This window comes from Vulpes vulpes, chromosome 5 (genome assembly GCF_048418805.1).
Source record: "Vulpes vulpes isolate BD-2025 chromosome 5, VulVul3, whole genome shotgun sequence".
Lineage (NCBI taxonomy): Eukaryota > Metazoa > Chordata > Mammalia > Carnivora > Canidae > Vulpes > Vulpes vulpes.
This window is the reverse complement of record NC_132784.1, coordinates 114,680,781-114,750,257: the sequence shown is the minus strand read 5'-3', so window position 1 is coordinate 114,750,257 and position 69,477 is coordinate 114,680,781. Positions and strand designations below refer to the sequence as shown.

At 46.1% G+C, this 69,477-nt stretch overlaps 4 protein-coding genes and 1 pseudogene across 5 annotated transcripts; all 5 read left to right on the top strand.

Annotated features, from left to right (window-relative positions):
* Positions 1–7,527: 7,527 nt before the first annotated feature.
* LOC112910124 (T-cell surface glycoprotein CD1a-like) lies at positions 7,528–11,113 on the top strand. Of its 2 annotated transcripts, XM_072759774.1 has the most exons (6): positions 7,528–7,714; positions 8,294–8,560; positions 9,241–9,519; positions 9,718–9,996; positions 10,329–10,419; positions 10,564–11,113. In XM_072759774.1, the coding sequence occupies exons 1-6, from the start codon at positions 7,654–7,656 to the stop codon at positions 10,658–10,660; spliced, it is 1,074 nt and encodes a 357-aa protein (XP_072615875.1). In that variant the 5' UTR covers positions 7,528–7,653; the 3' UTR covers positions 10,661–11,113. The 2 variants fall into 2 exon arrangements, with proteins under 2 accessions (XP_072615875.1, XP_072615876.1); XM_072759775.1 differs by lacking the exon at positions 9,241–9,519 and having other exon boundaries at positions 7,587–7,714.
* A 15,336-nt stretch (positions 11,114–26,449) lies between these two features.
* Positions 26,450–31,170, top strand: LOC112910131 (T-cell surface glycoprotein CD1c-like). The gene is made up of 6 exons (XM_025986386.2): positions 26,450–26,606; positions 26,870–27,136; positions 28,418–28,696; positions 28,910–29,188; positions 29,516–29,606; positions 29,732–31,170. Exons 1-6 carry the CDS (start codon positions 26,546–26,548, stop codon positions 29,751–29,753), a joined length of 999 nt encoding a protein of 332 aa, XP_025842171.2. The 5' UTR covers positions 26,450–26,545; the 3' UTR covers positions 29,754–31,170.
* A 6,867-nt stretch (positions 31,171–38,037) lies between these two features.
* Positions 38,038–42,427, top strand: LOC112910078 (T-cell surface glycoprotein CD1b-like). The gene is made up of 6 exons (XM_025986330.2): positions 38,038–38,217; positions 38,411–38,686; positions 39,278–39,556; positions 39,781–40,059; positions 40,404–40,497; positions 41,918–42,427. The coding sequence occupies exons 1-6, from the start codon at positions 38,154–38,156 to the stop codon at positions 41,937–41,939; spliced, it is 1,014 nt and encodes a 337-aa protein (XP_025842115.2). The 5' UTR covers positions 38,038–38,153; the 3' UTR covers positions 41,940–42,427.
* Positions 42,428–50,201: 7,774 nt separating this feature from the next.
* Positions 50,202–50,327, top strand: LOC112910139 (U6 spliceosomal RNA; annotated as a pseudogene).
* Positions 50,328–60,334: 10,007 nt separating this feature from the next.
* LOC112910123 (T-cell surface glycoprotein CD1e, membrane-associated-like) lies at positions 60,335–63,926 on the top strand. The gene is made up of 6 exons (XM_072759773.1): positions 60,335–60,512; positions 60,822–61,118; positions 61,728–62,006; positions 62,209–62,487; positions 62,826–62,922; positions 63,043–63,926. The coding sequence occupies exons 1-6, from the start codon at positions 60,452–60,454 to the stop codon at positions 63,206–63,208; spliced, it is 1,179 nt and encodes a 392-aa protein (XP_072615874.1). The 5' UTR covers positions 60,335–60,451; the 3' UTR covers positions 63,209–63,926.
* Positions 63,927–69,477: the final 5,551 nt, after the last annotated feature.

Below are 69,477 nucleotides of genomic sequence, written 5' to 3'. Positions count from 1 at the left end.
TTAGGCTTGTAGTTAGTGCCAGATTGAATGTTGTACAGGGAGAAGGCACTTTGGCAAGGAGGTGGCATGGTGGTGACAATGGCAGGGACTCCTAGGACATTAGTAGGGTCCAGGAGAGCCTCTGGGTATTCAGAGGCAGTGGTAAGACAATGTGATGGAATGAAGGAGGGGTTGTCTAGAATGTCCGCAAGGTCAGATGGGCCATAGAATTGAGCAAGATACGTTCTACAGTTTTTGTGGAGGCTAGGTTTTTGGGATCATGCCATGAAGGTTTGCACATATGAGGCCTCCAATCATTTGGAGGAGTTCTAGCAAAAGTGTCAAGCTGGAAAATAGTACATAAGAAAAAGTTCCATGAAGAGCCTTTCCTCTTGATCTGAGAGTTTGTACTAAGGCCAGGAATCATTACATAAAAAGATGATATGTTGTATCTGCAGGCCTTAGAGGTCAAATTTGTTCTGGATTTTTAAGAATACAGCCTAAGGGTGAGTCTGCAGGAATAGAGGGCGTTTTGCCATAGTTGGAAAGAGGAACCGCCTATTTCCAAAGGGCCGTCCTGCCAGAGGGAAGGAGCTCTGACTCCTTGTTGCAATGTGTCAAGGCATCCCACTGATCTCAAAAAGAATCTGAACATATACAGGGTGACTGACTCTACTGCGGAGTCCTCCCAAGAAGAACGTCACGGCAAACGGCAATGGCAATTCCTGGTGGGGTTCCGGTCCCTTGCAACAGGGAGAGCTGAACATCAGTTGGCCAAACCAACTTTCCAGTTTGGAAAGTGAGGGGGAAGACTCACCACTCAGACACGTAGGAATGTATTTAGCCTATAGATCAAGGTGGTTACTGCACCCACAGGAACAAAGGAATAAAGGGATGAGAGCTGAAGAAGGTAAGGTGGCTGAGTCAGCCAAGGTCCCTAAATGATCCTAACTGAGTCTGTAATGTGTACAGATTTGCCCTAGATGAGCTGCTGCTGGCAAGATTTCCTTACATTGGAAATGGAAACCTCAGAGAGACAGAGTGGGAAAGAGGAGAAAAAGGTATTTTTCACCCTCATACGTGTGGACCGTCTGACTGCATTGAGCCAACACTCACTAACTCCCTTGCTGTCAGCACACCACGCACTCACATTCCCCTGCAGGCACACTCATTCCAGTCGGGTTAATGCTCCGGGTGCCTTTCCACAGCAGGCTTGTGTAAACCTTGTTAACACCATTCATCCTTCCCCAGTGCTCTCTGTGGATCCATTCCCTCCGACCCAGCTTGCCAGCATCTCATTGGCGGCAGACCCCTCCAACAACACTTCCTGACACCGTGCCTCCAATCCCTGTGTTCTTTGGCAGATCTGTCTTCTCCATTACACTCTTGGCAAAAGTGTATTCAAAGTGGTGCCATAAGCCTGGCAATGTGCAAGCAGTCCTGACATGGGCCACACCACTCCAAGGTGAGTCTTGTCCTGTGAGAGGGAAAAGAAACTACACAGAACATTGTGACTGAGGCCCCAGAAATGAGTTGGAGGCCGACATCATGTGATGAAGGGCCCTCCCACCAATGAAAGTTTCTCAGAGGACAACATAGGGAATGTACCCTACAGTTTTGCGCTAGATTATCTCTGACAAATTCTTGGTATGACACAATTTAAAGGCAATGAGGCCTCACAATGGCCAACCAACAACATAGGGACCAACTCTTGCCCACAACAGGCATTGAAGATGCCTCCATCAGAAGAAAAGTGGCTCAACTATCACATGAAGGCACATGCAACACATTAGGAGGCACCTCTGAAATGCCAGGCTCTGGTAACAGAGGACACTGCACTGCAGAGGACACAGAACCTCTTCTTTTAAGACCACTTCTTTCAAGAACAGGAGATGTACCTAATATTCCTAATATACAGAAACAGAGGCAGAGACTTAGATGAAATGAAGAGACAGAGTAATACATCTCAAGTGAAAGAACATGACAGATCACAGCAATAGGACTAAGTGAAAAGGAGGTAAGTAGCATGCCAAAGAATTTAAAGTAATGGTCATAAGGATACTCACTAGACTTGAGAAAAAGAGTAGAGAACTTCAGTGATATCCTCAACAAAGAGATAGAAAAGATAAAGTAAATTGAACACCAATAAAAGTTAATTAAAAAAAAAAAAAAAAAGAAAAGATAAAGAGAACCAATCAGTGATGGATAAGTCAATAAATGAAATTGAAAAATTTCAGTGTAAAAATACTGATACTGACGGAATGGTTAATAGAATTGAGGAAGCAGAAGATCAGTGACCTGGAAGACAGGGTAATAGTAAGCAGTTAAGTTGAATAGGAGAGAGAGGGAAAAAATACAAAATGAAAACACACTTAGGAAGTCAATGACACCATCAAGCATAAAAACATTTGCATTATAGATCACAGAAGAGATAGAAAAGGGGGTAAAATTATTCGAAGGAATAAATAGCTGAAAACTTCCCCATTCTGGTGAAGGAAGCAGAAATCCAGAATCAGGAGGCACAGAGAGGCCCCAATTAAAACAAAAAATCAACCCAAGGAGTCCACACCATAATACATATTAATTAAAATGGCAAAAAGTAGTGATAAAGGAGAATTTTAAAACCAACAAAAGAAAAGAAGACATAGAAAGGAAACCCATGAAGCTGATTTTTCAGCAGAAACTTTGCAGGCTAGAAAAAAATGGCATGATATATTCAAAGTACTGAAAGGAAAAACTTCAGCCAAGATTACTCTAGCCACCAAGACTGGCATTCAGAATAGAAGGAGGGATAAAGAGTTTCTCAGACACTTAAGTGTTAAAGGAATTCATGACCACTAACCCAACACTGCAAGAAATGTTAAAGGGGACTCTGAGTGGAAAGCAAAGATCAAAAGGAAAGGAATCATAAAAGCAATAAAAATAAGGATATTTGTAAACGTCAGTTAAGGGACTCACAAAATAAAAGGTTGTAAACTATGACAAAATATACCTAAAACATAAGTGAGGGTCAGGAAAGGAGTAAAAGGTGCGTAAAGTGACCTTAACTTGATATTGACTGCTATATGCAAAAGCTGTTCTATATAAACTGATTAATAACTAGAAATTGAAAATTAGTAATATGTATGTAAAAATTCAAGAGAAATAATCCACATATATCACTGAAGAAGCAAACTAACCATTGGAGAAAAGAGCAAAAAAAGAGAAAAGAACATAGAACAACTACAAATAGAGTCATAGAACAAGTAACAAGGGGACAATAAGTACATACCAATCAATAATTGCATTGAATGTAAATGTATTAAATGCTTCAATCAAAAGACATAGGGTGATGGGATGAATAAAAAAGCAAGATCCATCCATATTCTGCCTACAAGAGACTCATTTCAGACCTAAAGGCACATGAGATTCAAACTGAAGGGGTGGAGAAACATTTATCAAGCAAATGGCTTTGAACTGAAAGCCAAGATAGCAATGCTTCTATCCTACACGATGGACATTACCAGAAAGACTAACATGAGGCAAAGAAGGACTCTATATAATAATAAAGGGAACAGTCCAACAAGAAGATACAATAAAGGTAAATATTTATGTGCCTAACATGGGAGCGCTCAAAAACTGGTAACAAACACGAAGGAGGTAATCCATAGTAATGCAATAATAGTAGAGGACTTTAATACCCCACTTGCATTGGTAAACAGATCATCCAAGCAGAAAATTAACAAAGAAACAATCACCTTGAGTGATACATTGAGCCAGATAGATAAATGATATTTCAGACCATTCCATCCTAAAACAGCAGACTACACATTCTGATATTTCTATGCACTAAGAGTGAAGCAGCATAAAGAGAAATTAAGAAAATACACCCATTTCAATTGCACCAAAAATAATGCAATACCTAGCAATACAGTTATACAAAGAATTGAAAGATTTGGATTCTGAAAACTATAAAACATTGATGAAAACATTGAAAGGGCCACAAAGAAATGGAAAGACATTCCATGTTCATGGATTAGAAGAACAAATATTGCTGACATATTCATACTCCCCAAAGGAATTTACAGATTTTTGTAATCTCTTGAAAATATCAATAGCATTTTTCACACAGCTCGAGCAAACAACCTTAAACTTTGTATGGAAACACAAAAACTCTGAATGGTAAAGCAATCTAAAAAGAAAAACAAAGTTGAAGGTGTCATAATTCCAGATTTCAAGTTATAAAACAAAGCTGCAGTAATCAAATATTATAGTACTGGCATAAAAGTAGACGCATATATCCATGGAACAGAGGAGAGAGCCCATAAACAAACCCATGATTTTATGGTCAATTAAACTTTGACAAAGGAGGCAAGAATATACAATGGGAAATAGAAAGTCTCTTCAACAAATGATGTTGGGAAAACTGGATATTAAATGCAAAATAAGGAAACTGGATGACTTTTTAAAATTTTATTTATTTATTTATTTATTTATTTATTTATTTATTTATTTATTTATGATAGTCACAGAGAGAGAGAGAGAGGCAGAGACACAGGCGGAGGGAGAAGCAGGCTCCATGCACCGGGAGCCCGATGTGGGATTCGATCCCAGGTCTCCAGGATCGCGCCCTGGGCCAAAGGCAGGCGCCAAACCGCTGCGCCACCCAGGGATCCCTGGATGACTTTTTTATACCAGACAGAAAAATAAAATCAAAGTGGATTAAGGACCTAAATGTGATACCTAAAGCCATAAAATCCTAGAAGAGAGCACAGATATTAAGGTCTCAGACATTAGCCACAGCATCATTTTTCCAGATACGTCTCCAGAGGTGAAAGAAACAAAAGCAAAAATGAACTATTGGGAATACATCAAAATAAAATTCTTTTGTACAGAAAGAAGAATCAATAAAGCTAAAGAGCGATCACCGAATGTCAGTAGGTATTTCCTAATTACATATTCAATAAAGGGCTACTATCCAAAATATACAAAGAACTTGTACAACTCAACACCACAAGAACAAATACAAGAAAAAAAAATGTGTAGAAGACATGAGTAAACATTTCCCTAAAGAAGACACCCATATGGCCAACAGACACAGACACAGGAAAAAAGGCTCAACATCACTCATCACCAGGGAAATGCAAATCAAAACCACAATGAGATATCACCCCACACCTGTCACATTGGCTGATTCAAAAGTACACAAGAAACAAGTGTTGTAGAGGGAGTGGAGCAAAGGGAATTCTTGTGCACTGTTGGTGGGAACGTAGACTGGTGCAGCCATGGTGGAAAACAGTGTGGCGGGTCCTCAAAAAATTAAAAACAGGGCAGCCCGGGTGGCTCAGCGGTTTAGCACCACCTTCAGCCCAGGGTGTGATCCTGGAGACCCGGGATCGAGTTCCACGTCGGGCTCCCAGCATGGAGCCTGCTTCTCCCTCTGCCTGTGTCTCTCATGAATAAACGAATAAAATTTAAAAAATTAAAAACAGAATTATCATCTGATGCAGTCATTCTACTATTGACTAGTTACCCAAACAATGTAACGGCAGTAAATGAAAAGAAACATGCACCTCAATGTTACTCCAGCATTATTTACGGTAGTCAATGTATGGAACCAGCCCAAGTGTCCCTAGATAGATGAACACGGAAAAATGAAAAAGGTGTGGTATCCACGCTCAGTGGGATATTACTCAGCCATAAAAATGACTGAAGTCTTGCCATTTGCACCAACATGGATGGAGCTAGAGAGTATGATGGTGAGTGAAATAATCAGAGAAAGATGAGCGCCATATGATATCTTCATACCTGGAATTAAAAAAAAAGATTTTATTTATTTTTTCATGAGCGACACAGATCGAGGGGCAGAGACACAGGGTGAGGGAGAAGCAGGCTCTATGCAGGGAACCCGACATGGGATTTGATCCCGGACCTCGGGGTCACGACCTGGGCCAAAGACAGACGCTCAACCGCTGAGCCACCCAGTGGCCCCCTTCATATGAGGAATTGAAGAAACAAAGAAAAGTAACAGAAATAAATGACAAAGTTAAAAACAGACTGCTATCTATAGAGAACACACTTCTGGTTCTCTGAGGGCAGGGGAGTGGGGATGGGGAATAGTGAAGGGGAGCAGGGTTGCACCCACACTGATGAGCTTGGATAATACATAGAATTGCTGAACCCCTGTACTGCACACCTGAAACTAATCTAACACAGTATGTAAGCCATCTTGAATCTTAAAATAGATGAAATGAACAAGGGAAAAGGCATTCAGCGCCCCCAAATTTATACTTCCTGGTCTATGTGTTTTTCTTCCCTAAAAACTCCTTGAATACAGCCTGCCCTGCGCACACTGTATCTTCACGAAGGCAGCACAGCGCTTGGGTCCAAGCAGGTGCTAAGTGTCTGGTGGTGAGTGAATATGTATTAATGCCAGTCAGATGGAGGGGGAACTCTTCAGATGATTCCATGTCCTGTGGTCTCTGTGATGCCTGTTGGTTCCTCCTGAAGAATAATGGAGGACTGGGGGTTGCTGAGGCTGCTACAATCATGGGGAATCTGGACAAGCAAATAGAGCATCTGTGGAAAAGAAACCCTTGGGCCCTAATGGCACCTTGGTCCAAGTCCCCAGATCTGGCTGAGTCTCTAACCAGCTGCAGTTCCCATCTCCCCCAGAAAGGGAAGTCTTCACCATCAGTGAGGGAGTCTCTGGTTTGGCCCAGGGAGGTTCTCTGCCACATGGGCTGTCTCCATCCCCACGGAGGGGAGGTCATCTGCATGGTTAGACCCCCTGTTCTCCCCGTTAAGGGTAAGGGACCTTCCCTGAAACACTCCTTTGTCTTCTTTTTTTTTTTTTTAAAGATTTTATTTATTTATTCTTGAGAGATAGAAGGAGAGACAGAGTCAGAGACACAGGCAGAGACATACCAGAGACAAAGGCAGAGGAAGAAGCAGGCTCCATGCACCGGGAGCCCGACGTGGGATTCGATCCCGGGTCTCCAGGATCGCGCCCTGGGCCAAAGGCAGGCGCCAAACCGCTGTGCCACCCAGGGATCCCTCCTTTCTCTTCTTTCACCAACTTCCTTCCTATGAAAACCCTCCATTTGCACCACAGCTCAGAGCTCCCCTTACCTGCCAGGTGGGAGGCTGCCCAGTTCTTGAATCACTTAATAAAACCAGGTGGGTCTCTGAATTGAGTTCTTTCGTTGGTTTTTTGGCACAAGCAGTGAGAAGTCAGGGATGTGAAGGAGCTGGGGTGGGGGTGGGACAGGGAAGGAAATACCTTGGGGGGGGCGTCACAGGGTAGGAGGGACAGAAGGACAGCAGGTCCAGGGCTGGTGCTGGGAGCCGGGTGTTTTCCTGGGTTATTGTCTGGGTGAGAAGAAAGGGCTGAGAGGTGGGGCCACTTTTCCAGGCTACACAGGACTTGTTCTGTAGCATCTGAATCAGGGGCGGGGGTAGGATGGATACTGGTGACAGGGAGAAGCTGGAGGCCAGAGGGGAGGCAGAGCAGGAGGGGAAGTGAGACTGAGTAGGTACCAGAGGTTGAGGGAGGAGCACATTTGCATTGTGGCAGAGACTCAGGGAAGGGTTGTGTTGGAGAGGAAGTCAGAGGAGAGAGGCTGGGAGGGGGTTGGTGTGTGAGGACAGAAGTCAAAGAGCGACTTTGCAAGAGAAAGAACTTCTGCAAACACAATGCTGTTCCTGCAACTTGTGCTGTTGGCAGTTCTCCTCCCGGGGGGTGACAGCGAAGATGGTGAGAGCTTGGGTCCTGCCCAGTGGGCGCACATGTGTGTGTGTGTGTGTGTGTGTGTGTGCTTTTGAGTCTACGTGTTCCTGTGTGTCTCTGTGTATTTCCCTCATTCTGTGTGTCTGTAAGTCTGTGTGTCTGTTATGTGTGTACATGTGCTTGTGTGCATTGCAGTACGTGTATATTTAAGTGTGTACCGGTGCCTGTCTGGTGTCCTTGCACATGTGTGGGTAAGTGTCTGGGTGTCTCTGTGTGTAGATGCGCATATGTGGGTGCGCATGTGTATTCTCTGTGGTTGTGTGTGTGCAATTGTCTCTGTGTGTGTGCACGGGTGGTGTGGGTTCCCGGCACAGACCTGGGCAGGGGGAGAGTCAGCTGAGTCCTTCCCAAGTATCCCCGGCCCCACGGCCCTGTGCTCTCCTGAAGGATGGGTGCGAGGCTCGGGCTCAGGGGCAGCACGTGTCTCCTGAGTCGACTATGGTTTCTCTGTCCTGCAGATTTTGGGTCCCGTCCCTGGCACCTTAGTCTCCACTCCCTTTCCTTCTCCAGGCCTTGCACTCCCAAAGCTTATGTCCTTCCCCACAGATTCCCAGGAGCCGATCTCCTTCCGGATCATCCTGACCACATCCTTTTACAGCAGTTCCTTGACGCAGAATCAAGGCTCAGCTTGGCTGGATGAGCTGCAGACTCACGGCTGGAACAACAAGACAGGAGCTTTCCGTTACCTGCAGCCTTGGTCCAAGGGCAACTTCAGCAACGAGGAGCTCCTGGAAGTGCAGAACTTATTCTACACATGCACCATCCGATCCTCTTCCACATTTCATAACCACATCCGTGACTGGCAACTTGAATGTGAGTTCTGTTCCCTCGGGCTTGGGTGGCAGGTGGCAGGTGCGTGTGTGTCTCCTTGAGTTCCTTCTTCCTCTAGGAAATGAGCTCCACCGGACTCTGAACCTCATGTTTCTCTGCCATATAAAGGTTCACACTCATCTGGGCAGAGGGTGGAGCCAGACCCCGATTGTTGAAAAGCTTCCCATCTTCTGCTCCGTCCCGCTCCTCTCATTGGCCACAGGCTGGGCTCTCCTGTCCCACTAGTTCTCCCACGACCACCCCTTTCCCTGGCCTCCAACCAGGCAGCTCTGGTCCTTGCTCTGTGACTGACTCCTTGATCTGTGTGCTTTTCTCCCCATCCTATCCCAGCAGCGATGTCTGTCTATGCGACCCTGTCACCCCCTGTGCTCCCTTCACCCTCGTTTTTTTCTAGCCCAGCTCTCCGGCCAAGCCCTTCCTTATTTTATGCCCACATCCTTCATGTCTCTCCTACAACATTTGCTCCTTCCTCTATCATTTACCTCTTCCTCTGCTTCCAGCGACCACCACTTCCCCTTTGAGGCTTGCCTCAAGCCAAACTGTGCTCCATTCCATTCAATCCCCTGAACTTCTCCCTCTGTTTCCACCATCCATGGCTTCCACTCGTCTCATGTCATCTCTTTCACTCCTGCTGTCTTATCACCCACATCTCTCTTCCCCAGATCCCTTTCAGATTCAGCTGGTATTAGGCTGTGATTCCCACTTTGGAGAAGCATCAGCAGGCTTCCTGCAGTTGGCTTATCAGGGATCTGATCTCCTGAGTTTCCAGAACACATCATGGAGGCCATCTCCAGAGGGAGGAAGTAGGGCTCAGAAGGTCTGCAGTCTTTTCAATGAATACCATGTTTTCAGTGAAATAGTCCACAAGCTCCTCTTTGACTCCTGCCCCCGGTTCCTGTTGGGTCTTCTCGATGCAGGGAAAGCATATCTCCAGCGACAAGGTCAGTCCTGCTCCCTCCCTCCAAGCTTTCTGCATCCTGTGCTCAGAAATCTGTACTGTGCCCTCAAATTCAGAGTAAGAGAGAGTCAAGAGGGTGAAGGGGTGATGGTGATGGGCTTCAAGAGGCGGAAAGGTGTGTCTGTCTAAGGTGATGTGAGCACCTCCCCTCAGTCTGTGAATCCCTGTCCTGTCTCTGCAGTGCGGCCCGAGGCCTGGCTGTCTGCTGGCCCCAGCCCTGGGCCTGGCCATCTGCTGCTGGTGTGCCATGTCTCTGGTTTCTACCCCAAGCCTGTGTGGGTGACGTGGATGCGGGGCGAGCAGGAGCAGCAGGGCACCTTGTATAGCGATATTTTGCCCAATACCGATGGGACGTGGTACCTTCAAGTGTCCTTGGATGTGAAAGTCAAGGAGGCAGCTGGCCTGTCCTGCCGTGTGAGACACAGCAGTCTAGGAGGCCAGGACATGGTCCTCCACTGGGGTGAGGAAGTGTCGGGTCCAGCTGGGAAAGGGGCACGGGGTCCTTCAGTAGAGTTGGGGAGCCTGATGAAAAATTTAGGTTGCTAGTCATTCTAGTCCCCAACATTAAAATATCTGTATTCCAAGAAATGGAAGAGCTGAGGGTGAGGGTCCTGCAGATGTGGGAGGATGTGGAGGGTTAGGTGGAATGTCCATCTCTGAGGAGGGATGGGAGAAGTGAAAGGAGGAAGGGCGGTCAGTCAGGGAGAGGGTGACAGGGGCAGAGAGGTTGTGGGAGGTGCAGTTCAACCCAGGGTGGACAGGAAATGACACCCTCTGTGCCCAACCCCACAGAGCAGCCCCACTCCGTGAACTTGGTCTTCCTGGTGGTGATCGTGCCCCTGGTGCTCCTGGCAGGCCTGGCGTGGTGGCTCTGGAAGCGCTGGTGAGTCTCTGGAGCCCTCTTCCTGCTCTTTCCCACGTGTCTCCCCACCTTTCCCTGTGTCCTCAGCCCTCCTGCCGCCCGTGCCCTTCCCCCCTGCAGCCTCCCCTCCACCTGCTGCAGAGGGCCTCCTCCTTGTTCCTCCAGGAAAGCCCACTGGAGACCTCAGTGCACGGACTTCCCTTCGGAGCGGGATCTCAGCCGCCCAGGCTCCAGCACTTACCTAAACCCAGCTCAGCACTGACGTCCTGGCCACTCCCTGTGGCCAACTCTTCCTTAGTCCTCCCTATTGACCGGTTCTCAGTGTCAGCTCAGCGTGATTCAGGGGGATTTGTTGTTCTGACTTGGTTCTGGAACTTAAATTTCAAAATTTAACTCAGCATAACCTGATGCCCCAGCAACCTCATGGGTCACAGACATCATATCCTCCAGTGAGTCATCCTTTCCACCAGTGAGCCGTCCCTGAGTCAGAATTGGAGGCTGTCTCTGCCTGGCGACAATTGCCAGCTCCTTTTCCTTCACTTTGACAATTCTATTCCTGACCCCCATCCCTTGTTGCCCCCATCAGGTCCTTTTCCCTTCTAATTCTTAGGATTCTTGAGAGCAAAGTCCATGTCTTTTTAATATTTGCATCCTTCGCAAGGAGCCTCAGCTACAGGGAAAATGTCCTCAGTAATAAAAACCTGCGTTAAATTCATGTTAAATTCTTAGATTTTTCTTATTCTTTTTCTTCCTACCGTGTTTGTAGTAACTGAGATGTTTGATCCTTTTTTTTTTTTTTGGGGGGGTGGTTTGATCCTCTTCTTGTTAGAAGTCTTGTCACCTGGCCAGGGGACTCACACTTTCCCTGTTCCTGTTGACACCTCCAGGTCTCTATGCAGAAACAAGTTTTCTATTAAGATTTGTATTATTTAACTACATAAACCTTTTGGATGGATTGTTTTTCCAAGTATTCTGAATCAAGTAGAATGGTAGGATTCAGGTTCTTCTTTTTTCTTTTAACCATTTTATTTGTTTATTTTATTTTATGTATTTTTTTTATTGGAGTTCGATTTGCCTACATATAACATAACACCCAGTGCTCATCCCATCCAGTGTCCCCCTTGGTGCCCGTCACCCAGTCACCCCATCCTCCCCACCTTCCGCTCCTTCCACCACCCCTTGTTCGTTTCCCAGAGTTAGGAGTCTCTCATGTTTGGCCTCCCTCTCTGATATTTCCCAAAAAACATCAAAAACCTGAATCCCGAGAAAAAGTGAGTGGGGAAAATCAGGATTCAGGTTTTTAATGTTTGTTGGGCTCAAGGCACCAGAAGACCTACCACTCTGGGGTATTTTAAAAATAAAAGGTCAGCTGACTTCCTGAATGACAATTTGCATTTTAGCAAAATCAGCAGTTGATTCGAAGGTGCATAAACATGATGATGCCTGAGAAGGAGCAGGGCAAGTATGTCCTGAAGGGAAAGGAGATGCTCCGGGAAAGAGAATAGGAGTGCTGTGGTCAGGGATGAGTGGGGACTCAGCAAGGGGCGTGCACACAGCGCCTTCTCGCATTCGGGGGCGCTGTGTCACAGCCACTGAGGACCTGGAGTCAGCCGCACTGAGCCAGTGCTCCTGGGGCAATGCGGGGTTCGGGTCCTGGGACCTCTGCTCACAGCACCTGCCACCTGCTGACTACGCAGCTTGGTTTCAGGTGTGCCTGTATGAAGACAGCCTCTTGGGGACACCTAGGTTGAGCAGTTGAGCGGCTGTCTTTGGCTCAGGTGATAATCTCAAGGGTCCTGGGATGGAATAATAATAATAATAATTCAGGTTCCTGCTGAGCAGGAGGTCCGATTGTCCCTCTCCCTCTGCGCCTTCCCCTGTTTGTGCTCTGTCACTCAAATAAATAAAAAATCTTTTTAACAAATAAAGACAGCGTCTTTAAAACATATATACTTGTAAACTATATACTGAAATACCAGCTCAGAAGTGTCTAACGTTTCTCGGCTTGGGTACTGTGACCACCAGCGTCTTAGGCTTGCAGCCCCACAGCTGTGCTGCCCAGGATGGTTTTAGAAAAACAAACAAACAAGAAACAGTCACCGTCTCATGGATCCATGAGCATAACCCCTCTCCCCCCTTTTCCCTTGGGGTCACCATAGCATCCCAGATGATACTTCAGCACTTTCTGGAGTGGCTCCACATCGTCGTCGTGAATGTTTATTCCTTTTCATGGATTTACGGCATTGGTGACTCATTACCTTGGACCTCATGACCCATGAGTCTGCATCGGGACCTCAGTGAGCCTTACTCACTTATAGGGTTTGTGTCTGCGAGCACATCCCCCACTTCTTACACTTAGGAACACCCGTTAGCCCTGCGGCTCTGGGCTTCAGAATGGTTTTAAACTGTGAAATCACCTAGAAAGAGCTCATCAATGCAGAAACTGTGGCACCAAATGGGCCATGACTAAGACATGTGTTAACAATGTAGGAATTAGCACGGGAAGGCAGAGGGGCGTCTGGTCCTGCCTCACCTGGCATCACCCGAGGTGGGGGACATCTGTTAGGCCCCTCTAGGTATCCGTGAATGGCGCCGAGCGCATGTCTGGGGCTACAAATCAAGGTCAGCAGGTAGGTCCATCAGCACAGAGTCCATGAATAATGAAGACGGACCCTTTGTGACTGGTGACTCCATGGCAGTGCGAGTGGAGACATCCACAGCCTGCCTTCAGTTACTTTAGGTTTCATTAATTAACTCAACAAACCATTCTCAAGTCCTGACCAGGCAGTGGGGATATTCTGAGTATCAAGTCACGGGAAGGAAAAGGTCTTCCCTGTTTCCGAGCTTGAAATTTTTGCTTTTCCTGATCTCATTATGGTTTTCATTGTTGTTTCTAAACCAGTTTGTTAGTCAGTGACTTATTTGCATTGAACTAGGAGACAGAGACTTAGTTCTAATTTGTTTAGGGGCTGAGAGAGGAGGCCAGGGTAGGAGAACTCCCAGAGGGACACGTGCATGTTCTCAAATGTCTCAAATGTCTACATGTGTAGGCATTTCTGGAAAATAACGTTGAGGTGGGAGAAGAGGCGAAGATGAAAATATGGGAAGGGGGGAGAACACATCACAGGACTTCTGCAACATTCCTGCCTGGGTCAGGCTGCTTGGCTGTTTCCCTAAGTTCAATCCACCTTGCTCCCCTCGCATGGGCACCATGTGGTTTTGGTTGGTTGGATCCACCCTCATGGGTATCCCTGGGCTCTGATCATCCTGAGGCCATCAGGAGAAAGCATCCTTGACATTGAGACAGGCTGGAGGATGGACAGGTAGCCTCCAGGTCAGGCCAATCACTGGACAGGTATCACTTGTCCTGACTCAGAGTGATAGTTCAGGGCCAGGCACCTGCTCCAGGTGGCACAGAACACACGAATCCTGATTCCTATGGTTATTAGAGAGGAAAAAAATGCCTTCTCTTGGCCTGGATGATAAGGTCAGGGTATGAAGCCTGAGACAAGTACAATCCATTTCTCAGCACCAGAGAAGCAAGCCTGAGGATAAAGCCTGCCTGCAAGAAGGCAGAGAAATTATACACATGACATTTGCCAAGAAGGTAGATCCCAAGTGTTCTCACCACAAGAAATAAAAACAAAAGAAAAGAAAAAAGAAAAGTTCTGGGAGTGAGGTGGTGGCCTGGTTGTGGACATGATATCACCACGTACATATACACCAAACTTCCAGTGGTTATTTCAGTCTATGTTTTTAGGAGAAATGTCAATTAAACTGCTCAAACATGTGATGAATACTATATAAAATATTATTTTTCATGATCTGCTTCAATGGAGGTTTTCTGGACCAATTCTGCATTTTCCAGATGCTGCATGCCTCACGGGAGGCAGGGCAGGTATGGACGTGAGCATTCAGACGCGGCTCCCTGGATGCTCCATGTGTGCACCAGGCTCCCAGGATCTTCAGGCCGGCCTCTCTGAGGAGTCGTTGGAAGACTTTCTCAGGACCTTCGTTCATGTGGTGTCACAGGCTCTGCTGCACCTGTTAGAGCCAGCAAGGGCCCCCATGGCCCGTGGTGGCCCCCACCTTCCTCCCTGGGCGGCTGGAAAGCTGCACACTGTCCACACGTACAATTTTCAGGTGTCATCATCCTCCAGTGAGTCTGAAAACAGCAGCAATAATGAAACCAAAGCATCGGAAAAGCAAAGGCAGACACACAGACCCACAGAAGGTGCTGGAACTCCCACGACCCTGGGCTCCCCAGTTCCATCAGGCAATACCTTCCCTGTGTGGTTTCAGCCCAACAAAGTGGATTTCTATCCTTAGTGACTGGAAGCTCCCCTCTGGTGGACGTGGGTGTGGCCTCCGGGGATGCCGGGCTAACGTCTCTCTTCCTTGCAAAGCTCTTCTTCACTTTCCTCTTCCTTTCCCTCGAGTCTTTAAAATATTCATTATTTTTCTTGCCCATTTTCTTTTTCCCTCGTGTGTCCTCATCTTGTGACACTCTTACCTTATCTTGTGTGTTAACCGTGACATCTGGATCAGTCCGTGTTCTGGGTGTTTTCATGGATTTCTAGCAGACCACAGGTCAGGAACGAGGTGCTGGGTCTGCTGTGGGCTACATGACTGGCAAGTATTTATACTCCAGGGTTTTCCTAGAGACAAGGGGACAAGCTGCTCCAGCATGTAATAAACCAGGAAGTGTCATGGTAGGAAGTTAACCAGGAAGGTAAGATGTAAGACATTTTCCATGGATTGCTTCCTGACACAATCCATCCATCCATCCATCCACTCATTCTTTCATCACTTACTCAGCATTTCCTATTTGTGTGATAAGCACATTCTCTGAGAGTGGTTCCAACACTATGAGAAGCAGCTCTGTGTCCAGGTATTTAAGATATGAGTAATCTCTTCCTCCAAGCTCTTTCCTTTTTTGATGTCTACATTTAATCACCCAGAGGCAAACTTTAGAAATCTTTGTAGCTTCTCTGTTCTAGCTTTTGTCTTTGCCAAGTCGTGCTCTACAAAGTCTCTGAAAACCTTATCTTTCCTTCCCTCTGGTGGGCTTCATGAACCCCCACGTGGGCGGAGACAGAGCTTTCCCCTCTCCCTATAAGCGTTCCTCTTGGTTTCCTTTTTTTTTTATTTTAAAGATTTTATTTATTTATTTATGAGAGTCACACAGAGAGAGAGGCAGAGACACAAGCAGAGGGAGAAGCAAGCTCCATGCAGGGAGCCCGACGTGGGACTCGATCCCAGGACCCCAGGATCATGCCCTGGGCCAAAGGCAGATGCTCAATCACTGAGCTACCCAGGTGTCCCCCTCTTGGTTTCCTAAACAGAGTCTCTATTGCAGCCACAGCGGGCTCATGTTTAAGAGAAGGAAATGTCCACTGGGAGGAGCTCCTCATGGAAGGTTCGAGAGTATAGTACAAATGGGAGGCCAGTTTGTGATTGATTGTACAGGGGAGAAAGGAGAAGCTGAAATGTAAACTTTCTGGATCTGGCAGTTGGAAGGAGAGTCCGTCTTGTCAGATCCACGGGCAGACAGGGAGCAGGTGAGGGAGTGATGGCAGGCCCTCGTGCTGTGCACATGCGGTGGGTGCTGGGCATTGTGCCCCCACTCTGCATCCCTAAGTAATTTGATCAAGTTAAAGGGTGAGATATTTTAAAATGTGAAGTTGTGTTGAACAGGAAAAGTGTGTTAAGTTAGTATTTGATGTTTTCCTAATTTATTCATTAGATCCCAATTTTGTTCCAAACTTTTTTTTAATCTATTTTTATTTTTTTTAAATTAATTTTTATTGGTGTTCAATTTACCAACATACAGAAAAACACCCAGTGCTCATCCCGTCAAGTGTCCGCCTCAGTGCCCGTCACCCATTCCCCTCCAACACCCGCCCTCCTCCCGTTCCAAACTTTTTAATGGCATGTATAAGCTTTGTTTTTCTTTCTTTCTTCTTCTTCTTTTTTTTTTAGTCCATCTAGACATGTGACCAGATGACTACAGTCAGCTTTGTACACGAGAGAAGAGTTAGCTCATCACTGCATGCTCACTTTTACGAATCATTATGTGTACTATTTATAATAGTTTCATTATGAATCCTTTAATTTCTAACTATTTTAATTGTTAGTGGTCAGCTTTAAAAAAATCCTCTTCTTCCCACGTGAGAGGAAGTTTAGTTGGCCAAGTCCACAGTAAGCTGTAAGCGTTCAGGCATTTCTCCTTTCTAGAAAGATTAAGAGTGAACCTGGGAGCAAAGATGAGCATCTGCAGTTAAAAACAAGGGAAAGGACGTTTCCTCTCGGATGAGGGCTGGGCACGTCCGTGCACAAATGCAAGCTTCCTCATTACCAAGAAGGATAAACCGACCTAGCTTGGATCAGGACAGTTAGAATTGGCCTTTCTTGCTGTGAAATCCACTTTCTGTGTGACTTTAGTTTAGGGCTAGGAACACTCACTGGTGAATTTGAACATGGGTATGGTCTCTATGTTTCAGAAATAATTTGCATATGCTTTGTCCCATTTTTTTGTGGTGACTTGTAACTTCAGGCCTTGAGCATTTATAACAGGATTCAGACCTGAACTGTGAGCCTGGTGTGTATCTGGCCTCACACCTGTCTGTTTCTGTGTTTGTGTAATTTTTTAAAATATTTTTATTGGGGTTCAATTTGCCAACATATAGGATAACACCCAGTGCTCATCCCATCAAGCGCCCCCCTCAGTGCCTACGTTAGTGCAATTTAAAATATTCCAGATTTTTAAACAATGGTCACTCCTTAGTGGTTTTCACGGTCATTGTTTTTACACTGCTGAGCACATATTCTCTTTTCCTGGCTTAAAATGATTGCGAGGTGACAGGTATCGGGGGAATTTACTGCTTCAAAAGCACTTATTTGTAAACAAGAAAGGCTAAAAGCATAGGAGTTAAGATTTTAATTAGGAAGCTAGGAAAAGAGCAAAATCAGTAAAAATTTAGAAGGTAAAAAATTCATTTAAAAGCACTAAAAGTAAAACAAAAAAAATTATAAAGGTGACTGGCAACACTAAAGCATGGCCTCTTGAGAAAATCAATCAACATATAAAACCTCTGTCAGAACTGGTTGAAAGAGTCATAAGCATGAGAAAAGCAGACATATTATAGGAATGACATACATTGAATAAGAACATGTTACTTATGATTTATATCAACATATTTGTTATAGATAACATTTTATTTTAAAAAATCCTAGAAGAGGGAGAGTCTGAATGTCTGCACTGTGCTTACTAAGGAATAGGAGTAAAGACCAAAGTTCCTGCTGGTTCTTGCTAGGTACAAACTACAGGTGTAGCAAGTAATTATACTCCAGATGCTTCATTCCAGGCAGAGAAAAGGACAGAAAACAATCCCAACTAATTGTCCAAAATCTTCATGGTACCCAAACCAGCAAGGCTTTTTCCAGAAATAAAAAACAATTATTAAAATAGTAACTATCTGTTAACCTCATTTTGCATACTTACAGGGAAATTAGGTCTATAGACTCAAAATAATTGCCAACAGAAACCAGCACTAGATGAAGTAGGATTTGCCAGGAATGCAAGGATTATTTACCATTAAAAATCTCAATAGAATCACTTACTTGAGGAGATTAAGAAAATAAAACCATATAATCATCTCCAGGATCACAGAAAAAGCATTTGAGGTATTTATTTATTTATTATTTTTCTTTTTTTAAAAATAATAAATTTATTTTTTATTGGTGTTCAATTTGCCAACATACAGAATAACACTCAGTGCGCATCCCATCAAGTGCCCCCCTCAGTGCCCACCACCCATTCACCCCCACCCCCCGCCCTCCTCCCCTTCCACCACCCCTAGTTCATTTCTCAGAATTAGGAGTCTTCATGTTCTGTCTCCCTTTCTGATATTTCTTACCCATTTCTTCTCCCTTCCCCTCTATTCCCTTTCACTATTATTTATATTCCCCAAATGAATGAGACCATATAATGTTTGTCCTTCTCCGATTGACTTCTTTCACTCAGCATAATACCCTCCAGTTCCATCCACGTTGAAGCAAATGGTGGGTATTTGTCATTTCTAATGGCTGAGTAATATTCCATTGTATCCATAGACCACATCTTCTTTATCCATTCATCTTTCGATGGACACCGAGGCTCCTTCCACAGTTTGGCTATTGTGGACATTGCTGCTAGAAACATCAGGTCCAGGTGTCCCGGCATTTCATTGCATCTGTATCTTTGGGGTAAATTCCCAGCAGTGCAATTGCAGGGTCGTAGGGCAGGTCTATTTTTAACTCTTTGAGGAACCTCCACGCATTTGAGGTATTTAAATGTCCCTTCTGATAAAACCTGAACAACCCAGAATACAGGGACACGTGGCTGCAAATAGCCTGTATGACACATATTTGATTCCGAAGGTTTGAAATCATTCCAGTGAAAATCAAGGACAAGATGCCCACCTGCTGGAATCTTTGCTTTTCTGTAGAATACTACGAACTCTCCTTAATCCAGCAAGGCAAGGGATATAAGGAGGCATGAAAACAAAAATTAAATAAAAATTATTATTATTTACAGATCATATGGTTGTATATGAGGAAATTAAAAATAACTAAAATATTGGGAGTGACGAGAGTTCAGGAATTTATCTAAATAAAAAAATTAACATGTAAATAAAAATTGTAAGGATTTCAAGAGATGATATGATTTCTACCTAGAAACTAGTGGAATAAAAAGCAAACAATTATAGCTAACGTAAAAATGTAGCAAGTTTTTTAAAAAGATTTTTTATTTATTTATTTGAGAAATAGAGAGCATGAGCACGGGGGAGGAGCAGAGGGACAAGCCGACTCCGCACTGAGCATGGAACCCGATGCAGGGCCAAAACCAAGAATCTGACACCTAACTGACTGAGCCACCTAGGCGCCCAAAAATGTAGCAAGTTCTTTAGGCACAAAATATATATTAAAAAAATCAACAACACTTTTTTATACATGCAACAAGGACAAATAAGATGAAATTAGAAACCATTTATAACAGCATCAAAATCTATGCAATAGCTAAGAATTGGCTAAAGAAAGGATGTACAAGAATTCTACAGAGAAATACAAAAACTATTAAAGATCATAAAAGTATTTCTAATTAATTGGAGTAGTATGGAAGGAATTATTATAAAAGGTTACAGTTCTCTTTAAGTCATTCTATTACTTCAGCAAATTTCTAATTAAAATTTCAGTTGAACTCTGGGAAATGAACAAGGGGTAGGGGCGGAGGGGTTGGGTTGACTGGGTGACGGGCACTGAGGGGGGCACTTGATGGGATGAGCACTGGGTGTTATGCTATATGTTGGCAAATTGAACTCCAATAAAAAAATAAAGGCAAATCAAAAATTAAAATAAATTATATATGGCATATATATTTTAAAAAATTAAAAAATAAAATAAATGAACTAAGTAAAAACAAAAACAAAATAAAATAAAAAATAAAAAATAAAATTCCATTTGGATTTCTGGAGGAACATAGTAAGCTTATTTTCTACATTACGTAGAAGAATAAATGGGAAAGGAGAAAAAATGAGTGGGAAATATCAGAAAGGGAGACAGAACATGAAAGATCCTAACTCTGGGAAATGAACTAGGGGTGATGGAAGGGGAGGTGGGCAGGGGGTGGGGGTGACTGGGTGGCGGGCACTGAGGGGGGCACTTGACGGGATGAGCACTGGGTGTTATTCTGTATGTTGACAAATTGAACACCAATAAAAAATAAATTTATTAAAAAAAGAATAAATGATTACAAATATCTAAGTCATTCTTGAAAGAGTAGAGCAAAGATTCATTGACAATGGAATAAAGTTGCAAATGCAAAAGACAATCCTACAAAATCAGTAGCATTTACCAAAGTAGAATGTTTTTATGATCTATTGGTGGGGAATTATTTCTTAAAGTAAGTTCCCAAATTGGACACTGCAGAGGTTCGGTGAGAAACAGCCTGCGGCGGTGGCTCAAGCACCCTACATGTAACGTACTCAGTTCTGGGTGAGCAGCGGGGCCGGAGGGGGGTCTGAGGGGGGCCGAGGGGTCCCTCCCTCTCAGCCTCAAGCTCCAAGGCCCAGTCCCTCCCAGGGACCTAGAACCCAGTCGGGTCCTGCCTGGCAAGGGTCCTGAGCTCTCCACCCTTTGGGAACAGCGATGGGCACATCCAGGAGGAGTGGCGGCAACACAGACCATTCCTCTGTTTGCATATTTTCTTGCTTCAGAACCACAAAGAGTGTAAGACGGATGGACTTTTTGGGGAAAAAAAAATTAAACAAAAAATATAAAAGCTGTTAAATTCTACTTTGCAAAATTAAGGCTTTCTTATTAACCAAGCATCAACTGAACAAAATTAATGGTGGATAATTGAGAGAAATATTTGGAATTCTAAATATACATTTATATATATATTTAGAACACTATGGGAAAGTGTTTAGAACAGAGCTTACTGAGATATGTTCATAAATAAAGGATATAGTATAATACGTTTTGTGGAAATCCAAGTTGTGTGCATCAAAGCAACACATTTTCTGAGGCACCTGGGGGCTCAGTGGTTGAGTGTCTGCCTTCGGCTCAGGTCAGGGCATGACCCCAGGATCCTGGGATCGAGTCCCACATGGGACTCCCCTGCATGGAGCCTGCTTCTCCCTCTGCCTGGGTCTCTGCCTCTCTCTGTGTGTCTCTCATGAATAAATAAATAAAACCATTTTTTTTTTTTAAAGTATCACATCTTCTAAGAACACATAGAAACAGAAGGACAGCACGTTATGCAGCAAAACGTGGGGAGAAGGGAGTGGGGATGAGCACAGAGGCAGGTTACAGAAGTTGGTTCGGGGGCCACACGTGGATGAGAATGACTAGTCCCACCTCCTGCACTCAAGATCCTACAGGCAAAACACAATGGAGCAAAACAAATAATGGAAAATGTCTTAAAATCATGTTCTATAGAATAGAGAGGCTGAGATGGGATAAGAGGTTGCCCCGTGGATAAAACACCGGGGGAGCAACATGACAATATATGATATCGTGTAACACACTCCCATTTCTAAAAATTATTTCTTAAGATTTTTTAATTTATTTATTCATGAGACACACACACACACACACAGAGAGAGAGAGAGAGAGAGAGAGAGAGAGAGGCAGAGATCCAGGCAGAGGGAGAAGCAGGCTCCATGCAGGGAGCCCCACATGGGACTCGATCCCAGGTCTCCAGGACTAGGCCCTGGGCCAAAGGCAGGTGCTAAACCGCTGAGCCACCCGGGGATCCCCCCCACACTCCCATTTCTAACCACAGAAGCAAAACATGTGCAGCATCAAAACCGTCTGGTTGCAAATGTCGGGGTTTCTGTAATCACCCAAGGCTATGGGTCGGAGCCACTGTCTACGCCTTGCCTCCAGGTGGCAGTGGACAGTAAACCAGAGTGTGTCCTTGTTCCTACGACATCGGAAGTCCCCCAAATCAAGTGGCCAGCAGACCCACGCTTACGTCCGCAGGAAGCTGCCAGCAAGGCACTGAAATTATTCACAAAAACATGCTCATGAGACCGAGGATCAGCGGTGAGAATAGCGCAGCCACCGAGTCAAGGGGGGACACAGCTGCTGAAGGAAGGTGGAGTGGAGCGGAGGGCGGGAGGTTTGGGGGCCCGAGGAGCCGTCCCTGGGCCTAGGAAGGTGGGGGGCCCAGTCGTTTGAGAAAGCGCAGCTCTTGCCGTCCTCAGGCACATGGCAGTTTCTCCCGACGGTTCTTACGAGGACCAAGCTGCGTGGTGCTGAGAACAAGGCTCTGGGGAAGCTGTGTCCCACGGGTGGCACCTGTTTCCCGCAGGTTCACGGGCTCCTGACCCAAGGAACCTGACTATAAGCCCCCGCGGAAAGTGGCCTCCGCGCAGCAGGCTCCGGGGGCGCCCAGGGTTGGCCTGAGAGGCTCCGGGGGTCCACGCGGTCCATGGGGGACCCGCTTCATGGGCTTCGAGCAGCGGTGGCTTCTAGGCCGTGTGCTCTAACCTCCGCCCCACCTGCCATGATCTCACACCACCTGTTAGAGCGGCAGCCGGACACCGGCTGAGTTGTGGTGGAGGTGACAGCTGGACGCTTCTCGAAGGCTTGCACACATGCTCAGAGGTGGCCATGAGGGTCCACGGAGACTGCTGCTGGCCCCATGGGGAGCCCCGATTCCTCCTGAGGTGAACCCGAGGCTCTGCTCCAAGGCAGAGGCCCTTGCGGCCCAACTCTGTACCATCCTGCTTGGCTAGGAGGCCAGACCCGGCCCGACCCGGCCCGACCTGGCAACAGGTGCCAGCCCCGACGTGGCTCCAGCGTGTCCTGAGGGGAGCAGCCACCGTCGTAGGGCCTTGAGTTGGTTCCGGGGATGTCACCTGAAACTGCTTGCCAGCCACACACCTACCCACCACCTGGGCCTCCACGGGAGACCCCACCGCTGTCTCTCAAAGATGCTTGCTCGACAGTAAATCAACCCCCCAAGCATTAGATGTTAGATGGGGGCACAGAGCTGCATCCTCGAGCGGAGTGACCCAGGACTGCCCAGCTCAGTGAGGGGACCGCAGCGGTAGTAGGGGCTGTGCCCACCTTCGTCCTGCCCCCGCATCGCTGGCTTCGAGGTGGCTCGAAGGAAGGGTCTCCGAAAACCACCTTGAAGTATGAGGTGACCTTCAGAAGGAGGACCAAGCATAGAAAGACCAGACATGACATAAAACAAAACAAAACACTCAAAAACCCCCCAAACAAAAGAGGAACCTACACACCAAGTCCCGAGGTAGCAGAAGCCACAGCAGCCCTGAACGACCCGCTTCCAGTTTTTTCACTGGAGAGCGCTAAGCCATGATCGCTCGAAAGATGCTGCTAATGTGACCTTTTAGTACAATAAAAGTCAAAGGTCTACTTCCAAAAACATCCCGTAAATTGATGTCCGTAGCCCTGGCCTGTCATGATGTTTTAGTGCGATTAGTACCGTAGGCAGAATGAGATTAGAATTCCAGGTCAATGTGCTTAATTCCTTGTAACTGTCACAGGGTTAAGGGATTTTTTTTTTTTTTTAAGGAAAAATGAAGTGATGATGTCACTAAGAAGGGGGCCATTGATGCAAATTGCCATTTTTAAATTTCGACTCCGAATCTTATGATTCAAAGTCAGTCGTCGCTTTGCATAAGAGTGTGGGACTGTAAAAACTGCTCATGCAAGCCGTGAGCTTGCAAAAAATATCTGGTTTCTGTTTTGCAAAAGAAAAGGACCCTTCATATGTCATGACGCATAGAAGCCTACGGTCAAGGCACAAGCAGTGCCGGAGGGTCCAGGGGTCACTCACGGCGGTGGCGGGTCCTCAAGGAACGGGGGAGATAAGCAGGAGGGGGGACAAGGGAGGGAGACCGGGAGCTCAGCAAAGGGCAAGGAGACAAGTGTGGACACAAGATGGAAGGTGACACGCGAGACGTGGGAGAAGAAGGAAAATTCTGTAAATAGTAATGAAAGTGATCTGAGACCCAGGGAGATGATGGCAAAGTGAGAGGGCGTCAGGCTCTGTCCTTCAGATGTGAATCATGTGGGAACTGGCTGCAGGGGCCCCTGGGGGTGTCCTGGCCTCGGGGCTGTAGGGGGGCAGCCAGGGCATCTGCAGGGGCCCCTGGGGGTGTCCCTGGGGGGTGCCCTGCCCTCGGGGCTCTGGGGGGCAGCCAGGGGGTCTGCAGGGGCCCCTGGGGTGTATCCTGCCCTTGGGGCTGCTAGGGGGCAGCCAGGGCATCTGCAGGGGCCCCTGGGGTGTGTTGTCCTGCTCTCAAGGCTGCAGGGGGGCAGCCAGAGCATCTGCAGGGGCCCCTGGGGGGTTTCCTGCCCTTGGGGCTGTAGGGGGGCAGCCAGGGCATCTGCAGGGGCCCCTGGGGGTGTCCCTGGGGGGGTGTCTTGCCCTCAGGGCTCTGGGGGGCAGCCAGGGCGTCTGCAGAGCTGGGCCGCCGGGGCCTAACACGCACAGGCCTTTGAGACCTACAAGATACTGGCCTCTCCCAGGGCCAGCGCACAGCGGCCTTCCCGACATGCGCTCAGGTGACCTTTCCTGGGGGAGATGGGGAGGGAGCGCCCTCGTTCTGCGGTGTCTCCTCTTGTTGGCGTCCCTGCTGGCATCCTGTGTAACCACGGCCACCTGCTCAGGGGTCCCACCTTCGAATAGAACCCTGCAGCTGCGGGGTGGGGGGGGAACTTAGGGCTGCTAACATAGGAATGTTGGGGGGGGCCCACAAATAATCCCTCTACAATAAGACCAGTCCATTTGGAGTTCGATGCCAGCAAAATTCCCTGGATGGCTCACGTAAGGGAAATTCTCCAGAAGCTTTCGCAGAGGTGGGGCTGACAGTTTGCTCATCCTAACGCTCCCTGTCTGTACCTCCTTTGGTTCTGAGCTCAGGAGGAGGAGAGGATGCGCGTTGCCCTGTGGGCCCCCGGGCGAAGCCGGGTCGGGCTGGGCTGCAGGCCCAGGTACACCCAAGCGTGTTAGCCACACGCAGCACCGTTGATTCCCGACGGCAGCGAACCACACGCGGCCTCTCGTTTGGGCTCCGACCCCCGGCGGCGGCTCCCTGCCCGTGCGGGCCATGGGGTGCAGGTGCCTCATGTCTGCAGCACCGCACACCCCACTGCCCCGACCTGCTGTGAGAGCGGAGGGCTGCGTGTTTCCTGTGGGCCACGGGGGGCAGGGTGCTAACCATCCAGCACCGTGTGGGCTGTGGTTTGGGACCAGAGCTTGCCACTGGCAAGAAGATTCAGGCAGCGAGGGGACCTGGGGCGTGAGCACGATCCGGGTGGGGCCGCTGGCTTCCAGAGGAGTCTGTTTCTACCCGTGGCCGTCGTAGAAAGAACCCGCCAACCGTGACTTGGTCGCTGTGTGACAAACATGAAAGAGGGATGGCCGCACGTGGGATTTCATGATGTGTCCATCCCCTTGCCCTCAGCAAACTCGGGAAGTTATTAAAGGGCGCTGTCATAAACCCATGGCCCTGGCATGGCTTACAACCATCCACTTCCAGCCAGCCGCCCCTCGACGGGCACCTACGTATCCTCGAGCATGAACAGACCCCGCTCTTTCTTCCTGACAATGTATTTTGCTCTGATCGCCACACCTGCCATCGGCGAGGACATGCCAGGTCCCCCCTTGCACGTGTCCCCTCGGAAGGCTGCACCCGTGACCCCCCGGCCCTCCCTGGCACAGCGCCCACCGCAGCCTGGGGCTGAGAAGTGAACCTCTCCCAAGTGTTCCGATTGCAGACGCTCCCGGGGCGGGGAGGTCAGCACGCCTCCCCGGAAAGGCTCGGCTTTGGGTCCGGGACGCTGGACGCTGAAAGGACAACAGTCTCAATGGCTTTCAACCGTTGGTTTAAATACCCCTGCCCGTCTCTGTATGTTACCCACCAACACACTTGGTGCCAAGCGTGTGTTGAGGGACTTTCTCAAGTGTGTGAATGTATATGAATTAGAGTCACCAGGAGGGCAGGGGACTTTTGCACTGCGCTGTGCCCCATGGGGGGGCCGCCCTTCCACCGCCCGGGGCAGCGGAGGGTCCCCCATGGTTTACCAGATGCCCAGGGAGAGGCTGAGGACTGGAGGAGGCAAATCCTCCTGCTACAAAGGGGACCAGCAAGACAGGTGGACGGCTACGGAGTGAGATGGGAAAGCGGGGAAGAGGCGGACCCAGTGTCCAGACAGGAGGCGGGGTGGGGACACTGAGGCAGAGCCGCATGGAGAACCCGGAACCCTCATCTCTCAGGACAAGCGGGGCTGGGCAACGCACTGCAGTGTGTGTCTTGTGGTTGTCGCCATGCGACGCGAGGCCCGGACAGGTGCAGGGACCTTCCAGGGCTCGCGGAGGGAAGCCGGCAGCAGGGAGGCTAGTGACAAGGGAGCAGCGGGCCACCAGGCAGGAGCCACTGCTGGTCTGAGCTGGAGGGGAAACGAGAGCGTGAGTGGGAGGTTGAGGGAGCCGCAGACCGTCTTCTGTTTCAACGGGTGCTTGTGGGGAGGAGCTCAGCGTCCTGGTGCGAGAAGGAAGTCAGGACGGAAGCGCTGGGGTGGCTCTGCTGAGAAGGCAGGGAGCAGGGAAGCATCTGCAGGTGACATGCTGCCTCTGGAACATGTCCTGCTGGCCGCTCTTCTCCTGCAGGGCGACAGCGCGAAAGGTAAGAGCTCGCCGGCTGCCCAGTCCCTGGGGCCTGGTGGGACATCCCGGCCGCTCCCAAGACAGACGGAGACTTTCAGGTCACCAGAGTGCTCACGCCCAGAGGGGTCCTGTTTACTCCTTGATGGGATGGTGGTGAGTTGGGGGCCCCAGAAGCACCATCACCAACCCAGTCACAGCTCATCTCCCCGCCCCCCATCTCTGTCTCTCTGTCTCTCCCTGTCTCTCTCTCTACCTGACCCGCTACCCCTCTGCTACCCACAGCCATCCAGGAACACCTCGTGTTCACTGTCATCCAGATCTCATCCTTTGTCAATCAGTCCTGGGTGCAGCATCGGGGCTCAGGGTGGCTGGGTGACGTGCAGACTCACGGCTGGGACAGCGACTCTGGCACCATCATTTTCCTGCACACCTGGTCTAAGGGCAACTTCAGCGATGAGGAACTCCTAGATCTGGAGATGCTGTTCCGCGTCTACTTCATTGGATTAACCCGGGAGGCCCAAGAATACGCCAGTCAACTGCACTTCACGTGTAAATTCAATCCTAAGGGAATTAGGAAAATTCCTAGGAATAAGTTCCTAAGGGAGCCCCTCAGGAGGTTCTCCAATTTCTGGGGAGCATCCCACCCTTCTGGACCACTGCCTGTTATTCCTGCTCCACCGTAAAAATCTTTGTGCATAAACCTCTTGGGGGTCATTCCAGATATCAACTCCTCAAGATGTCGTAGACTCTCGCTTTCTCGGATTCCTTTTTTCTTGTGCATTTTCATCTTTCCCCGGTGGTTTCCCTTCTACAGCCTAAAACATGGAGACGGAGACACACAACTGTCCCCCTCTGCGCTTGACTCCCTTAAAGTATAATCTCTTTCCCCATTGGGTGTCTCCCCAAGTCTATGTCCACAACTCAACAACCCTCACGGCCCATGTCATGGGACCTGGAGAGCGGTACTTGCAGCTCCTTCACCTGGGCTCCTCCCCTGCCCCCACCCTCTGACCTGCGGCTCACTCATCATTTCCCGGACTTCTTCAGATCAAATCCATAATTCTTGCCATGTATCCCTTACAGCCCCTTCCCCATCCCATCAACTCTCTTCCTCATTCTCAAATACATCTTTGGCTTACACCTCCATCCTCATAAAATCTTCATGGGCCACTTTATTTATTTATTTATTTATTTATTTATTTATTTATTTAATTTTTATTTTTTATGTGCCACTTTTTAAAAATTTTTATTTTATTTTATTTTTATTTTTTTCATGTGCCACTTTAAAAAAATTTTATTTTATTTTATTTTTTCATGTGCCACTTTTTAAAATTTTTTATTTATTTAATTTTATTTTTATTTTTTCATGTGCCAGTTTTTAAAATTTTTTATTTATTTTAATTTTATTTATTTATTTTTTCATATGCCACTTTTTAAAATTTTTTATAAATTTATTTTTTATTGGTGTTCAATTTGCCAACATATAGAATAACACTCAGTGCTCATCCCATCAAGTGCCCCCCTCAGTGCCCGTCACCCAGTCACCCCGTCCCCCCACCCACCTCCCCTTCCACCACCCCTAGTTCGTTTCCCAGAGTTAGGAGTCTCTCATGTTCTGTCTCCCTTTCTGATGTTTCCCACTCATTTTTTCTCCTTTCCCCTTTATTCCCTTTCACTATTTATATTCCCCACATGAATGAGACCATATAATGTTTGTCCTTCTCTGACTGACTTATTTCACTCGGTATAATACCATGTGCCACTTTTTAATAAAATTCTTATATCATTTCTCTCAATTTTCCCCACAAATCTGTTTCTCCTTCTTCCCAGATCCTTTTGAACTACAGGTGGTCGGTGGCTGTGAGCTACATTCCAGTGACATTTCAAAAGGCTTCTTGCGGTCAGCTTATGAAGGATCAGATTTTGTGACTTTCCAAAACATGTCTCTGGTGCCATCTCCAGGAGCTGATAGCAAAGCCCAGAGCGTCTGTTATCTCATAAACCAGTACGAAGGCATCAAGGAAATAGTGTACAGGCTCATCACGAGCACCTGTCCCCGATTTGCCTTGGGTCTCTTTGATGCAGCAAAGGTGGATTATAAGAGGCAAGGTTCGTACAGCCCCTTCTTCTAAGATTTTTCCACACAGCTCTTGCCCCTTCCCACCGTCCCTATCCAAATTGGAATAAGGAAGAGTTCAAGAGGGACAAGGTTTTTGGGTTCATGTTCCTAAAGCAAGATAATATGCATGTGCCGATGCGGTTAATAAGCCCTAAGGCTGTGTCTTAGAGCCCCCCTCTGAATGTGCTTCATGTTCCCCACAGTGCGACCCGAGGCCTGGCTGTCCATGGGTCCCGCTCCCGGGCCTGGCCGGCTGCAGCTGGCGTGCCACGTCTCCGGCTTCCACCCCAAGCCTGTGCAGGTGACATGGATGCAGGGTGAGCAGGAGCAACAGGGCACCCGGCGAGGCGACATCCTACCCCATGCTGACGGCACGTGGTATCTCCGAGTGACCCTGGACGTGGTGGCCCAGGAGGCGGCCGGCCTGTCCTGCAGGGTGAAGCACAGCAGTCTAGGGGGCCAGGACATCATTCTTTACTGGGGTGAGGAAGATGGGGTCTGGAGGTGTGCAATGGGGGTTCCTGAGCCTAGAGGCTGGGGCCGAGGACGGTTTCTGGAGGCCAGAAGTAGGGCCTGTAACAGCAGGAAGGAAGAAATACAAGTGATTTCAAGGATGTGAGGATGGAGCGCAGGGAGCCTCAGATGTAAGGGACTTGGGGAGGGATGGGTGCCCTTCCCTGAGCAGGTGTGAGGACAGCGACCGGGCTGGTTGGAGACGGTGCGTGTAGCCAATGTACGTGTCGGTGTGGATGGAGTAGAACTGGCGGTGGGTCACCCACGACACCCGTGTGTCTCTCCAATGCCCACAGGACATCACGTCCCCGCATACTTGATCCTGCTGGCTGTGATGGTGCCCCTAGTGCTTCTCATAGTCCTTGTGTTGTGGTTTCGGAAGCGCTGGTGAGTTCTGTTTTCTCCTCTCTTCCCAGTACCTTATTGTGTGTTCCATTTCCACCTGTCTTAGCGTCCGTGTCCTGACCGCGCCACCTCCAGCGCACCCAGTGTCTCCCATCTCTCTTCCCCAGCTCCTATCAGGACATCCCATGAGCTTCGTCACCACGCCTCCCCCAGCGGCTGGGGAGCCTCGGACAACAGACTGATGATACCCTTCTTTCCACCCTCCGTGTAATTTTTTTCCCCCTGTTTCTGGTTCTGACCTCTTGTTCACACAAACTAGCTCAGTTCTGTGACTCCGTATGGGACGCCTTGCTTGTAATCTCCGTTTGGTCCTTAGTCCTGTACTTTTGAAGCCCATTCGGCTTCACAGCCTCTAGGGTGTTCCCTCGTCCGTACCCGGGAAGCCCTTCTTCAGCTCTGCTACACGGGCACCTCGCTTCTACCCCGCACGCCGTTACTCAGGTCTTTCTTCCCCTTCCAACGTGCAAGCTCCTTTGGGACGACGACGGAGACGAAGGTGTGTTTCCTGCGTGCAACATATGCTCAGTGAGAATCAAACCCAAATAACCCATATCCAAGTTCGATTTCCTGATGTGGTTGCAGTATTGGAAGGACTGACGTTTCCCTTCACGTTCCAGAGTGTCCCCGGCCCAGAAAGCCCACATTCCTTTAGCTCCCTCATTTTCTCCCTAACACATAAGTGCAGCTTTGCTCCTTGCCCTCCTTACTTTGTAAATACAATGGGGTAACTCTCTCCAACTTACTCTAAACAAGAAGAGAGACTGAACAGGCCACATCTGCAGGGCAGGGGAGCAGGCGTGTTGCTGGATGGTTAACAAAAAGGAAAAAGAGAACTGGTCCCCAGCATTAGTATGGGATCAAGGCAAGGGATGCATGTGGAAGACAAGACCCTATGTATCTCAGACACCCTCATCTGGATTTTGTTTCCTTTAAGTTTCATTCACGAGCTCAATACTTATCAAGCACTGAACCTGAGACAGGCACACGCACCCGTAAATCAGTGGGCGAGGAAATGGTGAGGGCCGTACCCCCCTGCCTGGAGGTACAATGCCTACTTCTTCAGTCTACGTCCTTCGTCCTGGGTACATCGTTTTGTTTCTTTTTAGGAATTCTGAATCAGTTCCATAGATAAGTTGATGCATTTTACTGTACGTAAATTCCACATTTACGTACAGTAAAATGCGTCAGTTTTAAGTGTGTAGTTCTGCTCCTTTTGAAAGACGTGTACACCCATGCAAGCAAGACCACAATCAAGATGCAGCAGAACCCATCACCCTGATACCCCTTGCACCCATTTGCTAAACTGTCAACGGGGCTTCCTTGCAACTACTGGCATGCTTACTGTTATAGTTAAGCTTACATTTGTCTTTTCTATATTTTTTCTTTTTTTTTCTTTTCTATATTTTTATTAAAATGAAATCATCTGTATGTACTCTTTGTATCTAGGTGTTTTTCCCCCCACCTAGCATATGGTTGTAGGTCACTCAACATTCCTTGTTATTGCCCAATTGATTGCATGTACGAATAAAGCACTTTTTTTTCATTCACCTCTTCTTTGATGGTTATTTGTTCTGTTTCTAGGTTGAGGATCTTTGAATAAAGTTGCTTTGTTTGTTCCATTACCTGCCTGGACTAATTCTGTGGATTCTGGGTGCCCTGACGTTTGCCCTGCTCTCTCTCTCTCTTTTTTATTTAATCGAGGTGACAATTGGTATATAACATTATATTAGTTCCAGGTGTACAACGTAATACTTGGGTCTTTGTCTACACTGCAAAGTGGTCACTGTAAGATCTCTTTTCTCTCCTCCCTTCCTATTTTCCTCCCGCTGTCTCACCTTCCTCTGAGTCACTCCTACCTCTACTTCCTAGATGGGATGCTGCCCTATTCATGAATGATTTAATAAAGCCAAGACATCTTCAGATTCACTTGGATGAAATGTGTGTTTTAGCAACATGTCAAACAGGTAAGGAGGTAAGGCTTACACCCTTTGTTGGGGGGACGCGTGTGGATTGGAGCGCACGTTCACCATTCAAGCAGCTTACAGACCTGCCCTGGTTTCTACTTTGCGCAAAGCTTCACATCTGGCCAGGAAGAAGCAGGTAACCGTGGCCTGCTTTGCTCTCTCCTTAGTTTGTGTGCAACCTTCTGCATCTCTAGGAGTACTCGAGAGCTCATCAAGGTCCACCGTGAATGACTCACTTCCCCAGTGTCTATGAAATTTCAGCTGCTCTCTTCTTTGCTTCGAGTGGAATTGCAGCTGTAGGCAGCAGACATGTAGACCTTTGACTCTTGTTACCCTTTGCTATTGTTTCCTACAAGCTCCCTGGGCATAGGGCCTCTCTGTGGAGTTCCACATTGGGTCTACGCTTCTGATGGCCTCAACACTACAGGTCCTCGGTCTCCACAATCACACCAGGGGTGGAAGGAAGCAGCCGTGTGTTCAGTCACCCCATTGCTCTTGCTGACTTTAAGGCAATGTTTGAACAAAGTGCTTCTCCATCTGTTGCATGCCTTTGGTCTTTTCCCAGAATTCTGAAATGGTTTATTTAGAAAATTATGTCCAGTATTATCCCTGGTATTTGGGGGAAAGAATGTGCTGAGCCCCTCACCCAGCCATTGGGGTGTCCTGCTCCATGTAGACATGTTGTAACATTATAAATCAAACCAACAAGAGTCTCAGTTCCTAGCCATTGAAAGCAAAGCACAACAGTATGCAGTATGGAAACAGCTCCTCCAGACATTCTGTTGTTAAAATCTGAAGAGCCTGGAAGGAATGAGAGATTCTAGAATATTAAGCAAAAGCAAACCAAAAGAAAGGGTAGGAGGTGTCAAAGATGCTAGAGCTCCTTGTGGGTGCCTACTGGCCTACTCTGTTCCCGGGTGCCTCTTCGTGCTCACGCGGACTGGAGCGCCGGGGTGGGGACATCAGACCTGGGTCAAGGGCGAGAGCTTCTGGAGGTCATTCCTTGCGCAGATGCTCAGCAGCTCCTGGGACCCCTGAGAGAGCCCCGGGCCCCTGACAGGGTGTGATGGTGGCATCATGGTTTCTGGGGGTCACACTGTGTTGTCAAGAATCCCACAGCAGTGTTTCGACCCAGGCTGGCACCCAGTCTGCCCACGTGAACTGAGAGCCACTCTGGGCTGCGCTGGACACACAATGGCCAACACCATGAGGTCCAGCCCTTACACCTGCCAGATCCCCGGGGTAATTGTCGCACTTCACAATGGTCTTGCTGGTGACATCGATGTTCCGGCATCTGCACGACACTGATGGGTGACTGTGCTCCCAGATGCTGCTCCGTGTGCTCGGACTTGCTGTGGAGCCACTCACCCAGCTCCACGGCCACCAGCTCCTTTCTGCAGCCTTGTCAGCGTCGGCTAGCCACTCCGTCTATCTGGACTTCTCCAACATGTTTATTCTTAAAAAAAAAAACCAAACAAAAAGGTCAGCCACTTACAAAGCCCAGAATCCAAGACTGAGTAGGGTCTCGGCGTACGGATTCCATATCGTATTTTCCCATTATAAGGGACCCGAGAGCCGGGGGGAAATGGCAGAGTTTGTATCCGAGTCTGGAGCTGCTCTGCTGCACCAGGAAGGGATGGAGAGCTCAGGGAGGAGGGGGTGTTGGGAATTCAGAAGCAGGCTGACACGAAAAGGATCCCAAGTCACAAATGGGACTCAGCAAATACAATGGCTAGGACAGAGTCCAGCATTTTCTTTTCTTTTCTTTTTTTTTGTATTTTTTTTTAAATTGGAGTTTGATTTGCCATTGCAAACACATTGACGTTCATGCATCTATTGCAGAAAAAAATGACTCATTGGTTACCTGGGAAGCTACACGAACAATTCATTCTCTTGAAGATTGGTACATAAATGGGAAAAATCTCATACTTATTCTGTCTTTGGTTATCTCAGGGTAATGAGATAGTTATTTAGGAGAATATATCTTTGTAGAAATATTTTAACTAATAAAGAAGGTATAACACCTTTGCGTTTCCCCCGAAGAAACACCACATTTAGGCCAGTTGTTGTTGCGGTGTGTTCAGGTGTACCCGGGAGCCCCTGGCCCCCTTCCGGAGGCTCTGTGAGCTCAAGACTATTCTTATAACAACACTATGATGATATTTTAGTGTAAATCGCTTTCCAGAGACTATGGGCATGTAATGTCTCATCAGATTTTATTTGGAAGGAGGTATGAAAATTTAGCTGCCTTCTATTAAGTCAGATGTTAAAGAGAATGACAAAAAGTATTTTAAAAACCTACAAAGCCACTATTCTCATTATGTTTTTTTAAAAGACACATTCATTTTGTTTTTAAGTCAGTAAAGAAACACATATCTTAAAAATGTATTCGTGTTTACGTCAAACATAAGAACTATCTAAAACTCCATCTCTCTTATGTCACCAGGGGGCACGTAGAGTGGGACATCTGCCGTGAAAATGGTTTGGCAGTTCCTCAAAAGGTTAACCATAGAATTAACCATTTGGCCCAGACTTTTCACCCCTAGATATATCCTGAAAATAGATGTTCAGGGACACCTGGGTGGCTCAGCGGCTGAGCGTCTGCCTTTGGCTCAGGTCATGATCCCGGGGTCCTGGGATCGAGTCCCGCATCGGGCTCCCTCCATGGAGCTTGCTTCTCTCTCTGCCTGTGTCTCTGCCTCTCTCTCTGTGTCTCTCATAAATGAATAAAATTTAAAAAAAAAGAAAATAGATATCCAGACAAACATTTGTATGCAGATGTTCACAGCAGCATTGAAGAGGAAGAAACAACCCCAATATCCACCAGTGAAAAAATGGTGACCCAAAATGTGGTAGACTCAAACAAGGGAACATCATTCAGCCACAGAAAGGAAAGAAAAAATGATACAATGTGGGTGAACCTCAGAAATACGATGTTTGGTAAAAGAAACTAGACACAAACATGCTCATGCTGTGTAATTCCATTTATATGAAAAGCTCAGAACAGGTAAGTCCTTTGAAACATTAGGAAGATTATCAGTTAACAGAGAATCCGCATGAGGGCGGAATGAGGCGGGAAGACTGGGCAACGGGTATGGGATACTCTTGGGGTGATATGAATGTTTTGGAAGTTGTTGGAGCTAGTGGTGGTGCCACAGTGTAATGTACTAAACACCACCAAATGGAACACTTTAAAACAGTTCATTCTTTTGAATAAAGATGTTCTTCAAAAACAAAAAAAAAATTAAAAAATAAAAAATAAAACAGTTAATTCTATATTGTGTTTCGCCCCAGCAACAAAACAGATAAGCAATTAGATATTCGCACTATAATGCGAAACTCCAGAGTCTAAGTATAGGATGTCCCACCTTGGAAAAGAACGGAAGGAAAGATGGAAAAATCTCTGGAAAGAAAAATCGCCTACAAAGTAATGACAAATGCTGTAACAGAAGTCTCCTCTTCAACAGCAAATGCAAGATAGTAAGTTAGAATTTGACATTTGAATTTGAAATCCAGACAGCCCTGGACCTCTGTCTGCTCTTCCGATAAAAGGGTTGTAGGGACCCCACCATGTGCTCTCTTAAAAGACAGACAACGGCAGAAACCAAAGTGAACCTACAGGAACAGAGTCATGTTAGGAAGCAAAACAAAACAAAACAAAAATACGAAACCCACAAACATGCAGTTTGGTTTGAAAGCCAAGAAGGCAAAAATGCAGTGGGTTTTCCAGTCTGTCTCAAACGTTTAAACCTCTGTGACCTAGTCTGGGGGAGGCCAGGGTTCATTGTCCCTGGAAATACCCCTCAGAGTTCAAATTTAAGGTTCTTTCTGACTCTTACGAGTCTGTGGGTCCCAGGCTACAAGCCCATCAAGGTTCCTGAGCTTAACAGCAAGTCTGTGAACTGACTTCTAGGTTTGGGATACGCTGGGACGGGGAGTCGGAATTCCAATGGTGGCAAGACAGCACTGAGCCACCACACGTACAAACAGGAGGTGCTCAATTGGTACCTGGGGGATAAGTGAATGAGCTCATAAACGAACAAGTAGGTCAAGGCACACTTGCCATTTTTGGGTCTGTGGTTGACGTTCATTCTTCGGTTGAAATCACGAAATTCAGGGCAGCCCGGGTGGCTCAGCGGTTTGGTGCTGCCTTCAGCCCAGGGCGTGATCCTGGGGACCCAGGATTGACTCCACGTCGGGCTCCCTGCGTGGAACCTGCTTCTCCCTCTGCCTGTGTCTCTGCTGTTCTCTCTCTCTGTGTTTCTCATGAATAAATAAATAAAATCTTTAAAAAGAAAAAAAAAAAGAAAGAAATCATGAAATTCAAGCAATTCAGTGGGCTCCCCGCCAGCTCCATCTCCTGTGGCCGCTGAGGGCCTGGGCTGCTCCCAGCCCAGAGGCCAGCTGGGTGCCAACTCACAGGCTGCCTGCGCTTCGCTGGAGGGGCCCCTGCTGGCCCCGTGGCTGCAGAAATCTCACGATTGGCTCCAAGATGCTTGTCTTCTTTGCTCTTGGGGTAGAATTTGAGGATATTTGTTGTATTTCTAATTCTGGGATCTTGGAGGAAGGAATCAGAGGGGAGTTTTCATCTGTTAATCCTGTTCTCTCTCCTTTTCACCCGTAAAGGCAGGACCCTGTCTTCTGAGCTCCTTGATCGGTGTTAACTGGGCGTCGAAAGATTGGTGTCCTCCCGGCGTTTGGTTGTGGAGGCTTGGGCCATTCGGGAGAGGAGGCCGACAGCCTGCACGTGGAGTAGCTGTGTAACCAAGCTCCGGGTGTGCCTCTTGCATCCACACCTTAGGTCTGGTTTGCACGGAGCAGGGGTGGTGGTGGTGACAGCGACAGTGTCGGGGGCGCGGGGGGAGGGGGGCACAAGAACACCTGTCAGGTGCTGACCCTGCAACGGAGCCTGTAGTTCACACGTGGGCTTTGAGTGAGCTCCAGGAGCCGTGGGCGCTCACGCTGACGCTGGCTTCCCCGCCACGGCCGCCGGCACTGCCTCTCCTGCCGCCACCTCGCCCTCAGTGGAATACTAGTCACGTAGGAGAATTAATCTGCTCATTATGCTCATACACCCCTAAATTCTTAACACTGGTGCATGCCAGCGAATTGCCTGCACATCCAACCGAGTCTTGGACGCTCTGTCTCAAACTCAAGGCTTACAAAGAAAAAAAAATGACAATGTCAAGTAACGTTAAGTCTCTGCTGTCCTCTGGCTGTGACCTAAAAAGTGAATTAGCTTGTAGGAGGTATTGGATTCCAGGAATGTTGTTCTAACTTACATACTTTGCAATTTGGACTTTGCAATCTGTCTTGGATAAAGGCCGCTCTTAACACCGGGAGCCGTTTATTTCCAGGCATAGAGATCATTACAGTCCTCATTTTGCGTTGTTTTTTTTTTTTTAATCTACATAAATGGATCGGCTACTGAAGGCTCCTTATGCTCGGAATGATTTACCACCACCTTTCTGCTAGATGGTATGTAGATCTATGCAAAACTGTCATTTTTTTTCCTGATTGGAGAAAAATCAAAGAATCATCCTTGCAGCTAATATTGATTAGAGTCCAAATATTTCACTCAGAAGGTGCTCAGTGTACTGTTGCAGCATGCCAGGGGCATCCCAGAGAAGACGGGGGATGGCATCTTAGGACTAGCACCTCTGAACATTTGGTGAAAAGCGACAAGCGCCCTGCTCACCTAGTAATCTTTTGTTTGGTGTCAGAAAGGCCAAAATGTCAACCCAGGTTGGGGATGTTGCAAGAGGAGGAGGAGGAGGAGGAGGAGGAGGCCCTATTGCTTGTGAACCTTCTACAGAGAGCTATGCTTGACTGACTCCCCAGGTTCTCCGGGCCTCAAGGTTAGTTACCCCGTGCTCCAAAGCTTGAGAGGGACTGAAAGAAGACCATACGCTGGTAGAAGATGTCATTTTTACCCTCAAAACTGTCTATGGCATGAGATCGATTGCTTGCATCACGCACAGCGGTATTTGTCGCATTGGGCTCGGGGATCTGCATCTGTAGCACCGCAGTCGGGTGGGGTGGTGTTCACTGGCCTTGGTGTGAGTGATGGTCAGCGTACACCACCTCCCCCCACCCAACCGCCCTGCCCAGAAATGAGAATGTGGGTTAGAGGGACAAGTCAAAGGGGTGAGATGAGCCACGGGGGCCAGTGTGGACGCTGGGGGAGGTGAGGACACAGGGCCAGAGCAAGGAGGCGAGGAGAAGGCCGAGCCGCGTGGATGGACCCGAAGCATCCCTGTAGAGTGGAGCTAGCCCGGCAGTTGCCCAACAGCCCTCTCTTGTTGGAGGTTGTAGTGGTGCAGACCTGGCAGGCGAAGTGACCTTCCAACCACACTGGGCATCTTCCCAGGCGCTAAGTACGAAGGGAACTGAAGACAGGAAGCAGCTGGAGGCCGGGGAGGTAAGAAAATCAACGCTAGAGTCAGGCTGGGGGGAACTGAGAGTGAGTGGGAGGCTCGGGCTGTGGGAGGCGCGGCTCTTGTGTGCCGGGGGTGAGGAAGTGGTGGGCCCAGCGGCCGAGAGGGGCAGCCCGCTGTCCGGGGAGATGCGGCTCCTGCTGCTGCTGCTTTGGCCCACGGCTCTGTGCCCGGGGGGAGGCGGCGAGGCAGGTGGGCACCTGGCTGCACCTGCCTGGGTGGTGTCTGGATGCAGCCAAGGAGGGTCGGGCTGCTCTCAGAGGTGGGCAGGGGCCGAGGCCCTGGAGACTCCTGTCTCGGGGTCTCTGCGGGACCCAGAGGTTCCAATTCTCCGTGTGTCATGCGCCCCGACTGTCCCTCCCCTGCCCCTCTGTCGCCCTTCCAGAGCCCGCAGACCTTCAGGGGCCGACCTCGTACCGTGTCATCCAGATCTCATCCTTCGCCAACAGCAGCTGGGCACAGAACCAGGGCTCGGGGTGGCTGGGCGACATGCAGATCCACGGCTGGGATGCTGACGCTGGCAGGGCGGTTTTCCTGAAGCCCTGGTCCAAGGGCAACTTCAGTGACGAGGAGATGGTCGAGCTGGAGGAGATCATTCAGGTCTACCTGAGCGGGTTCATCCTGGAAGTGCAGGACCACGCCCCGGAGTTCCAGATGCAATGTGAGTCCAGGCCTCTGGGGTCGGGGAGGGGACTCCCAGGGCCTTCTCTCCCCTTGCTCCAGGCGGCTGCTCCCTGGGAGCTCCCACCCGCCCGCCCTCCCTCCCGCGCTCCTTCTCTGGAGCAGGTGCTCGCTCTGACTCCACACCCCGCACAGCCTTCTGGGTTCTTCCTGCCGCCGTCTCTAACATCTCCTGCTTGGCTTGGGCACGACTTGCTCCCTCAAACCCCTGCAAGGAGCCCCACTCCCCTGCCCCAATGCCTGGGTGACCTCCTCCTGCACTGCCCCTCCTGGGACCTCCCGCGCGGTCCCCCTCCCGGGCCCCCTGGATGGCTCACCCCAGCCCTTGCACTCTGCCCCCCTCCCTTCCTCCTACATGCATCAGCACAACTGCGTCTCTACCATTAGTGACGTGCATGCCTCCCCTGGGTCTCAGCCTTCTGAAAAATCCCTGCTTGCTGTAATGAGATTTTGGCCCCTTATTTGACACCTTAGACCTTTCACATCCCCCAAATCCCAAATCCCAGGTTCTTCCCCCATCTCTTTCTCGTTTGCTTCTTCATAATTGTTTCTCTATTTTCCTTCTATCTAGACCCCTTTGAGATCCAGGGCGTAGCAGGCTGTCAGCTGCACCCCGACGGGGGCACGGTGAGCTTCTTGCGGGGAGCCTTAGGGGGCCTGGACTTCCTGAGCCTCAAGAATCACTCCTGTGTGCCCGCCCCAGAGGGCGGCAGCAGGGCACAGCGCATCTGTGAGCTCATCCTTCAGTATGAAGGCATCCGGGATATCGCGGAGAAGCTCCTCTTTGAAACCTGCCCTCGGTTTCTCCTGGGCCTCCTCGACGCCGGGAAGGCAGACCTGAGGAGGCCAGGTTAGTCCTGTCCTCGGCCTCCACCCCCAGAGGCTTTTCCATTCCAGTTCCCACCACTTGTTTTAAATTCAAGAGTAGCAGGTGCCTGGGAAGAGAGGGGCTTAATCGATAATTTGGCTTCCAAAGGAGGAGAAGGGGTCCCTGTCCCAACTTGTGAGCTTCCCAATCCCTGGGCTCTAGAGCAGAGTCACCGTCTGACACCTCCCTGCTGCCTCCTGCCCCAGTGCGACCCGAGGTCTGGCTGTCCGCTGGCCCCAGCCCCAGGCCTGGCCGGCTGCAGCTGGTGTGCCACGTATCCGGCTTCTACCCCAAGCCTGTGTGGGTGACGTGGATGCGGGGCCAGCAGGAGCAGCAGGGCACCCGGCAAGGCGACGTCCTGCCCCATGCTGACGGCACGTGGTATCTCCAAGCGACCCTGGACGTGGCGGCCGGGGAGGCGGCCGGCCTGTCCTGCAGGGTGAAGCACAGCAGTCTAGGGGGCCAGGACATGGTCCTCCACTGGGGTGAGGAGGGGCTGGGGCCCCGCTGGGCACGGGGAGTGGGTCCACGAACATCCAGGGGGTGCTGGCCATGAGCAGGGCTGGACAGATGAGAGGGAGAGTAGAGGAGGGTGGGGGTTAGGGACGGAAGGGGTAGGGGAAGAAGAGGGAAGGATGGAGGGAGGGACAGAGGGGGACGGGTGAGCCGGCAGGGACAAAGAAAGGGATGGAGGGAGAGGGGGATGGAGAGATAGAAGGAGGCAGAGGGAGAGATGGAGGGAGTGTACCCCAGGAGCAGGCAAAGGAAGGCGAGAAGAATCAGAGAATGGGTTTTGAAGTGACTTTCTGTGTCCTTTCCTAATTTCCAGGAAACTCCATCTCCATCGGCTTGATATCTTTGGCAATAATACTGCCCGTCTTGATCTTTTTGATAGGTCTTCCGTTTTGGCTTTGGAGACGCTGGTGAGTTTTTATTTTTATTTTTATTTTTTTGAGTATTTATTTATTTATTTATTTATTTATTTATTTATTTATTTTCAATTTGCCAACATATAGAATAACACCCAGTGCTCATCCCATCAAGTGCCCCCCTCAGTACCCATCACCCAGTCACCCCCACCCCCCGCCCACCTCCCCTTCCACCACCCCTAGTTCGTTTCCCAGAGTTAGGAGTCTCTCATGTTCTGTCTCCCTTTCTGATATTTCCCACTCATTTTTTCTCCTTTCCCCTTTATTCCCTTTCACTATTTTTTATATTTTATAAGGGTAGGTTTTAGGTCTTATGACGAAGGTTTACCACCATGGAAACAATAGATTTACATAAAGAAGATGGGATTGGGGAGTAAGGGAAGAGGGTCTGGTGGAAAGACTGAGGTAATGCGATGTAAATCGATAAAATGGTAGAAAGAGTGGATGTGTAGACCAAAAAAAAAAAAAAAAAGATTAAAAATAAAAACTCTTTTTAAATATTTTTATATTTTTTATATTTTTTATATTTTCCAAATGAATGAAAATGGGGATATTATATTGGGTAATATAAAAAATATAAAAAAAAGAATTTTTATTTTTAATCTTTTTTTTTTTTTGGTCTACACATCCACTCTTTCTACCATTTTATCGATTTACATCGCATTACCTCAGTCTTTCCACCAGACCCTCTTCCCTTACTCCCCAATCCCATCTTCTTTATGTAAATCTATTGTTTCCATGGTGGTAAACCTTCGTCATAAGACCTAAAACCTACCCTTAGAAGTATGGACATTCACATGTTCGTGCAACCAATTTCTAGAGCTCATCTCATCTTGGAAAACTAGAACTCTGTACATATTGAACAACACCTCCCCAGCCCCTGCTCCCCACTATTCTATACTCTGTCTAGGAATTTGATACCTCTGGGGACCTCATTTAAGTCATACATTTAGGGATCCCTGGGTGGCGCCGCAGTTTGGCGCCTGCCTTTGGCCCAGGGCGCGATCCTGGAGACCCGGGATCGAATCCCACATCGGGCTCCCGGTGCATGGAGCCTGCTTCTCCCTCTGCCTGTGTCTCTGCCTCTCTCTCTCTCTCTCTCTCTGTGACTATCATACATAAATAAATAAAAATTAAAAAAAAATAAGTCATACATTTACACGTTGTCCTTTTGTGATTGGCTTATTCCTCTCAGCACAAGGCCTCATGGTTCATCCACGTGTCACAATTTCCTGTGTTCTCAAGGCTGAGTCATGATTTCCATTGCACGAACAGGACACAGGGTGTTTACTATTCACCCGTCGATGGACACCTGGGCTGATTCCACATTTCGGCAATTTGTGTATATCATTGCTATGAGCATGGGAGCACGAGCGTCAACTCTGCAGTTATTTTTTGCTTGTGTTCTTCACAGGTCCTATCAGAGTATCTCATGAACCCTCGCCATCTCATGAACTCTTCTTCCATTTGGGATAAGCACTCGGAAGCCCACAAATTCAAGTTGTCAGCCCTGGGAGCTGGGGAGGGGTCGATCGCATCTTATTTCACCGAATAATCCTCTTATTCAATAGTATCAGACTTCCTATAGGATGTAACACAAATCACTAGCTCTAGCAGGAAAATAAGAGAAAACCATGAGTTTATTATGAGGTGGTATCAAGAGTAGGATTCTCCTTGAACTCCTACACATGAGTGTGGGAGAGAATGTGTCTCAGAATAAATGAAATATGATATACTGGGACACCTGGGTGGCTCAGCTGTTGAGCATCCCCCTTCGGCCCAGGGCGTGATCCTGGAGACCCGGGATCGAGTCCCACATCAGGCTCCCTGCATGGAGCCTGCTTATCCCTCAGCCTGTGTCTCTGCCTCTCTCTCTCTCAGTGTCTGTCATGAATAAACAAATAAAATCTTTAAAAAAACGAAATATTATATACAACTTACTGGTGACGTCCTTTTGGCTTCTGATGTTAGACCTTTTTTTTTTTTCTGCTTCTGCTGAAATGTCATTTGTCAAGTAGGCAAAGTATCATTATGCTGGGAAGGTTGCGTTTGCAGAGATGCTGAGCATGTTTACCATAATGTCTCCGACTGGTTGACCGTCGAGGCGCAGCTGAGACACTTCTTCCTCCAGGAAGCCTTCCTTAGTGCTACAGTGGAAGCGATTCTCCCTTCTCCGGTGTCACTTCACTCTGTACCCCTGGCATTGAGCTATTTCCGGGTTTCTGCTCGTTTTTCCTTGCAAGCTCCTTGAGAGCAGGGCCTGCTTCAGGTCAATCTCTAGCGTGCATGAGCTCTTCCGTGCACAAGCATTTGCTCAGTGAAATAGTCTGAGTTGATAGAATTACCTCATTAATGGTCTTTTCCAAACTTATAGCCTTCCCTATCCCCAACCCCTTCCTTGAGATTCTGCATTTTCTTCTAAGATATTTCTCACTTAGCAAAAAAATACCATGCTCTACTCTTTTCTGCCCTGAAGCCTTCCATGGGAAATCGCTTGTGTCCGTGCTGTGATTTAGCCCACCTGCAGAGCTTGATCTGGATGGGATCCTGCTCCTCACATTTCCAGTGGGAAAGAGAGGCAGGATGGAGGAGGGATGATGATGATGCAGGTGGGCTGTTAAATATTCACTCGAAAGACTCAAGAGGGCTTTCAAAAAATATCTGTGCTATAGCAATTCAGTTGTATTTTGATTTATGTTTGCTCATTCTTTTGCTTATTCCATAGTTTTTTAGAAACCCTCATTCAAGAAAAAATCAAACTCAGTTTGATTAAAATAGCAGGAGGAGGAAGGGGAGAATTTGAGTGTATTTGTTATAGGACTTTGGGAATGGAGACTAGAATGAGCAGATGTTGGAGAAGCCAAAGGTACTGAAAACAATTCTCCCAACTGGAAATTTGAGGAGAATATGAATTTCAGGATTGAGGAAGGTTAGGAGATGGCTGAAATAAATGTACAGCTTCCTCCCCTCTCTGTTACCAGAGTTGGTGAGTTTTCCAGGATGCGTTAAACTCCACCTTCCCTTAGAGCAGAGGCGCCCTCAGCTATCACCCAGGGCTCTGATGAGTGTGTTTTTTGGAGTGTGGACTATGAATCAGCAGCTGGAATGGTACCTATGTGCTTGTGAGCAAAGCAGTTTTCAGGCCTACCCTAGACCTATGGAGTCAGGAAATCCAGGAATGAGAACCAGAAATCTGTATTTTTAACAAGCCTTTCTGATTATTCTGATGTACAATTAAGTTTGAGAAAACCGTCTCTAAATAGTTCTCAACATTCACTCTATTGACCTTTTGGGCCAGATCTTTCTCTGTTATGGAGAGTTGTCCTGTACAGTAAGAAGTTCAGCATCTCCGTCCTCTACCCATTAGATACCAGTGACACCTCCCCAGTTTTAACAACCAAATGCATCTTCAGACCTTGCCAAATGTCTCCTATGGGGCAAAACTGACTCCAGATGAGAATCAAGGTGTACGATAATGAACAGAATTCCATCCCCCTGCTTAGTTAGAATAATCGGTTCATGGTGCACACGTGACCTAATTTGGTCCAAACTACCTGAAGCTTTACTTTCTATTTGGTGGTTGAGGAAGAAGGGGCTCTCTCTTGGTCGGGGTGGTACAATGTCTTCAAAGCTCGAAATCGCTGTGGAGTTTTGTTCCAGAAGTAAAGCTGACCCAGGAATGAAGTTCACAAATAAAGTAGAACAAATAAAAACAGTTATTTAAGGATCTAATATATTTCATTTCTCCCTTTGAACTGGCTGGGCTAGAACTTTAGTTGCTTGAAAATTCTAATACCCCATGATCTCTGATGTCTTGCATTGGCTCCTTTATTTTCTTCTTATACTTTTTATTTACCCTCCTTGTCTCCTCCCTTCCCCAAGTCATCCCTCTGAGGTGGTTTCTTGGGTTTATGACTTTCCTCTGATTGTCCTTAACCTGGAAAACCTTAATTAATGCTTCTATGATTTAACTATGACTTCTGGGTGAATGGCCTTCAGAATTAGATCCTTAGTCTCAAACACAAGGACTTTCCAACTCCTTTTGTGTGAGAATGTGTGTACGTGTGTGTGTGTGAGTTCTGCTAATATACAAAAATATGTTTAAAATAGTTTCACCTTGCTTCCAGTAGCCAAGTTTAGTTAACTTATTCAGTTTAATATTTTATTTGTAGATCCTTTTGGATTTTCTATACATAATCTCCTGACATCTCTAAATATGAAAATTTTAACTGTTTTTTTTTTTGAAAATTTTAATTGTTTTTTAATCCTTCCATCTTTTGTTGTATTTCCTCTCCCAATTACACTGATTGTGACCTCCAGGAAAATGATGCATAGAATTATTGAGAGCTGACATTCTCGTCTTTTAAAAAAAATATTTATTTATTTGAGAGAGAGCAAGAGAGAGAGAGGATAGGGAGGAGGCGAAGAGGCAAAGGGAGAGAGAATCCTCACTGAGCACGGATGAGTGAGGCTCAATCCCACGACCCTGAGATCATGACCTGAGCCTAAACCAACAGTCATAAGTTAACCAACTGTGCCACCCAGGTGCCCCTTCATCTTTTTACTTTTATTAGATAAGAATTATCCAGGAGTTAACATTAGTTATGATAATTGCTGTGTGCTCCAATTTACTTTTTTTTAAAAATCAGATTAAGGACATTTTTTTCAAATTTAATAAAAACTTTTTCTAGTCATTATTATTATGGATAGTTGTTGAAGTTTATTAGGTGCTTATTCTGCATTTCTTGACATGACAAGATGTTTTATATCCTTTTTCCCCTGAATGTTATGAATCACACTTATTGATTCTCAAATGGTAAAGTAAAATTGTGTTCCTATAAATCATCTTGTCATAATGTATGTATGTGGATTCAGTTTGCAAGTATTTTGCTTATAATATTTTGTTCATTTAATTTTTATAATTTCCTTGTCAGGACTTTTTGCCTCATAAAATGAGTTGAGAAATCTTTTCTTTGTACCTATTCTCAGAGAGTTTTGTGTTATTTTCTTTTTCCTTAAGTATTTGGTAAAATTTATCATTGAAGTCTAATATTTTGGGGGTTTTTTGTTTGTTTTTTGGTATGGGAGAGATTTTAAGTTTCACTGCTAATTTTTACAAGTACACGTAGGTTTATTCAAATTGTCTCTTTCTTTTTGTGTCGGCTTTGATGAGTTGTGTTTTTCCAGGATTTATCCAATCCAGTTTCTTACCACCTTGTTCATAATATCCATATCATTGTTATCATCTTTCTACAAGATCTTGTAAATTTGTTCCCTCTTTTATTTGTTCTTTCTGTTTCTTATATTTACAGGGTTCATCAATTGTATAAACTTTTCAAAAGCTAACTTGTGGCTTTGCTGGTTCTATGAGCATATAATTTTATCATTTCCTGCCTTCCACTGTCATATGCCAGAGATATTGTGGGCTTACTTTCAGACCACCGCAATAAAGCAAATATAATAAAGCGAGTGAAATTAATGTTTTGGTTTCCCAATGCATATAAAAGTTACATTTACAGTATGCTGTAGTCTATTAATTGCAGTAGCATTATGTCTAAACAATGTACATAGCTTAATTGAAAATATTTTATGGCTAAAAAATGCTAAGCATCATCTTAACTTTTAGCAAGTAGTAATCTTTTTGCTGGTGGAAGGTCTGCCTTCATGTTGGTGGCTGATGACTGATGAGGATGGTGGTTCCTGAAGGTTGAGGTGGCTGCGGCAATTTCTTAAAATAAGACCACAATGAGGTTTGCTGCTCCAATTGACTCTTCCTTCCACGAATGGTTTCTTTTCTTTCTTTTTTTTTTAAATTTTACTCATTTATTCATGAGACACACACACACACACACACACACACACACACGGGGGGGGGGGAGGGCGGGGCAGAAGGAGAAGCAGGCTCCATGCAAGGAGCCCGATGTGGGACTCGATCCCAGGACTCCAGGATCACACCCTGGGCCGAAGGCAGGTGCCAAACCGCTGAGCCACCCAGAGATCCCTCCATGAATGGTTTCTTAGTAGTATGTTCTACTGTTTGATAATATTTTACCTGAAGTAGCACTTCTTTCAAAATTGGAGTCAATCCTTTCAAATCCTGCCACTGTTTTATCAACCAAGTTTATGAAATATTCTATTTTTTTTAAAGATTTTATTTATTTATTCTTGAGAGATAGAAGGAGAGACAGAGCCAAAGACACAGGCAGAGACAGAGCCAGAGACACAGGCAGAGGGAGAAGCAGGCTCCATACACCGGGAGCCCGACGTGGGACTCGACCCCGGGTCTCCAGGATCGCGCCCTGGGCCAAAGGCAGGCGCCAAACCGCTGCGCCACCCAGGGATCCCCAGTTTATGAAATATTCTAAATCTTTTGCTGTCATTTCAACAATCTTCACAGAATCCTCACTAGGGGTAAAGAACATCTCAAAAAAGCATTTTCTTTGCCCATTCATAAGAAGCAACTCCACATCTATTAGAGTTTCATCATGCAAGTGCAACAATTTAAATATAATAACTAAAACATTTGAAATATTGCATGAATTACCAAAATGTGACATAGAGACACCATGTGAGTAAATGCTGCTGAAAAAATGATACCAACAGACTTGTTCAATGTGGAAATGCCAAAACCCCTTCAATTTGTAAAATATACAGTATCTGCAAAGTGCAATAACATGAAGTGCCATAAAATGAGGTATTTTCTTTGCATTTAATTTGTTGTTAATAAGTATTTTGATCACCAAATTCCAATGTGTAGGGGGAGGGGGTTTCCCACACACAAACCGAATAAGAAAGTCTCTGACACCCGTGGGGAATTCTACAATTCAACGCAATTTTGTCTACCTGGACATAGCATCAGATCCCACCTGTCAGACTTTCAGTCCTTCCGAGACTGCACATCACACTTGAGGTACCAATTGCAAATTTAGGTGATCACCTGTGCTTCTAAGCAGCCAACTATATAGATGGGAAGTTCCTATGACCTCCTCCTTGGGTTTGATCCATTTGCTCCTTTTTTTAAAAAAATTTTTAATTTTAAAATTTTTATTTGTTATATTTTTTAATTGAAGTTCGATTTGCCAACATATAACATAACACCCAGTGCTCATACCAGCAAGTGCCCTCCTGAGTGCCCGTCACCCAGTCACCCCATCCCCCCACCCACCTCCCCTTCTGCAACCCTTTGTTTGATTCCTAGAGTTAGAAGTCTCTCATAGTTTGTCTACCTCTCTGATTTTTCCACTCAGTTCCCCTCCTTTCCTTTTGGTCCCTTTCACTATTTCATATATTCCACGTATGAGTGAAATCATGTGATTATTGTCCATCTCTAATTGACTTACTTCACTCAGCATAATACCCTCCAGTTCCATTCACCTTGAAGCAAATGATAGGTATCCGTCCTTTCTAAGGGTGAGTAGTATTTCATTGTATCCATAAACCACATCTTCCTTATCCATCATCTTTCGATGGGCACCGAGGCTCCTTCCACAGTGTGGCTGCTGCTTGCTGCATCGGGGTGCAGGTGTCCCAGCATTTCATTGCATCTGAATCTTTGGAGTAAATCCCCAGCAGTGCAATTGCTGGGTTGTAGGGCAGATCTATTTTTAACTCTTTGAGGAACCTCCACACAGTTTTCAAGAGTGGCTGCACCAGTTCACATTCCCACCAACAGGGTAAGAGGGTTCCCCTTTGTCCACATCCTCTCCAACATGTGTTGTCCCCTGTCTTATTAATTTTCCCCATTCTCACTGGTGTGAGGTGGGATCTCATGGTGGTTTTGATTTGTATTTCCCTGATGACCAGTGACGCGGAGCAGTTTCTCATGTGCTTGTTGGCCATGTGTAGGTCTTCTCTGGAGAAACGTCTGTTCATGTCTTTGCCATTTCATGATTGGATTATTTGTTTATTGTGTATTGAGTTTCATAAGTTCTTTATAGATCTTGGATACTAGCCGTTTATCTGATAGGTCATTTGCAAATATCTTCTCCCATTCTGTAGATTGTCTTGTAGTTTTGGGGACTGCTTCTTTTGCTGTGCAGAAGCTCTTTATCTTGATTAACTCCCAATAATTCATTTTTGCTTTTGTTTCTCTTGCCTTCATGGATGTATCTTGCAAGAAGTTGCTGTGGCCAAGTTCAAAAAGGGTGTTGCCTGTGTTCTCCCCTAGGATTTTGATGGATTCTTGTCTCACATTTAGATCTTTCATCCATTTGAGTTTATCTTTGTGTCTGGTGTAAGAGAATCGTCCAGTTTCATTCTTCTGCATGTGGCTGTCCAATTTTCCCAGCACCATTTATTGAAGAGACTGTCCTTTTTCCCATTTGCTCCAAGAACTCAGATAAACATCTTATGTACCAGATCACCAGTTTCTTTAAAAGAATATAACTCAGATGGAAGAATAGCCAGATGGAAGAGATGCATGGGATGAGGTGTGGGAAAGACTCTGGAGCTTCTTTTCATGTCTTTTCCAATCGTGCCATTCCCCTGAGTCTGCATGTGTTCCCTAACCTGGAAGCACTCTAAACCAGTCCTTCTGGGTCTTTATGGAGGCTTCATTACATAAATATGGTTGATTGAATCATTGGCCATTGGCAGTTGATCCAACCTCTAGCCTCTCTCTCCTCGAGGCCCAAGGACCTGGGGCAGTGGAACTGGAAGTTCCAACCCTCCAATCATAGGGTTGGGTCCAGGGGTTAGGTGCAATCCAAAAGTCACTTCATTAGCATAACAAGTACTCTTACCACTTAGGGAATTCAAGGGTTTTAGGAGCTCTGTGCCAGAAATGGGAATAAAGACCAAATATGTATTTCTTATTATAAACCATAATATTACATTATAATTCTAATTTCTTAATGTAGGTGCTTAAGTAATTTATATTCAGTCATTATTCTCTTATATGTGCTTCCGAGTCTTAAAATTCCCTTTTCGGGGCACTTGGGTGGCTCAATTGGTTGAGTTTCCAACTCTTGATTTTGGCTCAAGTCATGATCACAGGGTCATGGACTCAAGCCCTGAGTCGGGCTCCACCTGGGCATGAACCTGTGTAAGATTCTCTCTGTCCCTCCACCTTGCCCAACTCTCTCTCTTTTTCTCTGTCTCTCTCAAAGTAGTAAATATAAATTAATTTAAAAATAATAAAGAAAAAATAAAAATTCCCTTTAAGCATGGATGTCACTGCATATCAGAAAGTTTGATAAGCTGCATCGAATTTGTCAGTTTGATATATTTTCTCATCATCATTAGTTATTTAGAATTTGTATTTCTGAGTTTCCAGACATGGACTAATGTCTGTTTCTACTTTCATCATTGATTTTTTTTTTTTTACCTTACTTCCACTTGTCAAAAAACATTTTGTACTGTTTTAAACTTTTAAAATTTATTCACATAGCTTCATGAACAAATATATTATCATTTTTTAGCTTCATTGAGGTATAATTGATACTCAAAAAATTGCACACATTTATAATATACGTCTTGATGAGCTTGGACACATGCACACATCCACGGTACATTAGTACAGCCATATGTACATAGCCGTCACCTGCAAAAGTTTCCTTCTAATTGTGGGTTCAGGTGTGTGTGTGTTAAGAACACTTCCTATGAGAAAATGTATACAGTTGTTGAATAACTGATGTGCACTTGGAATGAATGTAACATTGTGTGTCATCTATGCTTCTATCAAAAGAAACATTTGTGATGGCTTTGGCAGTACCGTATACTAAAATTGGAACAATACAGAGGAGATTTTTGGAACAATACAGAGGAGATTAGCATGGTTCCTGCCCAAGGGTGACATGCAAATTAGTGAAGCATTCCTTATTAAAAAAATAAATAAATAAATAAAACAACGCTTAACATGAAATCTACCTTCTTTAGCATACTTTAAAGTGCACAGTACCATATCGTTAACTGTAGGCATGAGGTACAGCAGATCTGGAGAATTTATTCATCCTGTATGATAGAAACTTTACATGCATTAAAAAAAAATTCCCTATTTCTCCCTCCCCCCCAATCCCTGGCAACCCCCATTCCATTCTCTTCTCCTGTGGGTTTTGATGACTTTCAGCACTTCATGTAAGTGGAGTCATTCAGTTTTTGTCCTTCTGTGACTACCTTATTCCATCCTGCATAATGTCTTCTAGGCTCATCCTTGTGACAAATGATGAGATTCTTTCTTTTAAGGCTAATAGTCTTTTTTTAAAAATAAATTTATTTTTTATTGGTGTTCAATTTAAGGCTGAGTAATATTCTATTGTATGTATATACACCACATTTTCTTCATCCATTCATCTGAATAAATGTTTCATGTGCACTTGAAAAGAATATATATTTTTCTTTTGGTAAATTCTTGAATTCTAAGTGTATCAGCTTCGTCTTATTCATTAAGTGTGCTGTACAAATATTAAATATACTTGCCGATTTGCTTTTTCTGTCACTCAGAAAGGTATACTTAAAGAATTCTCAGAGCACCTGGGGGGCTCAGTGATTGAGGATCTGCCTTCGGTTCAGGTCATAATCCTAGAGTCCTGGGATTGAGTCCCACACCGGGCTCCCTGCATGGGACCTGCTTCTCCTTCTGCCTGTGTCTCTGCCTCTCTGTCTCTCTCTCTCTGTGTCTCTCATGAATAAATAAAAATCTTTAAAAAATATATATCTACCATTATTATACATTTGAAAATATTTTCTATCAGGTTTTGCTTTATAATTTTGAGAACGTAGGCTTAGATGTGTAGGAGTTTAGAAATGTTACATCTTCTCCGTGATGAATTTCCTCCTTTACAGGCCCGCTCCCTTGCCTGTGTGGCCACTTTGTCACCACTTAAATGTCAGCCTTCCACAAGCTTCCTTGTGACTCGTGTTGTCAGACTGTATCTTTCCCATTGTTTTAGTCTCAAATCTTCTGTTTACTTACCTTCGTGGTATTTCTCTTATGAGCAGGATATGATATCTTCATGTTCTATTCAGTTTGACAATCTTTGTCTTCTAGTTAGTCTACTTATTTTCAGGATTATTACTGAGATTTTGGGTTTAAACCTAACCTTTGCCGTCTTGCTCTTGTTTGCCTCCTCTCTGGTCTCTTTTATATTCTTCCTCCTCCCTGCCTCCCTGCCCACTTTTTGGAGTAAGTATTTCAAACTTAGATCCTTTCCTCAGTTAGGCTGGTTGGTCTCACGGTCTTTTGTAATGCTTTTATTGGTTATTCCAGAAACATTGATTTCCATCTGAAGCTTATCAAATGTATTATAAGTTGGCATTTTGCCAGTTCATGCTAGCGCAATGATCCCAGAACACGTTTACCACATCTGTCCCTCTCCTGATTTATGTGCTACAGTTGCTGTATATTTCAATATATTTCACAGAGTAAAGTTAACATTTTAAATAAATTCAAAGTTAAATTTATCCAACACAATAAACATTTATTTTTATTTATTTGCCCTTTTCTGCACTCAATGTGGCAGTTAGTGTTGGGGGTAGCAGGGTCAGTTGACCCTATTTGAACCAGGAATTGCAATCATTCAAGTGTGGATTTCAGTCCCTACTAGGTCTGCTCTATTTTTTCTATTTCTGATTCACTTGCACTCCTTGAATAGAAGGCTTTAGAATGTAGGCTTTTAGGGTCTCAACCTAGAGTCTGTGCTGTTTACCAGGGCTTCTCTCCCAATTAGACCTCAATTCCAGTGTTTGTCTCCTTCAGCGCCTGACTCTGTGGAAGTCTCCGCTCAGCTTCTTGGCCTCCTGGGTGCCACTCTTGGGAATGGCAGGTGCCTGTCAGGGAAAACATGGTCCCGAATGCTGACTTTCATCTCCCAGGACTTCTTTCCTTTCCTGGATCATGGACTTTCCATTCCTCACTGCCTTGAGAGTTCTCAGATGTCTTTAAATAGACGATATTTTTCAAAATCTAGTTTTACCAGCTGTTCCTAGCAGGATAATTTTCCCTAAATGATGTAACTCATCATCGGCAGTGTTATTTTAGAAGTCAATAAAATCATGACCTTGAAAGTACAAAAATTTAGTAATCAGGAAGGCAGATGGAAACTGATTGATTCATGGCATTAGCACATTCATGGGAGACATTGTTTTCTCAAGCTGCAGACATCATCAACGATGATGATGGTGATAGTGATGATGATGATGGTGATGGTGATGATGATGGTGATGGTGATAGCCCTAATAATCTTTTTTCAAAGATATTTATTTATTTATTTATTTATTTTGGAGGGAGAGACAGAGAGAGAGAGAGGGAAAGAGAATCTCATGCAGACCCCCCACTGAGTAGAAAGCCGGATGTGGGGCTCAATCTCATGACCCTAAGATCATGACCTGAGACAAAACCAAGAGACTCTGACTAAGCCATGCACGTGTCCTGGTTCTAATAATTTTTAAATGCTTTGTGTGTGCTTCTCCCCCCGCCCCCGCCACATTCCTTGTTTCATCCTTACAATAACCCCATGAGGAATGTAATGTAGTTGATCCCATTTCATATGGGGAGGCTGTAACTCCCAGAATTGTGCAATTGGTTTATGTTATATCCACATACAGTAAGATGACCTAATAATACTCTTGTTTTAATTCTTTTTTTTTAAGTGACTCTTGGTGAAAAGAACTTGCAACACTTTTCATATAATATTAGATATATGTATTAGATAGAGACAACTTTAGAGTTTGAGTTGCTCTTGACATGGGAGGCTGGTTTACAAGGAAAATTAAGGAAATGGGTAACAGAGACAAGGATGGTCACTAACAAGGATTGGAGTAGAAGTGATAATAGGTCTTAAAAATCCTAGTAAGTATAAAATAAATATGCACAAGCCCTACATAATAAATAATGAATAAAATATTAAATGGGAGAAAAGAGATACCTCTTTCTTCTAGAAGAATTCCAAATTACCTATATAGATATTTCCTTTCCAGGAGGTAGGGCTTAATTATCTGCCCTCATGTGTGGGCTGGACTAACTTCCAATGCACTAACTTCCAAAGTAAAAGAGTAACTTTACAGTGGAAAAACCTGACAGATGACGTTAGCCACATAAAATGGTGAAAGTGCATGCCACCAGTCACAAGTCATGTTGATAGCACATACCCCTAAGATGGTGTGAAGAGAAGGGCATGCCACCTCCATAGCATTTTTCCTTCAAACCCACAACCCCAAGCTGGTCACGAGAAAAACATCAGACATCCCTAAAGTGAGGGAAATTCTAGAAGATTTGACCGGTACTCTTCAAAATCAAGGTCATGGAACAAGACAAGACCAAGAAAACTAAGGAGACATGACACGGAATGCAACGTGGTTTCCAGGATTGAAACTTTGAACAGAAAATAGAAATTCCTGGAAAATCTGGTGAAATCTGAGTAAATCTGTCCTTTAGTTCATGATAATTACATTAATATTAATTTCTTAGTTTCAGCAAATTAATCACAGTTACGCAAGATGTTAATTTTAGGGGAAACCAGATAAAAGATACATAGGAATGCCCCATACCATCTTTGTACCTTTTCATTAAATCTGAAATTATTCTGAAATAATACATTTTTAAAAAGCCCTAGTAAATTCCTAAGAAAAGTCTAAGAAGTTCAGAGTTCAGAGCTCCTAAAGCATATTTATTAACTGATAAGATGACCTATACAAGTGTGTGCCTCTTGAAATTGCACTTGCTCTGAGAGCATATACACTTTAGGATAGAAACTAAAAACAAGTTAAAAAAAATCCTGGAGTATGAGCAATAGAAAGAAAAAAATAAATTAGAGATAGATGGACAATATATGAATTGAACGGAATAAAAAAATGCATAGGCTGAAATTCAGTATTAAACCTATTATTCAAATATTTTGTCATCAGAAGTGTTCATGAGAACTGTCAAGTCTCCTGGCTGGAGAGAAGCAGCACACAGGTCATGAGAAACCAGCCTTTCCCAGGGGCTGTTCCATCTTCCATCTACCTAATAGTACAGGGGATAAAGAAAGAGTTATCGTCAGCCATAGAATATAAGATACCATGAATTTGGTAGTGTGGATAGAGACGCGCAGGCTGTTGCGGTGATGACTCCTCCAGTCTCCCTAAATGAAGCACTACGGCTACCATGCCCATCTGCAGTGGCTTCAGCTTGGGCTGAACTGTGGCCGTCTCCAGGACCCGGGTGTGAGGCGAGCGTCTGGTTGATCTGTGGGCTGGACACATTTGAATCATGGAAAGCTATAGAGATGTGGATAAAAACTGCAAATTATTCCTTGTGCTTTGGACACTAAAACGACACTTTCCAAAAGTTAATTAAATTAAATTAAGTTAAATTAAATTAAGTGGTGTACTCGGCAGTACAGAATGGAACGTCTCCATCATGCAGATCGTTTCATTAGCACTGCGGCAAGATGTGGGCAGAATAACTGAAAACCTCATGTGCAGCAGAAGTAAAATGCAACTAAAAGTGGAGAGAAGGACAGAGATTTTCATTTGAGGTAAGCACTTTGAGGGCCTCAGCATTCACTGTCCTTCTGAGCCTGTGGGCCCAGTTCATGTCAAAAGCCAACACTGTCCGGGCACATGAGTCAGTGATGAGGGAGACGGGGCCGGGGAGCTTGCACATGGGTTTTCAAAATGTGGGAGTTACGTGGACACATTGGTGAGCTCATGGAAGAATCACCGCCGCGCTCTTGGGGGACCTAAGGGTAAAGCACCGTAAGGAGCATCATCCGAGCCACGTGGGTTGATGCTGCTGGCATCCTTTTCACGTCTTTTTACGGTGATGCTCTGAGACAACATGGGCTCTGTTCACTGGAATGGAATTGCTATCTAGGGAAATGTCTTTGCGAAAGAACGAGGCTCAGGGAGGAAATGTCACAGGGATTTCGAATTAGGTGAGGAAGGAAAAGCGCTATCATCTTCAGGTCCCCCAGGAGTTAGCCATGAGAGGGAGCTGACTGTCCGCAGTTGCGAGATCAAGCATCCGCTGATAGCCTGCAGGTGAAGAAGGCTCAGGAGAGACCTCGTTAGGTTAGGTACCCGTCTAGAGCCGCCTGCACTCCTGTCCACCCTCCTCCTGCAGCTGGCGTGGAATGGCACCTTCAGGGGGAAAGATGACAGTTTGTCACACAAAACTGTGGTTACCTACCAGGTAGTAAGACCTGATGCTATTTTACACGTTCTGTTCACGTTTTGTTAAGTTCTCGTTTTTTATTACAAAATCATTAAAGTTGTAGATCGGACTCCTCTGCAGGAAAAACAGGAAGGTCATCAGAGGATTACAGAGTTTCCAGGAGCAGCAGATTGACCACTTCCTTACGTTTACACAAATGTGTTCCAATATGTGTTGACTATTTTAAATCGATTCTAGGTGATCCCTCCCCCACCCCCCACCCCCTCAACCATTTTCATTCCTAGGAAGGTTAATTTGTCTAAAGCCACAACTCGTGATGGGTTTCCAGGGAATCTTTCTGTTTGTGTAAGAAGGTTTACAAAAGGGATCTGGGAGTTTGAGGGACAGACAGAGGTGTAGGAGGGGAAATTTCTTCTTAAAAGAGACCTGGCCGCAAATGGTAAGGGTTTTTTCTTTTTTCTTTAAGTGAAAAATTGTGGTTATGAACTAAGGAAGTTTTGTCAAGCGAGGAGGAAAGATTTCTACCATTTTATGTAGCAAAAAAATTAATGCTATATATTTTTTCCTGTGGAATTTATCTTCATGCTTTCAATTTAGAAGGAATCTCCTTAATGGTTTTGTTCACCGTTGTTGGGTTGCTCTCAGGAATTTAGTTCTGTTTTGCTCACTTCATTACAGCGGTTTGTGGATTCAGTAACCTCCAAATAGCAAAGTGGTGTGTGGTTAGGTTTACCCATATAACTGTGATTTCTTGTGGAATAATGCAGTTGTTTTTCTCTCTATCCTATTTTTGCTTTTATTTTGGAAATGATCCTAAAATTCCTCAAATTAGTACAGTTATTTGTGACATAAATGTTTGGGTTATGTCATTCCAATCGATTGGAAGGAAAATTCATATATATGTTCATGTGTATGAGTCTTTTTATTTACACTAAACTCTACCTGGACAAGGAGTTTATAGCCTCCTTCCCTACTCTTAATTTGCTCTACTGTTATATTATCAGCCTCTGGAAGAAAGCCCGGCATATAGTAAGTGTTCAATCAATATTTATTTGATGAATGAAAGAGCTAAATGACCAAACTTCAAGAGACTTGAAGGTTTTCTAAGACACATACAGTTATAATACTTATTAAATCTAATTTACGGATATAATTTGAAAGAGGGACAGATTTGTAGACATCTACACTTCTGGTTATGGTACCATGTGGGTGACAGGTTCTGTGAAGTCCATAACACCCCCGGGCAACACCCCAAATGCTGTGAACCACCTGACACCTCCACCTGGAGTCTCAGTCTCAATATGACCCAGACCGAACTGTGCACCTCAGCGCCATCCATTGCAAACTTGTGTTGTCTGTCTCTATGGATGGCACCATCTGTCTCCTCCTGACCATGCCTCCTAATTTGGTTAATACTGGTCACCCCCATGCTCTCTCTGCTATTCCATTCCTCTCCATCCTCACTGCTCCTGCCTTTGTTCGGGTCACTAACACCCTCCGCCATCTTGCTGACACCCTGCTCTGATGCACTCTCCTGTAACTCTCATTGGAGTTTAGGAAATTTTCCTAAATGCCATTTTTAACTAGGTCATGGTCCCGTTCAAAATCCTTCCCTTGCTGGGCAGGCCGGGTGGCTCAGCAGTTTAGCACCACCTTCGGCCCAGGGCGTGATCCTGGAGACCCGGAATCGAGTCCCACGTCGGGCTCCCTGCATGGAGCCTGCTTCTCCCTCTGCCTGTGTCTCTGCCTCTCTCTCTCTGTATTTCTCTTATGAATAAATAAATAAAATCTTAAAAAAAAATCCTTCCCTTGCTGGATAAACAAGACAGCTCTTCAGTACAGCCCATGACATAAGGGTTTATCAACTAACTCGTGCTGCCTTTGGTGCCCAAGGCTCAGGACCCACTTGTCTCATGGAACACGTTTTAACACTAACTTTCTAGTATGCTGTACCATGTGGTGAGACAAATACTCTTTTCAAAAAAAAAAATACTCTTTTCATTACTATTTAGCCAAGATATGTAGTGTCTTATGCTTTTATTTTTTAAGGTAAAATTTAAAATAAATTTGTCAAATCCACCTGACTTTCTGCAGAACTAGGAGGCTGGTACTCAGAATACACCCCACTGACCTCCACATTTCTGTGTGTGTGATGCCACAAATTGTCCAAGTTCTTGAAAGAACAAAGAATGTACAATTGGGGGGGATCTAGCTGCCCCCGTATCAGATGGGCTTATGTGGTGCCTGTGTGCCTCCCTAGGTGGATGCGTGACTCCCCTATGAGAGCAGGCCCTGGGTCACCAGCCTACACCCAAGCACTCCTGCAGCTAGAAGCTCACCGGCTCTCTAACCTGTGTTAGAAAGAGCACTGGGTGTTATTCTATATGTTGGCAAATTGAACACCAATAAAAAATAAATAAAAAAATAAAAATAAAATAAAATTGAGTTGTTACTAAAAAAAGAAAAAAAGAAAAGAAAAGAAAAGAAAAGAAAAGAAAAGAAAAGAAAAGAAAAGAAAAGAAAAGAAAGTGACTCTATCGAGTATCATCAACTCTTGTGTATGTCACCACATTTTGCAGACATGCTCTTCGGTATGCCTGGTGTTTCTCCTGAGTGTGTCCTATGCTCAGCATGTTGAACCCATTTCACCTGTCCTTTTTTTTTTTTTTTAAATAAAGATTTTATTTATTTATTTGTTCCTGAGAGACACAGAAAGAGAGAGGCAGAGACACAGGCAGAGGGAGAAGCAGGCTCCATGCAGGGAGCCCGATATGGGACTCGATCCCAGGACCCCGGGGTCACGACCTGAGCTGAAGGCCAATGCTCCACTGCTGAGCCACCCCAGTGTCCCTGAAAGACTTTAAAACTTCTCTTCCTCAATTGGATCTATTCAGCATTTTCCAGCATGATAATGGATTCATGTGGTTTTTTGTAACACACATTTTTAAACATTTCAGATGTTTTGGAGATAGGAGCTAAAGGTTCATGCTCTCTGTCACCTCTATGTAATCAAGTTTTCTCCAAATGTCATGATTTAACTGATTTTTCTAATTCCATTTTGCATTGTGTTCTTGATCAATAAGAGATGATTTGAAATAAGCCTATTTCTCTCTTTCTTTTCATTTCCCCACCCAGGTTTTGGTGAGGTAATATGGAACGTGATTCTTCTATTATTAACTCTTCTTTTTTCTTAAATATTAAAGAAATGTATTAAATTTTACAAGTACATTTTAAGCAATTATTGAAAATTGACTATATCTTTTTAACATACTTTGATACTGACATTTCTTACATCATTTCTTGGGTGTTTCCTTTGGGTTAATTCTTGCTTTTACTCAGACAACTGGTTTCATGAAGGTAGTATGGAGGATATTCTTTGAGGTTTTGAGTGTTCAAATATGGATTAATTTTGGCCTCATCAGAGAATGATAATTGGCCTGAGAAAAAACTTTGGGATGATCTTATCACCTCAGAATTTTAAAGTATTTCCCCATGGCCTTGTGTGCGAGGTATCTGAAGTCAGTGTCATTCTTCTTTGAAAGTAGCCAGTATTTTGTCTGATTTTTTCTTTACGCCTAGAATTCAGAAATAGTATCAGGATGAGAGGGAGTGTGGGCCTTTTCTAAGAATTGGTCACTATTCTCTGAGTCTTCTCTGTAGGAGAAGTAGAGGTTTTAGGTTGAGCTTGTTTTGTTTCCTCTGAAGGACTTCTTGGCACCAGGTGGGTTCTGATGCAGTGTTGGCTGGATGAACACAGGAGAACCAAACAAAGGAACCGGTATTCCAGCTGGCTTCACGCTTCCCCAGCAAGCATCCATGAAGAGAACAAAAATAAAGGCTTTAGACAGTAGCTAATTCTCTCAGCCACACGCCAGGCCCCTAGTGCTCCTTCTCTGCTCCAGTGGACCTCCTTTGGGTCAGACATCACCCAGGGGATACCCGTGCTCCCAGGCCATGAACTGAGCACCCTTTCCACCTAGAGTGAGGCCTGCCCACAGACTTCTAGATTAATCGGGGATGGGGAGGATTCAAGACTCCTGTGTGCTCCCTCCAGACCCACCCCTATCCCTCAAGTGGGAATTACCTGCCAGCCAGCTCCCCACTGCCAGGGCAAGCCCACCCTCAGACCCCTTCAACCCTAACAGGTGGTCTGGGGGAAGAAGCTGGGCCCAAGAGCCTTTTCTTAGATTGTCAGTCCACTTGCATTGCCAACGGACACTCCTTGTCATGGTGGGGGTACAGCTGCTCTCTGGACGCCCCGTGTCTTTGGACAATGGCTTGAGAAGAACAGAATGAAGAGACAAAGGGGGTGAGGGGAGGGAGAAAGTAAGGGAGCAGGAGGGACGAAAGCAGTCTTGAGAGGGAAGAATGGGTAAGTAGAGAAGAGAGTCACGGAGGATCACAAAGAGGGAGAAGGAACTGCAGCAGGAGGAGGAGGCCGCTAGAAAGGCCATGGGCTCCATGACCCCTTCCATCCTCTCTCTTCACGGAAGGGGACACTGAGAACCCAAGCATGCACCCCATTTCTCCAAGGCCAGATGGATCTGCATTTTCCAGCAAGACCACAGACTGTAGACTTTGTCCTGAGCCAGGACTCTTCTGACAGCGGGTGTGCAGAGCGGAGGTCCGGGGGTGCAGGGGGAACATCTGGAAGCTAGGGAGTGGCAAAGAGGGAGGGGAAATGAGAGCCCTGTGGGCCTGCCCTGGGGAGGCAGGAGGGTTTCTCTGACAGGGAAGTGGGCAGAGGGTGAGGTTTGCCCGTCTGTGGCAGGGGAAGTCAGACCGCACTGGAGAGTTCGGAGCACAGTGGCATCTGAGGCCTGTTCGGGGCATCCTGCGAGCGACTGAGCTGCAATGCCACTCCTGCTGCTCCTGCTCTTCGGGGGACTTGTCCAGCGCGGGGCAAGCACAGGGGGTAGGAAGGGCCCTGGGGAGGATTCCTGAGGCTGGGTGCATCAGGGTGACGTGCTGGGAGGACCCGCGGGAGGAAGTACTGCTCCCACAGGATGCCCTTGGAGTCCGCAGGTCAGGCTGGCTCCAGGCAGAGTACCTTGCCCCGTCTCCTTTCCTCTTGCTGGTTTTGGGGGGGACGAGCCTGGCCCCGGGGAGAGGGGTGGGCTGTGGGAATGTGTGCAGGCTGTGGGACCGGCCCCAGCGTTCCGCTCCTGTGTGCACCCCCCTCACCCATCCTTGGGGCCTCTCTCCGCATGGCCTGGCCTCTCAGCATCCCAGGGCGCAGGACCCCCTCATCCAGCCACAGAAGAGCCCCCCTCCTTCCGCGTGCTGCAGACGTCCTCCTTTGCCAACCTCAGCTGGGCATACACGCAAGGTGCGGGCTGGCTGGGCGAGCTGCAGACGCATGGCTGGGACAATGTCCAGGACACCATCCGCTTCCTGTGGCCCTGGTCCCGGGGGAACTTCAGCGCAGTGGAGCTAAAGAATCTGCAGAGCCTGTTCGCGCTGTATTTCCATGGTTTCACCATCGAAGTGCAGGCCTTTGCACGTTATTTTCAGTTTGAATGTGAGTTCATTGTTCCACGCCGATGTTTGCCAGGAGGCTCCAGCCCTCTTCCTAAGGGGCTCGGACTTCAGCCAGCCTTCCTGACGTGTCCCCTGCCCCCCTTTGGCTCATGTTCTCTTCTGCTTCACGATTCGCCACCATCCCCACCCCAGCCACCCACCCAGCACATACACAGAGGGGCCTGCAAGTACCCACCTCTTCACACCGCTGTACGCACCTTCATGCTCTTGCTCCTTGCAATGGTTGTCTCCTCATGATCTGCTCACCCCCCGGACCCCCGACATGGCCTTTCCCAGCCAGGACCCAGCCCTCCCTTCTCCTACCAGGCCCAGCCTGTACCTCACCATTCCCAAGTGAGCCCTTCTAGCCAGGCCCCCAGCTTTCCAACACCTTCCCATCTAGCCTCTCTGCATCAATTATTCCTCATTATTCCTAAATACCTTCTCATCGTCCCATTTTCTTTCCACAAATTTCCTCTCCTTCCCCACCCAGCTCCAGCATGCTATGTGATTCCAGAGCAAATCTCCCTTCCCTTGACTCCCTTTATTCCTAGACCTTCCCTCCCTTTAATCGTTTCCACACAGCTTCTGTCCTCTCGTCTGCCCTCAGACCCCTTCGAGCTCCAGATGTCAGCCGGCTGTAGACTGCATGCTGGGAAGGCCTCGGAAAGCTTCTTGAATGGAGCGTATCAAGGCTCAGATTTTCTGAGTTTCCAAGGAAACTCCTGGTACCCATCTCCAGGAGCCGGGAGTCGGGCTCGGAAGGTCTGTGAGATGCTCAACAAGTACCAAGATATTAAGGAAATCGTGAAGAGCCTCATCGGCCATATCTGTCCTCAGTTCCTGGCGGGGATCCTTGAAGCAGGAAAAGCAGAGCTGGGGCGACAAGGTGAGCATCCCCAGGGCTTTGACCTGCATGGTCCACTCCTGACCGTCCCTTTGAAACATACACCGAGAGGCCAAGAGTCGGATGTGTGGGTTTAGGGTTGTTTCTTAGACAAGAGAAGGAAGTGAACTCCAACTGCTAAGAGCACCCAGTCCCTGAGCGTGGTCCCAGGGGCCCCTAAGTGCTGTGTGTGCCCCCCCTGCAGTGCGACCCGAGGCCTGGCTGTCTGCTGATCCCAGCCCTGGGCCTGGCCGGCTGCGGCTGGCGTGCCACGTCTCCGGCTTTCACCCCAAGCCTGTGCGGGTGACGTGGATGCGGGGCAAGCAGGAGCAGCGGGGCACCCGGCGAGGCGATGTCCTGCCCCATGCTGACGGCACATGGTATCTCCGAGCGACCCTGGATGTGGCAGCCCAGGAGGCGGCCGGCCTGTCCTGCAGGGTGAAGCACAGCAGTCTAGGGGGCCAGGACCTGGTCCTCCACTGGGGTGAGGATGGGCCGGGGCCCCTTCCCTGAGTCCTGGGGTGCGGGGCAGGTGTGGGGAGAAGAGGACAGAGGTGGATCAATCCAAGCGAAGAAGGGCAGAGAATGACCAAGGCTAAACTTCCAGAAATGGGATGAGGGGATTCAAGTACTAAAGAGAAAAGGTGTTTGGTGATTTGGGAAAGAGATGGGGTGGGGAGGGCATTGGGGACACAGACTCAGGAAGAACTGCGGTGAAGTCCTGAACATGCAGAGGGAGAATCTGGGAAGGCCCATCTGTGGAAGGAGAAGCACCGATGGTGACAGAGCCCTGTTTGCTGACATCCTGGTTTTGTGCCCAAGGAGGTGGAAACTCAGCCCTGCTGACCCTCAGCGGCCTGGCAGCCGTGGTCACCCTGCTCGCGCTGCCCGTGGTGCACGCCTGCTGTAAAAAGTGCAGGTGAGCCTCTTCTCGTTCTGTTTCTTCAACTCTTTATCAGCTTGTTCTTCTTTCCTCCACCTCCCCGCATTCTCTCTGACGTCCCTTCATTGAGATAAAAATCCTCTTCTTCGTCCACAGCTCAAATCGGAAGGCCCCTGCACCCAGTCCTGACTCGCCCACGGGGACCAACACCCACAAGCCCAGGACGTCTGGACACCAGCTCTACACGCCACAGGAATCATGGGTCAAAAATAGATTTTTAGAGAAATTGAAAGCAAGCCTAAATCGACTCTGGCGACGTTAGTTTTACCTAACACGTGAAATCCTTTTCTGTCTCTTCTTAAACATGGTTCATACCTATAAACAAAGCATAATTTCGATAAAACACTCTATTGTGACAGTAATCTTCACCCCTTTGGACACTTGTTTTATTTTTCCCCCCACCTTCTAGTAATATCTTTTCTGCATGGGCCACAAATTTATTGCTATTGATCTTTCAATCTCTAATTCAGATGCTTCTTTCTCATGGAAGCTTCCCTGTATTGCCCGGTTGAAAGCTCTTCTGTTCTTCCAAAATTGGATGGATCGCTCTAAATACCCTCATCTCTTCCTACTCTGAATAGTTGTTATTTAGATTTTTGCTTTTCTGTTTTTTCTCCGTTGCTTGAAGCCGGATGTCGGTGTTTGTATTTGCACCTATGACCAAAAGCCTAACCTGGATTCAGGGCCAGCTTCATGGGCATGTGATCTCTGCAGGTCGTTGTCTCCAAATCCTCACTAACACTGGGAGATACTGTGTTTTCCCAAATTTTGTATTTGCTCCACAAATTATGTAGCTGGTTCAGAGGAAGATGTTTCTCAGTAAATGCTGACTGAAATAATTTTTTTTTTGTCAAAGTGAGTGATGATTTCTTAATCCATTCCCCTTTGACATTGATGAATCATCTCGCTGTGTTCTTATTAAAACTCTTTCTGTCTCCCTGTGTCTCTCACCAGAGGTGAGGGAGGCAGGTGGGTGCTCCGGACTTCACAGTAACCAGGGTATCTGTGCATCTTCAGAGAAATTCCAAAAAAATAATGATACAGGAGAGATCTCCCATCAGAGTGAACACGAGACGTGCCCACTTCTTGAGATTGTGTGTGGCCATTCGTCTTCATGTGGCATGAACTCAGGAAAGAAAGTCCTACTTTGAGTGGTTAGGAAGAGGACATGGGGATGGAGCATGGGCAGACCCAAGGCAGAGAATGGAAAGAGTGATCAGATGCTTGGCGTTTACTCTTCTTTATGAGTTTACTTTATTATTATTATTCCTAGCATTATTATTTATAGTCTTCCCTCTACTTTTTAAAATATGGATTTTGAAATTATCGACTTAACTTTGAGACAGATTGACTGAGCCTGTCAGAGAGCTGGAAGCTTGTTAAGGTGGAGAATTCATGCAGATGTCCTGCAGACATCTTCCCCTGGGTGGGATCATTGGGCAGATTGTGCAGATTTCTTAGTGGAAACTTGTCAATCTTTATATTGGGCATTTTAAAATTAAGAGAAAGGGTTCCATGACCCCTTACCCAGGCTATAATCCTACCCATGAACAAGGTATTGGGGTCAGGCCTTCCACCACCAAGAGTCCAGCACTTCCTGCATGACATGTTCAGACAGCTCATATAGAAGAGTCCAGGGAGAACGGCGGAACTTTACAGGGCTGTTGGGATGAAGTTCGAGGTCCCCCTCACATGGCACAAGGTCAAAGGTGGTGACTTTTATCAAAATGAAGAGGCTCACGTAAGAACGTCTCAGTTTCTAGCACAAGTGTACAATGCAAATAGAATTTGGATGTTTCCCATTTAGGTGGACTTCTCCCCACTCCTCTAATTTTTTGGTCACAATGATTCCTGAGCTCCTAAGATGCCTCAGGCTCACTCTCAGGCCAATGTCCAACACCCTCCTGCCCCCCACCCCCAACCGTGTATTGCGCTTCCGTGATGCTAGGCTTCTTTCTGTCCTTTACTTGAGCCAAGCTTCTTCTCAGCGCAAGGCCATTATTTCAACTCTTCCCTCCACCTGGGGCCATTCTTCATTCACCTTGATCTTCCAAAGATGATTTCAGGGCAACCTTCAGCTCCCAGCTCAGACATCATCCTCATGGAGAGACCCTTTGTAGTCAGTGTAGCCCAAGTGGCCACTCGACCTCAGTCACATTCTATTCCAATGTTTTTTAGTTATTTATGTTGAATACTGAATTTAGCTGAAATTATCTCATTTGCTTTTATGTGGTTAGTGTCCTTTTCACCTGCAATGTAGGCACTGTGACATCATGTATATTATCTGTCTTGATCACACGTGTATCCCAGTGCCTAGATTGTAGCTGGACATAGAGTGGGTGACCAAAATTGTTTGTTGAATGAACACATGACATAAACTTTGACTTTCTAGTAAAGATCTTAGAGATACCAGTTTTCTAGTAAGCCACAGGTTTTCAGGAACTGACATTTCCAAAGTGCTGATGTCACTGAGGATGTAAGTGGATTATCAATATCATGGCAATATAGTCATGGACAGCTCTCTCTTTCCCTCAGGTTATTGCCTTTCTAAGAGTGGCAAAAGCCTAAGATGCAGATAGGAAGGAAGGGAGGAGGGATGAGATTTCAGAAGATCTCATCAGAGTCCTCTATCCTGTGAGTGAGGAGCCCCATTAACCACAAAGTGGTGCTTTGGGTTTCTCTGCTGCTGAATTGTAGTGATCCCCAGGGAATCTCTTAGAGAAGGATAACTATTGAATAGAGTGATTTTCAGGAAACTCTGGGTTTCTGAACACAATACCCTAACACATCCTAGCTCAACTTCTGACAAGGTCCTGTAGTTGAGTAGTGACCGTATGTTTGTGTGAGGCACAAGGTATACACTCAAAGGAGACAGACCTGGGATACGTACAGATATGCATCCTCTCTTCCACCCCAAAATTGGCATAAATGGGATCAGAGAGAGCCCTGAGGGTAAAAGACTATGTTATCATAAATATCAGCTCAATAGGATTTGGGGAAATTCTGCATATTGGTTCAGAAGATTGTCAGAGAATCTCTGTGTCATCCCTGTGGTAAACCTTCAGGCTGGGTAATCTAATGTAACTTGAACTCCTGGGCAAGGAGCAGAGAAAAGTGTGTCACTAATTCATCCCACAAGAGAGGTGTCACCTAGAACTGTTAACTGCGTAAGTCTGGCTGAAGCCCTGGAACACAGGCTTATTCCTCTAGGGGAATAAGGGCCAGGGTGTTTTGAATAGTAAGAGAGTACTTTCCAGTCCTGCTAGCTATAAACCCAAGGAGGAGATCTGCTTTGGTGGTGGTACCAACCCGGAGCCTACTGTATTCTGTTGTGCACACAAATGCAGTGAAAATACCATGAGGTGATTTGAAAACTGAGATGGAGGCACTGTTCTTGGTTGTTGGTGGATTCTCCAGGAGTGACAGTAATTGTTGGAGGAGGCTGCAGGAAGATTGGAGGGATCGGGATGTGCTGGGCCAAGCTCAGGAGCCATATGCCCTCAGCCAACCATGGCTGAGAGAATGCTCGTCTGCCGTCTTCTACCTGAGAAATGAAGAAAGCTGAGGGTGTGGACAACTTGGTTAAGTGGAGTGATGTCAGCTAGGATGAGGATCTAGGCTCCTAAGATATCACCTTCCTCGTGAAGAACAATATTGATGCAGAACATGATCTGGAGCCTGAGTTCACAGGAAAGGTCATGTTGAAGGCTCCTTCGGGTTACTCACAGAGGGGACCTATTGGTTTTGGGGACTTTGGCTTTGCTCCTAAGGAATTAAAATTAGTTTATGATTCTCCTTTGTTGACTCTGTCCTTACTCTTACTTTCTTCTGTAAATGGTCCTGTCATTTGATGGTTCTTAACATCTAAACTTTCTTCTCTTTGGTTCATCACTGTTCGCGAATAGTCAGTCAGCAAATCGTTCCTTATAACTTCTTTTACACTCCATTCCCCTTACCATGACCCTGATCCAGGTGTGAACAAAATGTAACAATCCCATTGTTGATAATGTGATAACGACCACAAACTGACCAGGAGTTCAATTATTATAGCAAATAAGAGAAATACCTATTTTATGGGGGGTGGTGCCCAGATGGCTCAGTTGGTTAAGTGTCTGACTCTAGATCTTGGCTCAGGTCATCAGGTGGTTGTGGGATTGAGCCCCACCCTGGGCTCTGTACTCACTGTAGAGTGTGCTTTGGATTCTTCCTCCCTCTCCCTCTGCCCCTCCCTCCTCTCTCACACATGCTCTCTTTCTAATAAATAAATAAATAACTTATTTTATGTATGGTTAAAACTGATTAAATACTAATAGACATTTAAATGGAAACTGCTATATTGAAGACATTCTCCTACATGCTTTATTTTTTTTAGAGCTTTTATTTATGTATTCATGAGAGAAACAGTGGAAGAGGCAGAGACACAGGCAGAGGGAGAAGCAGGCTCCCTGCAGGGAACCCAACGCAGGACTCGATCCCAGGATCCAGGGATCACTCCCTGAGCCAAAGGCAGATGCTCAACCACTGAGCCACCCAGGCATCCCTCCTACATACATGCTTTATACATATTAACTCATGTGATCCTCAGAACAACTCTGAGGCAGACACCATTATTCCCATTATATAGGTAAAAGACCGAGGTCACAGACTAGTAAGCATTGTAGGCAATTTTGCTCCCCAACCCCATGCTTAACTACAATACTACACATTCAACAAGTAATTGATGGAAGACTACCTAGTGATAGGTAATGAAATGCAGCAGAGGCACAAAGTAAAGTCCTTTATCCACAGAACTTCCATGATAGTGGAGGGCAGGTGAAACAGACAGCAAATAAAAATACTTTATGTGAGATAATAATGACACCTGATATAATTTCAACCTGATGTGAGGAAGGGGATCAGAGGGAGGAAAATGGGCTGTTATTGCATAGTCAGTAGACAGAATGAGCCACTCTGTGAAGGTGGCTTTTGAGAGAAGACGTAAAACAAGAACAAGAACCATGCCAGGCAGTGTCTGGGGAAGAGCATTCATTCCAAGCAAAGGAACTGCAAACGAAAGCCACATTGTACTGGGCGTGTTCTTAAAAACTGTTAGACCTTCAGCATGGCTGAACATGCAGTATATGGTGGGGAACTGGTAGGAGGTTAGGCCTTTGAAGAATACTGGTAACCTACTTTTTTCTTGACACAGAAAATGAAGCAAACACCTCCCTTATAGGAAATTCCTCTTTTTTTTTTTTTATGTGGAATTTGGGTTCTGGGGCACATATGGCTTTGTAGTGGTAAGCAAAGGTGTTGCTACTAGTGCTTGGGGGATGCTTTCAATATGACAGGTATTAAGAATACTTTTCAAGTCTTTCAATGTACTGAGTTCCAACTGAATTCAAAATAAATAAAAACTTGAAGAGCTACTATTTTCATAAAGGAGAAATGCATACACACACACTGAATATAAGCTTGTAGTTATTTTTCCTCTTGGATTTGCCTTCCTAGCATCTCATTAATATTTCTAATTTCACGTATCCCACGTGTCATAATTATTTGTGTATTTAATGCATAAATGTACAGAAAGATTGTGAATGTTTAAGGTTTGAAGAGTAGTTTGCTGTATTTGTGTTGTAACTAAGATGGCTTCAACCCACTACAAACTTTAAGCCAGTACATGTTTTAGAGAGTTTTCCCATCCACACACAAAAGCTGCATGGAACAATAAAAATATACATATCCACAGGTTGAAATTCAGATTTAGTCCAAGGAAGTAGGCAAGGAACAGAAGTGAAGCCATCCTCCCCGTTGTCCTGTTCTTCTCTGCAGATCTCTGCTCCAGAGAGTGGCCAGAAATGATGTTTTTTGGCAGAGTGGGCCCCCAGACAACTAATGTCCTGTAGGTCACTCCGAGGCAGATTCCCTTTCACAGAGTAGAATGGGAACCACTGGGATCTTTGACTTGAGAAGAGATATAATCTGACTTCTTGTGGGTCTTTTTTTTTCTTTTATACAAGCTCTTTAATTATGTGCACATAGCTTTTAGAATGGTAGCATTTTGTAATATTTAGAGATCTTCAAGTTTTATTTTTTAATGCTGACCTTTAAATAGTCATTTTTTTTTCCCAAAAACTAGAGGTTTAGAACTCTTGTAAACTGGAAAATGTTTACTGATCCTGTTACTAACAAGCACCTCAAAAAGGCAGAAGGAATTCAACATGGGACTTTTTAGGGTCGTCCTATTTTGTTGAGAATAGATAGACCTGGGGACGGGGAAGCATGGACGTAGAGCTATTTCAAGCCTACTGTAAAAACTCAAGAAGACAATGACCATCGTAAACTACAGGGCTGGAGGTGGAAGGGGCGGGCAGAGACCTGAAGCTGTGTGTTTTGTAAGCAGAACCATTAGAACTGGATGACAGATTCCACCTGCTGTATTATATGTACTAAAAAGATAGGAATGACCCCCGGTTTTTGTTTTGAGGAGCTGGAATTCCATTCAGAATTATAATTAATCAAGAGACATAAGGTTGTGAGAGGAACAGAGTT

Excerpts from the sequence above, each read along its gene's own strand:
- LOC112910124 (XM_072759774.1), top strand. The coding sequence starts at position 7,654 with ATGCTGTTCCTGCAACTTGTGCTGTTGGCAGTTCTCCTCCCGGGGGGT. Across the intron at positions 8,561-9,240 it reads CCGTGACTGGCAACTTGAAT|ATCCCTTTCAGATTCAGCTG; the intron begins GTGAGTTCTGTT and ends TCTCTTCCCCAG. Across the intron at positions 9,520-9,717 it reads AGCATATCTCCAGCGACAAG|TGCGGCCCGAGGCCTGGCTG; the intron begins GTCAGTCCTGCT and ends CTGTCTCTGCAG.
- LOC112910131 (XM_025986386.2), top strand. The coding sequence starts at position 26,546 with ATGCTGCCTCTGGAACATGTCCTGCTGGCCGCTCTTCTCCTGCAGGGC. Across the intron at positions 27,137-28,417 it reads CAGTCAACTGCACTTCACGT|ATCCTTTTGAACTACAGGTG; the intron begins GTAAATTCAATC and ends CCTTCTTCCCAG. Across the intron at positions 29,607-29,731 it reads TTGTGGTTTCGGAAGCGCTG|CTCCTATCAGGACATCCCAT; the intron begins GTGAGTTCTGTT and ends TCTCTTCCCCAG.
- LOC112910078 (XM_025986330.2), top strand. The coding sequence starts at position 38,154 with ATGCGGCTCCTGCTGCTGCTGCTTTGGCCCACGGCTCTGTGCCCGGGG. Across the intron at positions 38,687-39,277 it reads CCCGGAGTTCCAGATGCAAT|ACCCCTTTGAGATCCAGGGC; the intron begins GTGAGTCCAGGC and ends CCTTCTATCTAG. Across the intron at positions 40,498-41,917 it reads TTTTGGCTTTGGAGACGCTG|GTCCTATCAGAGTATCTCAT; the intron begins GTGAGTTTTTAT and ends TGTTCTTCACAG.
- LOC112910123 (XM_072759773.1), top strand. The coding sequence starts at position 60,452 with ATGCCACTCCTGCTGCTCCTGCTCTTCGGGGGACTTGTCCAGCGCGGG. Across the intron at positions 62,007-62,208 it reads AGCAGAGCTGGGGCGACAAG|TGCGACCCGAGGCCTGGCTG; the intron begins GTGAGCATCCCC and ends CCCCCCCTGCAG. Across the intron at positions 62,923-63,042 it reads GCCTGCTGTAAAAAGTGCAG|CTCAAATCGGAAGGCCCCTG; the intron begins GTGAGCCTCTTC and ends CTTCGTCCACAG.